The sequence below is a fragment of the Chenopodium album genome, chromosome 24 (assembly GCF_948465745.1).
Source record: "Chenopodium album chromosome 24, dcCheAlbu1.1, whole genome shotgun sequence".
NCBI lineage: Eukaryota > Viridiplantae > Streptophyta > Magnoliopsida > Caryophyllales > Amaranthaceae > Chenopodium > Chenopodium album.
This window is the reverse complement of record NC_137857.1, coordinates 11216677-11288765: the sequence shown is the minus strand read 5'-3', so window position 1 is coordinate 11288765 and position 72089 is coordinate 11216677. Positions and strand designations below refer to the sequence as shown.

The 72089-nt window shown below is 35.7% G+C and overlaps 2 protein-coding genes across 2 annotated transcripts; one reads left to right on the top strand and one right to left on the bottom strand.

The window, feature by feature from the left end:
- The first annotated feature begins 41234 nt into the window (after positions 1-41234).
- On the top strand, positions 41235-49923 carry LOC145610358 (beta-xylosidase/alpha-L-arabinofuranosidase 2-like). The gene is made up of 7 exons (XM_081665695.1): positions 41235-41756; positions 46467-46754; positions 47615-47784; positions 47868-47965; positions 48055-48405; positions 48564-48974; positions 49064-49923. The coding sequence occupies exons 1-7, from the start codon at positions 41301-41303 to the stop codon at positions 49633-49635; spliced, it is 2346 nt and encodes a 781-aa protein (XP_081521821.1). The 5' UTR covers positions 41235-41300; the 3' UTR covers positions 49636-49923.
- Positions 49924-50279: 356 nt separating this feature from the next.
- On the bottom strand, positions 50280-59497 carry LOC145610359 (uncharacterized). The gene is made up of 2 exons (XM_081665696.1): positions 59293-59497; positions 50280-52791 (listed from the first exon to the last, which is right to left on the bottom strand). Exon 2 carries the CDS (start codon positions 52496-52498, stop codon positions 50588-50590), a length of 1911 nt encoding a protein of 636 aa, XP_081521822.1. The 5' UTR covers positions 52499-52791; positions 59293-59497; the 3' UTR covers positions 50280-50587.
- Between the last annotated feature and the right edge of the window lie 12592 nt (positions 59498-72089).

Below are 72089 nucleotides of genomic sequence, written 5' to 3'. Positions count from 1 at the left end.
TTATAAAATGCTTAAAACTACTGGGTATTATAGCACCTCTTTAAAGTTAAAACCCCACAAAAGTTTTTCCTTGTAACGTTCTCTACAAATAAACGAACTTAATAGTCATCAAATTAAAAACCTCCTAAATTTTATCCTTGTATCGTCCTTTTACAAATAAACGAACTTAATAGCCTTATTAGTTATTTAAAAAGACAAACCTTGCTAGACAATTATAAAAAAAAAACTATTAATTTGATTAACTTAAAAGGTTCAAATTTTGTTGTCAAAAAAATAAGGTTCAAATTTAAGGGGTATTACAAATTGGTATCTTATTTAGGTTCTCTTAGCCTGAGTTAATGTTGGAATCTTCATATCCTAGTGTTGATATTAGAGATTTAAATTAAATATGTGATTTTTGTATTAAAAAAAACTTATTATTTTATTTACGTGGTATAAACTTTCTAAAGTTGAAATTTTGCATTTTATTCACTGTTTTTTTTTTTGAAAGATTTATTCACTGATTTATTAATTACTTACTACTTTAGAAGTTAATTAACCCTAATCATGCCTAAGGTTAAATACCCTACTATAACCCATTTTTATCGAGCAAATTCAATGCTAACCTTAAATTATTATTTTCATCTCCATTTTCCATTGTGTCGTGAGCTTCAACTAGGGGGTGTTCAAATCCGGGTACCCGGAGTTTTGGGTAGTTGGTAATTCGTCCCATGTCCCGACCCGAATATCTCGGGTACCCGAATTATTCGGGTCGGGACATTGGGTACCCGGATTTTCTCGTTCTCTTTTTCTCTAATCGGCATTCCCTCATTCTCAAAAGGCTCAAACACTCAAATACCAAAAAAGCACAAGCATAATATAATCATAAACATCACCAATTAAAAATTTAAGAATGAATTAAAATAATCTCAATCAAACAAATACTTATTAAATTAATAATCTTTTAATAAAATTCAATTACAAGAATAAGAGAACAACTTAGCAAAGCAAAATCAAAATTCCTCCAGCACCCATTTCTAGCAAAGGAAAATCGAAGACGACGACAGCCACTCTCCTCACCTAGAACTCGGTCGTGACCGCCGCCATCAATCCATCATCAGCAACACAAACCCATCGAAGCAAAGGAAGAAAGGGAAAACTCTCGCAACGAAATCGCTTGTTAAACAAGTGAGATTTGATTAATAACTTCAGTATAGATAACCAAACTACCAAATTAATCCACCTTCGAATAACCCTGAATTGAGTATACTAAGATCCGTGAAGCAAAAAGGAAGTTCCGTGAAGCAGAGAGAGGAAGAGGAAGAGGAAGAGAGAGGAGAGAGAGATGAGCGACTGAGGAGGTTTTGAGAAATGAGAAGTTGAGAACTCTAATTGGCTGGGCTAAAGTTTGAAGAGGATTTTTTTTTAATATTAATTTATTTTCAGGAAATTCGGGTACCCGAAATTTAAAATGCGGCCCATGTCCTGACCCGGATAACATGTTATTTTCCCGGGTCAGGTACCCGTCCCGAAAAACCAATTTTTTCTCCCAAATTTCTCATCGGGTATTTACCGGGTCATCGGGAAATCGGGTCGGGTTTTTTTGAACACCCCTAGCTTCAACCATCACCATATATAGTCAATTCACTCTTTTTTTTTTTTTTGAATTACCATAGTCAATTTAATTTTGCACAATGTTGAATAAGGATATAATATTATGGGAGAAAATAAAGATATCTCCATAATCTTATAAAAAAACAACACACTGCATTAATTTAAAGAAAAAATTGATAAATACTACCCAAAAAGGGCAATTTGTCAATAACTGCCCAAAAACGAATTCTTTATTAATTACTATTCCTACAAATAAAAATTGTCGACTACTATGTTTATAAGAGTTTAATTTAAGGAATTACTTTTAATGGACATGGATGGGATTATGGGGCAGGGTGAGATGGGTAATTAGATGATCTATATAATAAATATATATTAAAGGTGAATAAAAATGACATATGTCATCACCTCATTAAAAAATTTTCCGCCTAAAATTCCTTTCCTTTTTGATAAACTTTTTATTTTTTTTTAATTTGTTTTAATAACCTACAATCTTTTCTTTCCATATTGCAAGATACGGAGTATATTAGATTATTATCCAAGATTACTATGTATTATAATTCTTTTATTTGGCAATAAACTTATTTCAATAAAATGATTAAAATGATAAAGTAATATTTTAGTAACACATCTAAATGTATGTAGATAATTTATTTTCTTGGAGTCCAAAGTTTAATTTGTGCAAAAATTTCAAATCATCTTAGCGAAAAATTTATAAGTACAATACATAATCCTAACTAGTTATATAATATACTACTGTTATTTTTATTTGTATTTTTTTATAAAAACTCTACTACTCGGTAACAATTTTTTAAAAAGGTTGATTTCTAATCATCATAATGTAAGATAAAATCAAATAAATTTTCATAAAATGTTATGTTGGTGAAAGTCTATCAACAATACAAAAGGTATATTTATATATGAGTATATTTACTATGAGCACTAATCTAAAATTTTCAGTATGTAGCAATATAAAAGCTCATATCCATAAATTTCTTTCATTCTATATTTATAAAATGTTATGGATGCATCACTAGCATTATCGTCTCTGCCTCTGGTACGGGTAAAATTATGATTCAAGGTTTTTCTTTTAATTTCATTAAAAAAAATATAAGTATTATTTCTTGGTAGATTTTGAATTAATTTCGTTATAAATTTTATAAAAAGTCATGCGAACCCTTCTTAATGTCACTTATTCTAAAAGTTATGAAAAGTTTGTGTTGCTATTATAAGGAATTGAAAGAAGTATAAAATAATTAAATGAAAAAATGGAGTGATAATAATTAAATTTTTTTCTTTTTTTTGAAAGCGATGAGAGTAACAATAAATTTGTATCGTAAAAGAAGCAAACAAAAATAGATAAGGACTAAGCTAACTTTTTTATAAGAAAAAAAAAAAGAGCTGACACTGAATTGTAATTGGAAAAGGCTATGCTAGCTAGTCAAAACTCAAATTAAAAGTCTCAAGAAATATCATGGCTCTTTGTCAAAAAAGAAAAATAAAAATAAATAAAATCGGCTTCTTAAGTTAACATGTCCAGAATTCCGCTCTCTTAATCTTGGAGATGTTTTCAAGCACTCTTGCAGGCGACACATTTCCCATAACTGTAACCCTTTTTGTTTCCAAGTCTATACTGAATGACGTAACCCCTGCTAATCACCAACATTAAATTAAGTTGTTTGAAAACCAATAATATTGATACATATATTGTTTGAATTATGTAATACAATAAACAAAATAGTTAATTAGGTGTATATATCAGGTTTACCACCATATCCTTTGTACTTTTGGATTTCATAAAGTTAAAGTAATATGATAAAGTGCAATAAATAGCATGGTATATGTTAACACATAACACATAACATGATGATAAATGTAAAAAATCTCTACTTTGGAAATAACATTATAAATTCAAAATGGCAAGGTTAAAAAAAAGGAGAAAATTCATGTATCTCAACTAGAGATATATTAACCAGGAAAAAGAAAAAAGGATTTTTTTGGTAAAAAACTACTTTTTATATACAACTTTTTGTGAAAAACTACCTTTTAAAAAATTTGTTGTAAATGACTACCTCTTTTTTGTAAAATGTTGTAAATGACTACCACTTGCCGGAAACTCGCCGTTGACTCACTTTTCCGGCGTTGACTAACCCACGTGGTGGTCTTTTCCCGTTTTTGACCACCCCCTCCCCCTCCTCCTCCTCCCTTTTCAAGTTTTTGACCTCCCCTACCCCCTCGCCGTCACCTCCCCCCTCCCTTGTCCAGTTTCCGACTACCCCTACACACTTGCCGACTACCGCGTTTGTTTCGACCATCCTCACCCCCTACAATGCTCTTTTCCGATCCCTGTCCCTCCTTACCCCTTTCCTTTGATTCTTGATTTTCGGCCACCCCTCAAATAAATCATCAATTTCCGGTCAAATTTCATCCCACCTACGCATTTCTCACCGTCGAAATCCCGCGCACCCTCCTTCGACCCCCTCAAAAGCCAGAATCCTTCCCTTCCTTTCCTCGATTGTTTGGTATTTGCAATAATTAATATTTTAATTTGATTGTTGCGCTATTGTTGTTAGTGTACCGTGGTTGGGATGGTGGTTAGTATGGCTGCTATTTGCAACTTGGTGGGTGTGGTGGTGTAATTATGATGGCATCAAAAGGTAAAGATGGAGAGTGGTGGTGCAGTGATGGTAGGGGAACGAAGTTAATGATGTTGCTGTTTCACTACAAGAAAACGCTCATTTACCGATGGGATTTACCGATGGCTAGAAAAATCCATCGGTAAAAAAATAATTTACCGATGGTTTTACTTAGCCATCGGTATTTTGAGAAATACCGATGGCCTGGCTATCGGTATATTTTTTCCGATGGCTTTCTTCCATCGGTAAAATATTATATTTTAACACAAAATTTAAAATTTTTACCGATGGCTAAAAACCATCGGTATAAAATAAATACCGATGGCTTTTAGCTATCGGTATTTTACCGATGGTTACAAGCCATCGGTAATTTTAAAAAAAAAAATAAAAAAAATGAAGTAAAACCCTAAAAGCGCCTTTTTCCTTTTTCTCTTTCTTCTTTCTTCTACTCCGTATCTTCTTCACGCCTCTCTCCTTCTCTATTTTTCTCACGCCTCTCATCTCTTTTTCTCTCTCCTCTCTCTCCTCCTTCCCCCTTTTGCTCTTTTCTCCTTTCACTCTTCCATTCCCTTGTTTCTTTTTTTCTTTTCCTCATCACTCATCTCACTTCTATGCCCTCCCTCTAAATTTTGTTCGACGGTGGTGTTTGTGGCTTTGTTCGACGGTGTTCAAGGGGTATTTGTGGGTTTTTCGGCGGCAATGTGGTTTTTTTGGTCAAATTCGACCATAAAAACTCCAGATCTGGAGTTTTGATGGTCGAATTAGACCATTTAAACCTTGAGAAGTAAAAAGAAAATCTAAAGGTATGTTATTTGTGGTTGAATGTTCGTTGGTTTTTTTGTTTTCGTGGGTTTTGTTGTTGATGTTCGTGGGTTTTGTGGTTAATTTAATGGGTTTTGTGGTTGATTGTCTTATTTTTGTTGTTGGTTTTTCTGATTTTTTTGGTAGATTTTCGAGGGAGTTGTGTTTGATTTTCCTTGGTTTTTGGTTGATTTTCGATGGATTATTGTGGTTGATTTTCATTGGTTTTTTTGGTTGATTTTTGTTGATTTTCGTTAGTTTTTGTGGTTGATTTTCATGGATTATTGGTTGTTTTTCTTGAATTTATGAGGGTGGTGGTGGTTGCGGTGGCTGGAACTTAGGTGGTGTGGGGTGGTTGCGGTGGCTGGAACTTAGGTGGTGTGGGGTGGTTGGTCGATTGGGTAGGGCCGTAGGGGCTAGTAGATGGGGGCAGGGGGTATGGGGCAGGGGCAGGGGCAGGGGCAGGGGGTATGGGGGCAGGGGCAGGGGGTAATAGGGTGGGTAGGGTGGGTTTTTAATTTTTTTTTATTTTTTAAAAATAATTACCGATGGCTAAAAACCATCGGCAATATTAATATAACGGCTCTCAAATTTGAAGGTCGCGGAATTGGGGAGCGATTGAGGGTTTGTGTTGATTTGACGGGGGTGGAGGGGATTTCAAGTGGGGTTGGGTTGGTTTTGGGATGCGTGAGGGCGGTTGTAAGGGTGTTTTGAGGTGGGTTGAGGTGTTGTGGTGGTGGGGTGGCGGTCAAGATGGCGGCATTGCTGGTGGTGCGGCATGCTTAGAAAAAAAAAAGAAAAAAAAACAAGGTCATGTGACCGGCACAGCGGCACGTGGGTGATCAACGACGGAAAAGTGAGTCAACGGTCGAATTCCGGCAAGTGGTAGTCATTTACAACATTTTTCATAAAAGAGGTAGTCATTTACAACATTTTTTTTAAAAGGTAGTTTTTCACAAAAAGCTGTATATAAAAGGTAGTTTTTCACAAAAAAAATCCAAAAAAACAAAACCTAGAGATACATTAAACCATTTCAAATGGGTACGGTGGTCTTTATGCAGCTTAATGTTGTAATTTTGTCTAAAAAAACTCTATTTTCAAGAAAAATAAAAAGTTTTCATCAATGGAGAATTGAAAAAAAAATTAATGGAGAAGTAAAGAAACTTCAGTAGGTATATCGAACATGGCAAAGGTTTTCAATGGAAGGACACAAACCTTCCATTTAGGGGTTAACCATACCCTTTGTAATACCCCGTATTTTCATACGTATTTTCTAATTAATGCCATTTTGGAATACAAAAAATGTATCTCTATTTGAAATATTGAGGCTCTCTCTGGAAAAAAGCATGAGGATGAAAAAAAAAAAATTTAAGTTCAAGAACATTGGAGTATATATATGTTGAGATAGGGTAGGATCCTCTTTTGAGTTTTATCATAATAAATAAAATAGTATAGATAAAGAATGTATTATGTCTTATTATATTATTGTTAGAATAACTGTATAGATGAAGAATCTTTTATGTCTTATTGTGCACTCATGGACACACATTAAAAAAATCTCTTTATTACATTATATAGAAAAGTTTTTAATTTTTTTTTTTTGAAATATCATGAAATTTAGTTAGGTAGTGGTCAGTCGCATAAGTCTTCAGACAACTCTCGTAGACACCCTTCCTAAAGTTTTTGCTCTAAAATTCACTATTTTTTTCACCTTTAATCAATCAAATAATAGAAAATTATTTTTCTTATATTGTTTTAATCAAAATTTCAACTATTATTTTATACTTCCTCAATACAACACTTTATTTTTTCATCTGTGTTAAATTAACTACAACACCACTCTATTTAACTACAGTACTCCCTCCGTTTTTAAATACTTGCTCCATTTCTATTTTTTTACACTATTCATTCATCTTACTTTGACTAATGTTTGTGATTTATACATAAGAAAAAACATAGTCTTATGGGTACTTGTTGAAATCGTCTAAGTGAATAGATTATTAATTTTCAATTGTTAGAATTTATACTTATTGACAATTAAAGATATTATTGATCAAAAATTAGCATCGTGCTTAAGAGAAATGGAGCAAATATTTAAAAACGGAGGGATTAGTAATTTAAAGACCCACTAATTTTTTATAATTTATCTCTAACACTAACTTTACTTGTACTATTTTATAATTTCACTCTGCCATTAACCCCATCCATACTAATTTTTTCTCTGTTCCACTAACAATTAATTATACTCCCACTTATTATAAAATTTAAACTTTTATCCCTACTCTATTTTTCCTAACTTTGTGCAGTGCATAATATTGTGATTACTCTGAAATGGAGGGAGTATTTATAATGGATCAACCAACCCTCATTTTTCATCCACCTGAATCATTCAAATCATAAATAAGACCCTGTCTCTTTTCATTCACCTTAATCATTCAAATCATAAAGACACTTCGTCTTTTTTTTTTTTTTTTTTTTTTTAAAAAGAAATTTAGATGAAACATTTCATTTTTTACGGTTATTAATACGTACATTATTTAATCGTTAATATGTTCAATTATTTATGTGAAAAATAATAAATAATGATATTTGAAAAGTACAATTGAGATAAATTTAATAAGACTATGGCTATATTTTCCCTACAAGAAGATAATCACCACAAAAAAAAATGTATGAATATTGTGTAGCATTTAAAGTGTTTAGTAGGCTAAAGAGAAACAAAATAAAACAGTATGTATTAGTATTGTATTATTTGTATGTGCATGTAGAGAATAAAAAACAAGTGATCGAAGTAAAGAATATTCCAATTCCTGTCGTTGAAAAATCAAAAGATTATTCATCCGATCCCTCTGTATTTAATTAAGTGCATCACTTTGATTCACACACATGTCAATTCACAATTTTGATCAAATATCTCTTACTGTCTATCTATTAATAATAAGAGAGATAAAAGGTTGATATCATAAAAATACGCAAATCCAATGACCTATTTATGGATCATTAATAACAAAAATGAGAGTAAAATGCAAATACCAAAGTGATACAAAAACAAAGGCAGTACAAATTCAGAGTGAAAAAAAGTTGGGTAAAAACCAAGTTTTGATGTAAGTGATTATTTATCCACTAGGTTTAAGCAAAATACCTTCCATTTTTGATAAATGTTTCTTGACTTTACCAGCACAACCTTGGCAATGGAGCGACACTCTTAGGACCACCACCTGTTTCCATATCACTCTCATTAGGACCAACATTATTGGACTTTATATTAAAATTCATGACAAAACGTTAAAATAATTGATGTTAACATCAATAGTTAATTATCCAAGTTTGCATAGAGAAATTGTACGAGTAATGTAATTATGGCTTTTTAAAAACAAGCCTTCAAAAAAGTATTTATTCCGAGAATGTAATTTAATTACTCCATACTTTATAATACGATAATTATCACAAAAATACGTGTTATTTAAATTAAAGTACGGAGTTTTAAAATTCACGACTTTTAGATTGGTATTTTTATTTAAAATGGCTACAAGTCAATGTTACAAAATTTGAATGCAATGATGATGTGTGATTGTGTGTGTGTGGTTGTATGACTTGTAACAACTTATATATATGTATGACTTTTTTTCTCGATTTCTTTTAAATTAAGAACATGAGACACTATTAAAAGGTAATAGGTATACTAAAGTCTTTACTACAAAACTATGTTATATTTAATATTATCTATGTAAATTAAAATATTAGTAAGTAATTAAGAACATATTGACCCTAGCTAGTTAAACAAAAAAAAAAAAAAAAAAAAAAAAAAAAAAAAAAAAAAAAAAAAATTATGGATTTCTTGGAGGATTAGATCGAGGTGCAATTACTTGTTATTATTACAAACACTACTATCAATATAAAGATCGAGGTAAATTACTAAATAAGAATGATGTACAAGATTGCCAATTCTCAGTTTCATATATGTTGATTCCTATTAATTACTCCGTTTATTGAGTTTTAATTTAATTTTTATAACATTTATTTCCACCTTTGTTTATTTTATTACTCCTTATTGTTTAACAAAATCAGAGATGTAAATAAAATAATTAAAAGAAAAACCCTTGTGTCCATGCTATATGAAAAGAACAATAGGCCATTAATGTACACTAAGGCAATGTTATTAATTTTTACATCATCGGATCGTATTATTGTTATTCGTTGTAAAATAGTCTCAACTAAATAAGGACATCACTACCTAGAAATTGATTTGTGAAATCCAATCTTAAACAAAACGTGAGTTCTCTGGGTTTGTTAAGCAAATACAATTTTTTTTTTTTTTTTTTTTTTTTTTTTTTTTTTTTTTTTTTTTGAAAGGAGGTAATATTACATTACTTGTATGAGATGTAAATCGTTTTTTTTTCTTAAATAATTATTTCCTCTGTTTTTTATTAAATGAAACATTTTAATTTTCACTATTTTCGAATTCAACCATTAACCATTTTAATTATCAATCATTAGATACAAATTATAATATTTTGATATTTAAAAATTTCAAATTAAGATTAATCTAACAAAACATGCATTACATGACTATGCTTCTTCTCACGAAAAAAATAAAAAATAGAGATTGTATATTGTGTGAATAATAACATATTGTAAAGTTCATAGTGTTTTCATCTTTCAAAGAACATATAAAATTTCATACATTTAACATTAAATGTATAATTCCATTCACCTTAATAAAAAAATGAAATCACCTAAAATTGCAAAAGAAAAGTTAAAAAATTTATCTTAAGAAAAGCTAGAAGTCTAGAACTCTAACCTGATATAAGTGAGTTGCACCAGAAGAACAATTTTGCAATGACTTAGCCTTTTGTTGATGTTGAGAAACTGATGATTTATGATCACCTTTAGCTTTAACCTTATTTCTATCATTCAATGGCAACAAATTCTCTCTTCTTTTACTACCCTTTACTAACAACCTTTCTTTTTCAGATAAATCATCAACAAGCCTAGAATACCTAGCACTATTACCAATCCTCCCATTATTACTCTTACACGGCACGATCACGGACCTCATATCATCCGGCATACACCCTACAGCTGTGGATGCCGGCGACTGGCACATAAACCCTCTCCTCATCCTTACCTTACTCATACTTGTACTCGTACTCTTTATCCTTGTTTATTATTTCACCTTATTCTATATTGTATTTGTAAAATAGAATAATGGAATATATACTAGTGAACAAATAGTTAACATGGTGTTTTAATGACTTATCTAACGGAATTGTATGTATGGTACATTGGTACATACCTAAGTGCCTTGTTTGGTTGCGAAAAAATTAAATTAAAATGATGAGTGTTGAATCAAGTAACAATTAACCCTTTATACTATAAAGTCATTTTCAAAGGCTCAAATGTTATACTATACTACTGTTAGAATGTAATTAATTTTCCTTATCAGAAACTGTTGAGTTGTAAAGAAACAAACAAATTCTTAGGCTATTGTTTCCTTAATTGTAAAATGAAACAAATTTTTAAAAAATTACAACTTTTTTGTTAATAGTCATTGTCTTTTCTGCAACAATTTTTATTAATGAGTATGGTAGGGTCTTACTACTGTTATATCTGCTATTCCAAGTACAGGAATGGATCAAACAGAAGGTGAAGGTTGTAAGAATTACTAATACTAGCTATTGACCTTCAGAACCAATCACATGCAATGTATATAGTACTTGATTCCTGCATTATGATCTTTCTGTTTTGTCGTCCCGTTCGTTACACTTTATCCATATGTATACACGAATGCACTCTTTGTTCGGAATTAATTATCACGATGATAATGTAATTTAAATTATTAATGCACAGACCAAATCCGAGTGTATGTCGTTTTATTATGTTGAATTATACTTCATGAAAAAGTTCTTGGTATTAGCTATTTTATTTTTAACGAAATTTAAATCCATTGAAATGTTAAAGTGTTTGAAAGATAACTAGATAAGCCTTATCAATTTGATAAGCCCAAATCCTTATTTGATTAAACAGTTGGGCCTATCTCAATCCTTAAGCAGTTAAGCCCAAACTGGTTATGCAACTCAATAACTCTTTAACTATTTCATAAAAAATAAAATCCCTTAAAACATTTGAGTCATCTAATTTTAATTTTTACATCTATAATAAAACCTGGCCAAAATGAGGGAGCTCCATTTTCTCTTCTTAATAAACATAATTCGTTTATCAAAGCGTTAAAATTTTAATATTATTGGCAAAATTATAGGCCTTTAGATTATAACTGCTACTTCAAATAGAGATTTAAGGTATAATTGCTACTTAAAGTAGCGGCTTAGAGTATAATTGCTACTTCAAATAGTGGTTTAAGGTATAATCACTACTTCAAGTAGCTGTTATACCTATAAACAATGGAAAAAAAAAGATATATTTATTTATAAGTTTGCCATTTGAGAAACACTAGGTTAGGTCCCGTGCCATGCACGGTTATTTTAATTACTCCATATTTTCTTCATATAAATTAATTTACGCCTTTATGGCATACAAAATAAAAAGTTAATATATTTGTAGAAAGATTATTTACTTCCTTATTAATCCGTACTTAATTGGGTAATAACATAAGAAAGGTAAATATTATTGTTTGTTTATTTGGTTGACAAAAAAACTTTTCTTTTAAATAACTTCTTTAAATAAAATTTTCTAAATTAAAAAAAAAAATTTACTAAGGACACACCAGAAGATGACATGTGTCATTGCTGGTGTGTCTTTTAGTATATAGTTATAGTTATTGATAAATAAGAGAAACTTGGAATTTCATAGCCAAAACAATAATACCGTAATTTTACAAGTCCTTAAATTAATTTAACTAGATTTAATCCCATGTGATGACCTTTTTTTTCATACAATCACCAATAGGCAATAGCCAACGATGCACCGTATTGTGGACAATATATATTTATCCCTGGGATTTGTTTTTTTAATTGTGGAGAATATTTATATTTTTAGGTTATACAAGTATTACCATTTAATATATATATATATATATATATATATATATATATATATATATATATATATATATATATATATATATATGTATATATATATATATATATATATATACTTGTTGAATTTTTAAAGCAAGCAGCAGCTTTTCAATGATGAGGTGCATTGAGCCAAAAAAACAAAAACAAAAACAAAAACAACAACAAAAAAAAAAAAAAAAAAAAAGAAATTAAAAGTCCCTTGTTTTTGCTTTTTGTGTACTATCAACTTGAGTTTAGACTTCCAAAACCCATGTTAAGATATCCACTAATCTTGCTTCATTTAATTGCACAAGACAAAAACTCTCGCATGTACCTGCTCAAGATCCATCAATAAATTCAACGTAAACATTTGATATAATCAATTATCTTGCTACACGTAATTAACATCTTATCAATTTTAGAAAACTATTCTTGGCGCACCTATTACTAATATTGACATACTTTCATGGCTCCATGTGAGAGAAGCATAGAAAATTATACTCTCAAAATGGATGTGCCTGAATCACTTTTCAGTGTGTCAAATCATATTCCTCAGTTTTAAGCTCTTTTAGCTACTACTCCGTACCTTACTTATTTCGTTTAATATATCATTTCACCTCTTTTTTATACATTGTTATCAAAATATAACAAACATAGCCAAGATCAACCAAACAAAACCGCTAACCTTTTAAATGAGTGAAAATTAGAATGTATCGTGTAAAGATCGACAACTAACCAAATGTAGAATAGACATGTTGATATTGATCGATGTGTAAGGTAGTGAATAATACAAGATATGTTTGCTTGTCGATAAAGCTAAGCTAGCTAGTGTTTTCATTCATCCTTTTTGTATCACAAAAAGGCTTCTTTTGCAACGTTGTTATCCCTGATAAAGTGAGCATTATTAGAGATAACTATAGTCTAATGCAATAGCAATGATGTATAAATGACTTTATTTCTTGTATGTCTCTTTCAACTTTCACCTAAATGGCTATAAATGATAATCGAGGTCGACTTCTACTGGTGCACTTAACGGCATTACATGGTGAAGGTTCCTTTCTTTTGAGATTTTTTTCAATATCTAGGGAAATATATATTTAGGTCATGTTTAGTTCACCTTATATTTGCTTATTATCTGAAATTATCTTATCTGGTCTAATCTGGTCTGATTTGATCTGAATGTTTGATTAGACCAAACTTTGACCTAAGTGTATGATAATCTATACAGAAAAAGAATTGTCAAGTGAGGTCTAGTTAGGTTCGTAATAAAGTGTATTTTTTTTATATGAAGTAATAATGTGTATTTTATTAATATGTAATTTTCATAATTTTTTTCATTACGAAATTATAGATATATAGCGATAAAAAACTGCACATAAAACGATGATCTAATCTGAACTTGTTTTTTTTATCTGGATTTATTTTTTCTGATGTGATCTTTTATATTTTCTGAAATAAGTAAAAATAAGTTGAACTAAACTAGACCTTATATTCTCTCTAACTTTTTTAAGTTCTAATTTGGCCTTATACACTATTTGGACTCGGACAATACCCCGAGTTATTGCATTAATGTCTTAATCTATATCCATATATATATATTTTGACTTTTAGCATTTCCCAATACTCACTTATTAAAATTTACCACCTCTATAAAAAAAAAGTTTTATTTTACCACCGAAAAAAATTCCAAAAATTGGATTTCACCACCAACTAACAGATTCTGTCCATGAATGTGTTAGTAGGGTCCACCTTTTTATCTTCCATGTCAACTAGCCGGTGGCAAAATCAACTCACCTCAATTGGTCGAAATTTCGAGCGGGGTCGGAATTTGGTGTAGGCTAGGAGGTGGTCAGAATTAGGTGGTGGCTAGGGAGGGGGTCGGAAGTTGGTGGTGGCTAGGGTTTTAGGAGCGGTTGAAATTTGGTAGGAAGGGGTTTTATGGGTGGTAATTTGGTGGTTAGCATTTTGGGGTCGAAAATTGGTGGAAGGGGGGCCGGAATCCGTTTTAAGGTAGAAATTCGGTAAGACGACAAAGGAGGGGGTGTTGGGGCTAGGTTATAAATGGGGTTGGGCTAGCCTGGGCCGCCGATAACGACGATGGGCGAGGAGCTGCCGATACAGACAGTAGGGCTGGGAGCCGGTTGGTGGCTGGGTTGTTTTCCTTGCTTTATTGTTTATTATTATTATTATTTTATTAGAGTCGGTTGGTTATATTTGTTAATATTGTATTTATTTTAAGTTTATCTTGTTAGGAGTTTTAGGTAAGTTATGTTTTCGATTGTATTGTGTATATATATATGTGTGTGTGTGTGTGTCTGTGTCTGTGTGTGTGTGTGTGTGTCTGTGTCTGTGTCTCTGTGTGTGTGTGTGTGTGAGTGAGTATTATCAATGCTAAAGGTTAAGCCGTTTTCTCCACAATAATCTTGAGTTTAACATGGTATCAGGCCTCTCTAATTCCTAGATAATTTGTTTCGATCTTGGTTTTGTTCTTCATATTAAATTAATTCCGCAATTTTTTTATGAGTGATTAAGGCTTCAATTTACGATTTTTTCACACGATAAGTTTGTTCACTAGGGTTTATCCGACCCTAATATTCGTGGATTGTGTTGCTCGAGTGGTTTGTGCTGCTCGTTTGTGTGTTGCGCTCATTGCTGGCGTGGTGCGTGGTTATTTGTGGTGCTCGTGTGTTTGTTGCGCCTGTGTTACGTGGGTCGTTGTTGGCTTTGTGGTGCGCATCTGTGCTGTGCGTGCTAGTGTGATTTGAAGGATTTGGGTTTGCTTAAGTATGTATTTCTTAGGCATTGAGGTTGCTCGGAGTCAAGAGAGCATATTTCTTTCTCAATGAAAGTATGCTCTAGATATTTTGACTGAGGCATGAATGTTGGGTTGTAAACCCATTGACACTCCGATGGAGCAGAATCATCATCTTACGCATGCTTCTGGTGAGCTGTTTGCTCAACTGGAACAATATCATCATTTGGTTGGCTAGTTGGTCTATCTGTCGGTCACTCGACTCGAGTTGAGTTACTCAGTGCATGTTTAGGCACAGTTTTTCAGTGTTCCATAGGTTTCTTGTTTAGGGTAAAAATACCCCAGGTACGTGGCCCGATCTCATGGTGACACGTGGCCCAATAAACAGGTGACACGTGGCCCAATGAGAATGAGACACGTGTCCACTTGTCAAGGTGACACCTGTCAGCCATCTCTAAATGCCCCAATGCTGCAATCAGAATGAGAAAAGGGCCCTGATGACCTCAGGCCCAAATCCCGAGAAAACCTTGAAAGCCGTAAAACGGCGCCCCCCACGACACGTGGCGACCTCTGATTGCGCAGCCAATCATGTCACGAAATTCTAGGGCATAAACCCTAGAGGGGTACATGTTCCCACCCCTATAAATACCCCAATCATTTATGATGGGAGGGGGGATTGGGACATAACATAAATATAGAGCATTAAAGAGCTCCAACTTCTCTCTACTTTCTCTCTCTAGCCTTTTCCGTTTCCGTTCACTAACTTGAGCGTCGGAGGCGAATATTTCGAACACCGGAATATTCGTTATTTTGCAGGTGTCCGAGTCTTTGTCAGCAGAGCGTGACCAGTATCCGAGGGAATCACAAAAAACCCCGAAAAATTTGGCGCCGTCTGTGGGGATACTCGTCCGTTATGGCAATAGATGGTCAGACACCTAATTCTGGACCTCGTCCAGGCGAGGATGGATATGTAGAGGACATACATACTACCATACACTCAAGCAATCCTTTGACTGCCTCATTTGAAGAGGCCGAACAACTTCCTGTCACCCCAGCTACCCTAATGGCCGAGCTGACTAAGCTCCGCAAGGAGTTGGCGGCTACCCAGCAAAAGGGGAGAGGAGGCACTTCCAAGAAAGCCAACAACAAGACCAATGCAACTGATGCTGGTAACACCCCATTCCGTCGTCCGCACGGAAGGTCTCCCCGAGTCCCACGGACCAACTTTTCTAGCCTGCTGGCGAAAACACAGTCGGCTGGGGGGAGGGGCAGACAACCAAAAAGAGTTGAGACTGAGCCGTCACAGCGTTTCAAAGACGCAAGGGATTACATTCGGCACAGGCAAAGGGAGAGGGCCGCATACTCTGACACGGCCTCTACCCCAACCATGCCGGAGGAAGTCTCCAACCAATCTTTCTCCCAATACACCAACACGGCTGCTTCCAGCAAGAGTCATACTATTACTCCCCGTCCAATTCAGCCATTGCAATATCAGCCCCCTCAAGTACTCAATGGGTTGATACAACCAACTCCCCAAGCTTTTGGGCAATATGGGCCGTATGGTCAGATGTTCGGCCAGACTCCTTACCTGGCTGGAACGTCCGCTCAGCCTCAGCCTATCGATTGGCAAATGTGTTTGTTGAATTTGGGAGATAAGCCGCCTCCGTTTTCGCAAGATATACTAGCATCCCCTCAACCAGCAAAAGTGAAGAGTGTACTAGTGGGTGCCTATGATGGTACGGGCAACCCAGAAGAGCATGTTACCTCGTACAGGAACTTGATGTACTTGCAAAGTGTAGATGATGCTACATGGTGTAGATGCTTCCCGGCCACTCTCAAAGGGGTGGCCCAGGACTGGTTTAACAGCCTCCCAGCCGGATGCATCAATTGCTTTACCACCCTCAGTTTGTTGTTTGTGGGAAACTTCTCATACAACATCCCACCAAGAAAGACAAGTCTCAACTTGGCTACAATTGTCCAAGGAAAGAATGAAGGACTACGTTCGTACGTCCAAAGGTTTAACCAAGAAAAAGCCCAAATTCATAATCTTCTGGACGAAATGGCTTACTCAGAATTTCTCCGGGGATTAAGGCATAATGGTTTTAAGTTTGATTTGGTAAGAAAAAAGATTCGGTCATACGCAGGTGTATTGCGGGAAGCCGAAGCCTATATTGAGGCCGCGGATTTTTATTCGTTCACCAAATCAGAACAGCCGGCCAAGGGGGCTGAGAAGAAACAATCTTCTCAGCAAGACTCGGCCGGTCGAAAGAAAGAAGGGAACAAAAGAAAAGAAATCTGGATAGCTGATGACAAGCAACCCAAGTCAAAGAAAAGCAAGACATACGAGCCTCAGTATGAGTTCAACAAGGATGTTACTATATTTTGATGGAGATAAAAGACAAGTTTGAGTTTGAGAAGCCTCAGCCTTTGAGAGGCTCGGCCCAGTACAGAAACAAAAACAAGTATTGTCATTACCACAAGGATGTGGGTCATGACACGAACGAGTGTATCAACTTGAAGAGACTGTTGGATAAGTTGGCCGACAAGGGTCTGCTGAAACCCTATGTGACCAAGTCCAAATTCACCTTCAAGCGGACAGACAACACGTCCGAGAAAAAGCAACAAAGTGAAAAGAAGAATGACAAGGAAGATGATGGGAATAGCACTGATTCAGGTTTTGTGGCCGTCATATCAGGAGGCTTTGCTTCAGGCGGCCCTACCATGAAAGGAATCAAGCAGGACGCTCGAAACCCGTCAAATGTGATGCAAACGGACGTTGTTAAAGCCGAGCCATTTCCTGAAGTGATCATAAGTGAGGCTGACCGTGGTGAGGTCAGAGCTTTGCACAATGATCCCATGGTCTTTGTAATGAAAATAGCAAATTTGAAGGTGGGACGGATATTGATTGATACGGGCAGTTCGGCCGATATCATAAGTCTCTCTGCCTTGAGGAATTTAAGCTTCCCAGAAGATGCTCTCCAAGATATAACTCATCCCTTAGTAGGATTTGGGGGGAATATCATTCATCCAGTCGGACGGATTGACCTTCCCATCCGTTTCGAGCAGAAGGGGGAAGGAAGAGACATGGTCGTCCGTTTCCTTGTGGTAAAAGAGTTGACTGGGTACAATGTAATCCTTGGCCGCCCTACTCTCAATGCAGCCAAGGCGGTTATAGTGCCCCATTTGATGTTGCTGAAGTTTGAAAGGTCGGACGGAAAAATTGGAACAATTCAAGGAAGTCAGAAAATGGCCAAGGAATGTAATCAGCTGGCCGTGAAGCCAACAGCACGCGGCCCAAAGTTGTCCGAGATTAAGGAAGAAGGAACCTCACTCCCAGCATACCAGGTCGGCCAGAAGCGTAAGGCGACCAGGGCAGAGGAAGCCTAGCAACTAATGACTGTCGGCCGGCCAGATGAGTTGAGGCCCCAGCCGGCCGGCAGCCACCAGGATATAGTGCTTGACTCCAACCACCCAGAACGGACAGTTAGTGTCGGCACTATAGCCCTGGAATTGCTTGGGGATGAGTTAGTACAGCTGTTAAGAGAATTCAAAGATGTGTTTGCATTTGAAGTTGGTGAAATGCCAGGAATAAGTCCTGACCTGGCCGTGCACAAGTTGGCCGTGAATCCTTTGATAAAGCCTGTCCGCCAGAAGAAGAGAAATCACGGAGAAGAGAGGAATCAGGCGGCCGCAGCAGAGGTAAAAAAGCTGCTGGACGCCGGTTTCATTCGGCAATGCTTTTACCCAGATTGGGTGGCCAATGTAGTTCTTGTGAAAAAGCCGAATGGGACTTGGAGGATGTGCGTGGATTACACGGACTTGAACAAGGCGTGTCCTAAGGATAGCTTCCCCTTGCCTAAGATCGACCGTTTGGTTGACTCTACGGCCGGACACGCCCTTATGAGCTTCATGGACGCATAATCCGGATTCCATCAAATTCCTCTGTGGGAAGAAGATCAAGAGAAAACAGCGTTTGTGACCGAGCAGGGGTTGTACTGTTACAACGTTATTCCATTTGGCCTCAAGAATGCTCCTGCTACATTTCAGAGGCTTGTTAATACAGTCTTTAGAGACCAGCTCGGCCGGAACATGGAGGCATATATCGATGACATGATTGTCAAGTCAAAAGAGCCGGCCGACCATCTCAAGGATCTACGAGAAACGTTCGCCGAACTTAGGCGGCATAAGATGATGTTAAATCCAAAGAAGTGTGTATTTGGTGTTGAGTCCGGCAAGTTTCTCGGATTTTTGATTGATCAACGTGGAATCGAGGCCAACCCTGAAAAAATTCAAGCCGTCCTTGACATGAAGTCTCCAAGAACAATCAAGGAAGTGCAAAGACTGACCGGTTGTTTAGCAGCCCTTGGAAGATTTTTGTCAAGATCAGGGGATAAGTGTCGTTACTTTTTTCAAACCATTAAGAAGAAAGCCGTGTTCGAGTGGACAGAGGAGGCCGAGGAAGCATTCGTACAGTTGAAAAATCACTTGCATACATTGCCTCGCCTCGTCAGTCCGCTCAAGAATGAGAAGCTATATATCTATCTTTCCATCTCCGAACACTCTCTAAGTGCCGTCCTTCTTGCTGAAAGGGACGACCATCAGGTCCCGGTGTATTTTATCAGTCATGTACTTCACAATGCTGAGCTGAAGTACCCCCCAATTGAAAAATTTGGCCTGGCCTTGTACATGGCATCAAAGAAGCTGCGGCCATACTTTTTAGCACATTCAATGGTGGTCTATACAGACCAACCCTTGAAGAAGCCGTTCTCAACATTAGAGGCAAGTGGCCACATGCTCAAGTGGGCCTTAGAGCTCAGAGGTTTTGACCTTGTGTTTGAACCAAGGAAGGCAATCAAGGGGCAAGCCTTTGCGGATTTTTTGGCTTAAATGACACGGCCTGATCTTCAGCCGGCCGGGGACCAAGTCTGGAAAGTGTTTGTGGATGGTAGTGCAACAGCGACCGGGTGTGGCGCTGGTATTATATGTGAATCTCCTGAGGGAGACAAGTATGAGTACGCGTTGAGGTTTCAGTTCCAAGCGTCAAACAATGAAGCTGAGTACGAAGCATTGTTGGCCGGCCTAAGGATGTGTAAAGCGGCCGGGGCAACCAAAATTGAAGTATGCTCGGACTCCCGGCTAATAGTCCATCAGGTCAATGGTGGCTTTGAGGCCAGGGAGCCGGCCATGATGAAGTACATGCAGCTAGTTAAAAATGAGGCCGAAGGCCTAGAGCTTTTTTCTCTCAAGCAAGTTCCCCGTTCAGAGAATCATCAAGCGGACGCCCTCTCCAAATTGGCTTCCTCGGCGTCATGTGATACTCCAAGATCAGTGTTTTGGGAAGTAAAGGAAAAAAGGAGCATTGATGCCGAGCCCGTTCAGATAATAGATAGAAGTTCAACCTGGATGGACGGAATTACTTCCTACTTAAGGGATGGAATACTTCCGGACGATCCGAAAGAGAGTTGGCTATTGAAGAGGAAAGCGGCCTGGTTTGAGATGAAAGATGGGGAGCTATTCAAAAGAGCCTTTGTGAAGCCTTACCTTAAATGTATAACTCCTGAAAGAGGGCATGATGTGTTGGATGACCTTCATCAGGGGCATTGTGGTTCGCATATTGGAGGTCGAGCCTTAGCTGAAAAGGCGACATAGTTGGGATATTACTGGCCGAGCCTGAAGTCGGACGCCATGAAAATGGTGAAAAAATGTGACAAGTGCCAGAGATTTTCAACCCTTATTCATCGTCCAGCAAATAGTCTATCAGCCATCAGTAGTCCACTTCCCTTTGCCAAATGGGGCATGGACATTTTGGGACCGTATACTCCTGCATCCGGCCAGATACGGTATGTATTAGTGGCAGTAGACTACTTCACTAAATGGGTTGAAGCTGAGGCCGTCCGGGGCATTAAATGGACGGATGTGTCAGCCTTCATTTGGAAAAGCATAATCACTCGGTATGGGGTGCCTCAGTCAATGGTGTTCGACAATGGACCCCAGTTTGAGACGCGTCAACTCAAAGAATGGTTGGGAGACCAAGGCATTACCCATTGCTTTGCCTCGGTCGGCCGACCACAAGCCAATGGTCAAGTTGAGGCCTATAACAAGTTGATTTCAAATGGGATCAAACGCAAGCTCGAAAAGGCAGGCGGCCTATGGGCAGACGAGCTGGTTAATGTGCTATGGTCCATAAGGACAACAGCAAAGAGTTCTACAGGGGAGACTCCATTCTTTTTGGTCTATGGAGCTGAGGCTGTACTCCCAATTGAAATGTACGAGCCCACTTTGCGGGTAATGCTTTATGATGAATCGGCCAATTGGGAGGCCATGAAGACCGCCCTAGATTTACTTCCAGAAGCTAGAGGCAATGCGGCGCTTAGGCATGAAATTTATCGCTTAAGGATGACAAGGGCATATAACCGCCGAGTGTCTAAGCGGCCGCTCAAAATGGGGGATCTAGTGTTGAGAAAAATGGAAGCTGTTGGCCGTGCCAATGAGGACGGCAAGTTGACTCCAAACTGGGAGGGACCATACAGAATCAGGGAAGAAGTCCGAGACGACACATATCGCCTTGAGGCAATTGATGGCCGTCAGATCCCACGGACATGGAATACTGATAACTTGAAGAAGTATCATGTTTGAGTTTTGTTTCTTTAAGTACTTAGCCTAAAAGCTGTTTATACAGCTAGATCAACTGACCGAGCCTTGTAATTAAAGCCGTACGGCCACAACAATGTACTTTTGACAAAAATTAATGAAAAGTCAGGCAATGTTGAATTATTTGTTGTTTTTATGATTAAAGGCCGAATGAAATGATTTACTGAGTTGCTTCCAACATAGTAACACGGCTTATCATTCTTTTTGAATGGCCGAGTTAAAAAGGAAGCAAGGTTGCTCCCAATATAGCAACTCGGCCACACACACAAAAAAAAAAAAAAAAAAAAAAAAGAAAACTGATTTAATTCAGAGATCAATGCGTCCGCCCAATTCTAGGCGGACGATTGAGGCAAGGTATTCCGAACTTGTGTAGAAAACAAGTGTCCTTTACAAATAGGGCAAGGGCATACCTAGGCATTTAGCCCGGCAAATCAAGGAATCTCTGAGTTGAGATAATACTTAGGATTTCTAGGGTACGTCCGAGCGATAGATTCAACGGACTACTCGTACAATTATAGCCGAACGGCCAATTAAATTAATTCGGTGCTTCACCTAGTCCAAGGGCAATCATTACTATGATTTGATTAACTTGCTAGTCGTCATACCCTTTTAAGGCATAAAAACTACCAAGTTAATCAAACCACTTAGAAAATGGACTAGGCGAACACCGAATAAAGGGGCATACCCCTAGGAACGTACGAAAAGGCATAATACTGAGACGTACGCAAAACTTGCAAAAAGCAGAAAATTTGCAAAAAACTGCTAAGTATGAAACAGAAGTAAAAGCCGCCAAAAAGGCGGACAAAATTTTCATTAATAAGACCGCACAAAGGCAGCCGAAATGTTTACAAAACCGCTCGAACAGGCGGCCTTAGAAGAAGAACAAAAAAAAAAGAGAAGTACAAAATAAGATAAGTACACAGTAAGCTGAAAAGAAAAGGAAAGCTGAGCAGACGGCTGCTGGAGGACCTGAGCTCTACTTAGCCGTATTATCTGTGGCAGGCTCCTCCGCCGTCTTGGCGTCCTCGGTCGGGGCATCCTTTTCGTCCGCCTCCTCCTCCTCCTCATCCCCGTCCCCTCCGGACTCGGGGGAAGTAACTACTAGTTCTGGAGGAGGCATGCCGGCCTTCCTTGCCTCTTCTTTAAGGCAGACGTACTGAAGCCGCTTCTTGAAGCGTTCCTCGTAATAGGCGGCTTCACCTTCGTCCACCATCAAGTTGAAGGCATCAAAGAAGTATGCCTTAAGCCTGTCTTCAGCATTTTGCTCGATGCGGATGACTTCTTCAACACTGATTGGCCGAGGAGCTTTAAGTTTCTCCTCATAGTCCGCAAGGGACTTCTTTAAGGTTTCCACCTCGGCCTTCAGCGCGTCCGCCTCATCTAGCGCAGACTTAAGGTTGGCTTGGGCCAACTTCAGCTCACTCTTCAGGGCCTCGGACGCCTCGAAGCCCAACTTCCATTTTTCCTTCTCCAGGACGGCCTCGTCCCTTTCAACCCTCATGGCCTCCCTGGCCAAGGACTCCTGTTCGAGTGCCTTGCCCAGTTTGACCAGGTCCTCTGTTTGCCGCGCCGCTTTGTCGGACAGCGCGATTATCTGGGTCTCAAAGTGTACCCTTTGGACGGCGGCCGTCCCAGTTACAGCATCCTCGGCTTTCCTGATTTCAATCCAAGCATTCTTCAACCGTTCGTTCTCCTTGTCCTTCCAATCTAGGAAGGCGTTCAAACGGAGGAAGAGCTGCGGACAGAAGGAAGAAACTTAGTCAAAAATATGGAAAAATTGGCTAAGTGTTGGAAAGAAAAAACATAAGGAGATAGAAATATACCTCGGCGCTGCAGTTTAGCATGGGGCCGAGGAAGCCTTCGTTGATCCCCCGCAGATTATCACGCTGCGCTTGGGGGACCGCGCGAACCATGGCCTCGCGCATGGCCTTCCTGTCCGTGCCAGTCAGTGACTGGCCGGGTACCTTCAACTGCATCTCCTCTGATATATCTGCGGACGACCGTGTAAGAAAAGTTAGCTAAATTTTACAAGTAAACAAAGACTTGTAAAAAGTGAGAAAAAAGATGGCTAACCAGTGGAGAAGGTTGGAGGAGAAAGATTGGTGGGAGGAGGCGGTAAAGGAGCTTCCCCCTCCTCCGGACGGCTCCCTTCAGCGTCGCTGGACGGCGGGTTGACCAGCATCGTCCCGATCCAGCGACCGGTCATTTGTTCTGGGGTTAACCTATCCCCACCGTCTGAAGGGACGGACTCCTCACGGACCTGATCAGCAACAGGTTCCATGGGCTTGGAGGCCCCGCTTTGTGTCAGCCGGGGTTGTTCTCCTTTAGACTGCGTTGTAGCAGTCTGCGACTTTGCCGTTGCCGCTGCTTGAGAAGACGGCTTGGAAGCAACCGTCTTTCTCCTCTTGGATGCGTTCGTATCAGGAGTGGACGTGGTCGGCTGCTTCCGCCTGGTCTTCGGGGTAGAGGAGGAGGTCTGCAAAAATACCAAGTTAGAAAAATTTGATGGCGTCCGTGCGATTTGGGAAAGGAGCTCCCTTCCAGCATGCGTGAACGGACATAAAGCGTCCGTGCAAACTCAGGAAGTAGGTTCCTCCCAGTATGGCAGAACGGACACATTAAGGAATGAGAAATTCAAAAAATAAACTAAGTGTTTACCTCTTTGAGTTGCTCGTACATCTTGAAACGAGCCTTGTATCTGGCCAAGTCCACCTCGGACATCTCAACCTCTGCCTTTTGGGCCGAGTCAAGCATAGCGTACGCCTCCGCTGCAAAAACAAAAAGCAAAAGTGTTAGAATATTTTTCTGAAGAACTCTACGTGCGTACAAAAAAGTTTATATATCTAAGTGTCCACCTTGGGGCATGTTCTGGTACAGGCCGTACGCAGACATGAAGATAGGGTCCCTAAGCCAATTGGCAAGAGGAACCCAATGGCTAGGGACCCGTTCAGTTTTGTTGCCCCGCCTGACTCGATTAACTTTGAAGTACTCGAGCTGGTGTTCGTGGCTTGGGTGGATGGGCGGCTTGTCAGGCTTGTGGTCTCCGCGTCCGAGCTGAATAGGCTCTGGACGGCACCTGTTCATGCGAAGGTTGAACTCCGCGTCCTGAGTTTTGACACGGTAGAAGCGGTGCTTCCAGTCCCTCCACTTACTGACACGGTCGACCACGACCATGTAATCCCTGGTTGCACTCAAGATGAGCCAACCATCCACCTCCTTTTCCAGCCGGGAGAGGGAGTGCATCTCACAAAAGACCGCAAAGTCTGGCGTAAATTTCTTAGCGATGCACGTCACTAAGTACCCAAAGATGTTCAACCAACTGTTTGGCGTCAGTTGGAAGAGGCCGATGTCGTACTCGTCCAGGACAGTCCGGACGAATGGGTGAAGAGGGAAGCGGAGCCCCACATCCAAGGCGGCCCTGTAGACGCAAAACGCTCGTTTGCGCGGCTTCTCCTCATCCCAGGTAGCCACAGCAATGGCCTTCCTGGGGACTTGAATTTCGAATCCCTCCCCCAAATGGAGGGACTCCTTATACTTCTCAAAATCCTTCTTTAAAAACTTCAGGGCTGTCTCCCCAACTGTACAGGCGTACGGGTCCCTGAAGTTATCAATGTTGGCGACAGTTTCTTCGGCCGCCGCCTCGCCTTCGGCCGTCTCACCCACGGCCTCTTTCTCAACTTCTTCCTCTTCCACTTGGTGAGAAGGGGCACTCCCAAACTCCGAAGACATCACTCTGTCCAAATCTGCTGCCTCAGCCGAGCTTCGGCCCCTTGAGCTTGGAACGCCCATTGAAGAAGGAACGTCCTCCTCGAACATTGGACGCTTGCCTTTATCCTTGGCAGCGTCCGCCTCATTTCCCGAAGGAGGGGCGTTGCGAATAGGCAGGGCGGACGGTTCGCGGATTAAGATTCTTGTTAAGGGTCTGTCCGCCCCACCCAGTTGAGGCCGAGGTTGAGAAGAAGAGGGGACGGACGAACCAGAAGCGTCCGCCCCAGGATTGGAAGGGTTGTCTTTGCAGGCTACCAGTTCGGCCCCATCCATGACTGAACTGGCAAATTGAGGGAACCTAAGTTCCGGAGCAGGTGCGGACGAGGCGCCTTCAGCTCGCAGGCGTTCCTCGAAGGAAGAAGTGACCTCCACGGCCAAGTGATGAGAGCCAGTGGAGGCGGTCGTTGTTTGGGTGGTGGAGTCAGTCTCCACCATTGTACTTGGGTCACTAGGGTCAAAAGGGACCCTAGGATGAACCAGACTTCCGTCTGGGTTCCTGGCCGCGTGAAGCTCACGCGTACGCATGGTTCTTGCCATTGCCTGTTGGGATAGAGAAGAATAAGTGGGGGTGAGTATGTACGCATCAGACATAGACTCACTCCAAGGAGGAGACAACTCTTCTCCGTCCACTCTAGATTCCTCAGTCCCAGGCGAACGGCCGGCCTCATGAGAAGAGTCGGACGAAGCCGAGTATGGATCCAGAATTGAAGTAAAAGAAAAAGAAAACAAGTAAAAGTAAAAGAGAAAATGTAGACGGCCTACCTCTGTACGTTCTGAAAGTTTTGAAGGTGGTGGCGAAGTTCTTGAAGATTGACCGGAAAACTCAAAAATGCCCGGAAAACTCAAACTCACGGCGGCGCTCTTGAAGATTAAGGAAAAAATAACTTTCTCTCACTAGAACGCTCTGACTTCTCTCTAGAATTCACAATTGGGTAAAGTGTGAAAATGAGAATTCACCTCCCATATTTATAGAGTGAATTCATGAGGGAAAAATGGTAAAACCGTCTTTCCCGCCTAAACATTCAAACGGTAATTTCTTGAAGAAATTACTCGAAGAAAGGGACAAAACGACGTTAGGGTTCTGTTGACTTGTGAAAAAATCGGACGGACAATTAACGGCACGTTAAAGTGAATTGAAATAAGTGTAAAATTCAAGAATTTTACACCTTCAACACTTAGTCTCCAAAACTTGAGAAAAATCTAAGAGGAAAAAACGTCCGCCCAGTTTTCAGACGTTTAGTCTAAAATAGGAATTCAGACGTACGAAGCATGATTAGAAAGCCAGGAAGTACGTCTGAAATCATGGAAGCCCAGATTACCCCAAAGAAGATAGGTGGCCGTTCTGGGTGGTTAGGAGATCAACTCCTCCCAGAGTATCAGAACGTCCAGTCTCATTGATGTGGCCGTTCTGGACAGTTAGGAGATCAACTCCTCCCAGAGTATCAGAACGTCCAGTCTCATTGATGTGGCCGTTCTGGGCAGTTAGGAGATCAACTCCTCCCAGAGTATCAGAACGTCCAGTCTCATTGATGTGGCCGTTCTGGACAGTTAGGAGATCAACTCCTCCCAGAGTATCAGAACGTCCAGTCTCATTGATGTGGCCGTTCTGGGCAGTTAGGAGATCAACTCCTCCCAGGGTATGAGGACGTCCAACTTGAAACAAGTGGACGACCACATGAATTCAGAGGTTAAGCCTCTCAGAGTACGAGAACGTCCAGTACAAAGTATGGACGTCCAGATAAGCAAAAAGCCAAGCTCACTCCAGACTACGAGAACGTCCAGGGCAAAATATATGGACGTCCACGTAGCAAAAAGAGCCTTGAGCCAAAAGTATATGGACGTCCAGGGCATATGGGAAGCAAACCCAACCCAGAGTACCAAGACGTCCAGAGCGCAAGATCAGAGGAGGCGGCCAGTAAGTGTACGAGCGACCCCCTCTGAGGGGCAAATGTTTAGGGTAAAAATACCCCAGGTACGTGGCCCGATCTCATGGTGACACGTGGCCCAATAAACAGGTGACACGTGGCCCAATGAGAATGAGACACGTGTCCACTTGTCAAGGTGACACCTGTCAGCCATCTCTAAATGCCCCAATGCTGCAATCAGAATGAGAAAAGGGCCCTGATGACCTCAGGCCCAAATCCCGAGAAAACCTTGAAAGCCGTAAAACGGCGCCCCCCACGACACGTGGCGACCTCTGATTGCGCAGCCAATCATGTCATGAAATTCTAGGGCATAAACCCTAGAGGGGTACATGTTCCCACCCCTATAAATACCCCAATCATTTATGATGGGAGGGGGGATTGGGACATAACATAAATATAGAGCATTAAAGAGCTCCAACTTCTCTCTACTTTCTCTCTCTAGCCTTTTCCGTTTTCGTTCACTAACTTGAGCGTCGGAGGCGAATATTCCGAACACCGGAATATTCGTTATTTTGCAGGTGTCCGAGTCTTTGTCAGCAGAGCGTGACCAGTATTCGAGGGAATCACAAAAAACCCCGAAACATTTCTCATAGGGATGCAGCCATTCGTGTCTTGCGCTACCTTAAGGGAAGTCTGGGACAAGGCATCTTGTTGCGACCTATGTCAGATTTACGCTTAACGGCGTTTTGTGACAGTGATTGGGCCGCGTGTCCGATCCATTGCCTCGGCGTTCCTTGTCCGGTTATTTTCTTTTCTTAGGTCGTTCCCCAGTTTCTTGTAAGACTAAGAAACAACCTACTGTAGCCACATCCTTGTCTGAAGTCGAATACAGGTCTATGGCTCTCACTACTCGTGAGTTGAAATGGTTGAAACAGTTGCTGTTTGTTCTCGGTGTTAAGCATTCAAAGGCTTTGCAGTTGTTTTGTGATATTCAGTCGGCTTTACATATAGCTATGAATCCGGTAATTCATGAACGTACGAATCATATTGAGGTTGACTATCAATTTGTTCGTGTTGAGTTGATAAATGGTAATATTTCTACCTCCTATGTTTCGACAAGTCCTCAGTTGGTAGATATTTTAACCAAGGCTTTTGGACGTCAACAGTTTGGTTTTTTATTACGCAAGTTGGGCATTCGCAATTTGCATGCTCCAAATTGAGGGGGAGTATTAGAGTCGGTTTGGTTATATTTGTTAATATGTATTTATGTTAAGTTTATCTTGTTATGAGTTTTAGGCAAGCTATGTTTCCGCTTGTATTGTGTATATATATGTGAGTATTTTTTTTTTTAATGCAAAAGGTTAGCCGTTTTCTCCACAATATTCTTGAGTTTACACATCTTATTTCTAATTATCTATAACTTTTCTTTATAACTTCTCTTTGTAAAGGAACTAAACAAATTAAAGTAAAACTAATTTGGAATAGTGATTTTATTTGAAAATATGTTTTATATAAAAATTAATTTTTTATTGATAATGCTTTTGATGAGTGACATTTATGTCACTCTTAGGGAGTAGTTTTAGAGTTATTTCCGTGTTTATTTTCCCTTATTTTCCTTTTATTCTCTTGTTTTCTCTTTAATAAAGTTTCTAGTTTATTTTGGTAATTTTGGAGCGTTTTAGTTTATTTTCTTTATTTTATTAGTTTTAGTTTATTTTCGTATTTTATTTTACTTTATTTGCTTGTATAGTTTTTGTTTTATTTTTATTAGTTTAGTTTTATGTCTCTTATTTTCTATTTCATTTTATTTATTTCTATTTTATTTATTTTATTGTATTTGTCGTGGTTTTGTTTTATTTTGTCCTTTATTTATTTTCATTTTATTTTAATCTTTTTCTTTGTCCCAATCCTTTCTTGGTTTTGTGTGTAGGAGTTCGGGTTTCAATTTGAGTCAAATGCCCAAGCCCCGTTTCATGAGCATGCTGCCAGCCCCACTGCCACAACACACCAACCCTGCTGCCAGCCTTATCCATCACCCAACCTTCCTTATCCTCCACCACACCAAAAGAAACCAAAACCCCCTGCTCCAATTCATTGAGCTGCTGCGCCCCCCTCACAACACCACTCACCTCCACTACACCAAGCAGCAGCACCGCTGCTCTCACCAACCACGCACATCACTACCAGCCCCCACAAACCGCAACTACAGCAGCCACGCACTTCTCAGCTCACCAATCTCAGCCACCGCAAGTCGCAGCAACTCACAACACTCCAACCCCCTGCGCACATTCCCCTGCTCCCCTGTTCCACCAATCTTAGCCCAATCACACCAGCAATCACCACTGCAACACCCCAAACCAACTCCAATTAGCCCTGCAACCAAAATCACCCCAAATTACCAACAGCAACCATGCATTCCCACACACATTCACCGCATCCACCAATTCGCACCATCTCCGAGCAACTCACCTCCACCAATTCGCAATTCGCAATTCGCAATTAAGCCCCAATTTGATTGGATCTTTATGCGGACGCGCAGCTCTGTCAGAAGGCGCACACATCGGAGTCCAAAACCAAAGTTAAGGCAGTAGCATTTGCGCGACCAATGCGCGATGTCTTCACGAGCGCGCACTTCTGGGTTCATTTTGAACCATATCACGAGCTTTGCACGTGGTTGTTAATGAAGATCGAACGGTGGTGTTTGCTTGATGCCGATTTTCAATGATGATGAGCGGTGGTGATTTGATGATGATGGTTGTTGAATTAATTTGGTGAGGCGCAAAGCAGGGGATCAAACCCCATATTAGAGCAGCCAAATCGAATTAGAGGAAGAAAGGGGTCTGATGTGTTTTGTGGGATTTTGGGTTTATTTTTCTTTTTCTTTTATTTTTATTTCTTTGCCTTTTCCCTTTCTTATTTCTTTTCTCTTTTATTTTCCTTTGTTTTTCCTCCTTATTTTCTCATTTTCATTTATTTTACTTAGTTTTATTAAGTTAGTATAAATATCCATTTTTGGGGTAATTAGAGGGCGAGAACATTTTAGCTATTATTCTACTCTCTAATTAGTTTTTAGGAGAGCTTCTCTCTCTAGGTTTAGCTTAGGATTAGGGTAGTTTAGAGAGAGAAAGTGAGGGTTTCACCATTGTTGAACTTGGATTTTGAAGAAGAAATTGATCATCTTTTCTATAGATTTTCATCTTCAATCAATGAGAATCTCTAACTCTCTCTCCTCTATTTTTATTGCTTTCTTTTGATTATTATTTTTGTTGTTGGTATTGCTTGTTGATCATGTTGATTCTTGATTATTTGGTGATTAATCTTGTTATTATCATGATGAGTAATTTCCCCATTAAGGGGATGGTTGTGGTGTAGTTGGATCTTGAGCATGTTCTAGGGATTAGAATTGATTTATTTGTGACTAAAGTCTTTAAATGCTTGATATTTTTTGATCTTCTTGCAAGTGGACATTGTTGGTTGATTAAAGGTGAATATTTGCTAACAAGGAACGGAAGTTGACTTAGCTAGGGTTCATTATTATCGATTGTTATTTAATAGTACCTCCTAGTATATGGTTCTAATGTGGAAGCATAGAGGCTATGTTAGGAGAAGCCGATTAACCCCGGAAGGCGGTTAGATTGGATCTTACTTCGATATTCGAGCATGTTTAGTTCATAATTAATTCAACTTTTAGACCATTTCTCTTAATGTTTTATCTCTAGTTTTAGTTTGGTTAGACCTTTAGTTTACCTTCCTTTATTCCGGACTAGCTTAGTTGTTGATAGCATTTGGTAGTGTTTAATCGTTCCCTGTGGTTCGACCCCTCTTCTTGCCATATACTCGTATTAGGTTAGTTGAGTGTTATAAATTATATTTGATCTAAGTGTAGTCGTTTAACGACGCAGTTATTTACCTTCGTCAGCTTTACAGCAAATCAAACCCAACGGGCCCAAATGTTTTATATGCTTCTTGGTCATTTAATCGTGTTACCCATTTTCATGCCATTGGATTTGTTACTCACAATATCAATTTCATGCAGATTGTATTTAATAAATACTACGTCTTTAGTTGACACGTTTCTTTTCTCACAATTGTTAATGTAAAAATTTATTTATTAACATTAACTTTTCTAATGATCAATTAGTAATATTATACTTCGTAGAAAGTAGATATTATAAAAATGTAAAATAAATTCTAATATGATTTAATATGATTGTATTTTATCATTATTATAAATTACAAAAACTAATTAAAATTAAATTTGTGAACCAAAACATGTCATATAACAAAATTGGAGATGTATTTCATCAACAATTTGTATATCCTACGTTAATGTCAAACTTTTAAACTAAAGTTTCCCCATTTAATTTTCCATACAATTGATGCACACAAACTGTGGTACGTTAAATAGAGTAAATTTATACTTCCTCTGTTCTTATATTAACAAGTTGCAACATTGGGAAAATTACATTATTTATGCTCTCTTATTATTTGACAAACTTTGATGAGTTATTCATCATTACGTTAGTTTGGCAAAATATAGTAATGTAAATCTTCTTAAACTCATCCCATTTGATATTTTCACAATACAAAATACTACCTCCGTTACATATTAGTTGCAACTTTTGCCATTTAGGGGTGCTACACATTAGTTGCAACTTTCCATTTTTTTCCTTTTGTAGTAAGTTTTTTTCAATGAAAGTACAACAATACCCTTACTAAAGAGTTCATAAACACAATTAGCTACCTAAATCAGATTTCATTATATTCCTAATCTAACTTATTTAACATAATAATATCACCCAATTAATTCAACCATCATCAAAAATCATCATCTCCCACGATAAATCAGACCCATCTTTGCCGTCGCCGTCTCTAGATCAACCACCTTCAACGTCGTCGTTTCCAAAACAACCACTACCTTCAACGTCGTTGATGCTCATCACCACCATCAAAGTCGCCTCCTTCCTCCTCTTGTGTTCCTTTTTCTCTCTTCTTTTTTTTTAGGAAAAAAAATTCGTTTAGATCTGAAGGTTTAAGGGGTGGGTGGGCTAGTTTGGGGTGGCTCGAGGCGGTTTCTGGGCGAATTAGGGTGAGTGAGGGTGGTTTAGGGCTGGTTCAGGGTGAGTTTTGGGGCGATTTAGGTTGAATGTGGGTGGTTTTGGGGGTGATTGAGGGTGGTTGTTTTGTGGTGGTTTGCTCTAAGAGAGTACGGTTTCGAGATGGTTGAGGGTAGTTATTAGAGTTGGAGCTAAAATTGGAGTGGTTTCGGGGTGATTTCGGGGTTGTTCAGGTGGAGAGGGAGTGGTTTTACGGCGGTTCGGGTTGAGATTGGGTGGTTTCAGGGTGTGAGGTGGGTGGTTTCGGTGTGGTTGCTGGTCACGGTGGTGGGATGGCTGCTGTGGCCGACGGTGGTGGGATGGCTGCTGTGGCCGACGGTGATGGGGTGGGTGTTGTTGATTGTAGTGGGTAATTTATTAATTACTTTCACTTTCTCTCTCCTACTTTGCTTAATTACTTAGTCTTTAATTCATTAATCCACTATTATGAAATTTTGTCTTAGAATCCGTGTCAAACTGAAAGTTGCAACTAATATGTAACGGAGGTAGTATTTATATGTAAATTTGGGTAAGTCTTGTATGTGGCTAGCTACACGGTGTGGCCACATTAGTTTATAAGAGTAATTTTCATTTATATGTATAAATAACCACATTTATTCCATAAGAGTATTTTTCATGTTGTCCATAAAAGTATCCAACCTAAATTCATTATAAGAGTTAATTAAATCAAGTAATTTAGAAATAAGTAACCTCATTTGTTCATTTGTGTAACCCCTATTATTTTGTTTTTAAAAATAAAAGAATAATTCTACTTATATAAAAAAAAAAAGTAACCCTTTTTTCATTTAAGTAACCCAAACCAAGAGAGAGAGTCCACTTCACAAGTTAAACGAGGTTCCATCCCATAACCATATGACAACAGGAAGAGTAGCCTCTAAGCCTGATAAAGTGTTTAACACTTTTTTTAAAAAAAAAAAAAAATTAACAATGTGAAACTCTTACATGTATTATTTGGTAGGATTACTTCAACAAAAACTATTGAGATAGGAATATGGCAGCTAGGTTTTTTCGGTCGGGTCCATTTTGATCTTGGTAGTATGTTGTAAAGTGATCAATTAAAAAAACTCACTTGTGAAAAAGCATGATGAATTCGAGGTATCTAGGAACGGTGAATTATAGTGGTAAGACTGGACGACTGGTAGTTTGTTGTAAAGTGAACCATATCCTTCTAAATGTGGGTGGAGTAAGGACTCGCCAGTCCCTCGAAGAGATAATATGGAAGTGGTGCTAGCCTACTAGGTGGCTGGACCGTAACAATGGATAGAAAATTAGAGGAAATAATAAGTGAAATTCTCTTTAATAACCTAAAAAATTTCATCAAAAACATAAGCCCATTTTACAGTCAATGTCCCAAAGTTGCACATTTTATATATCTAACCAATCTATAGATTAGGAGGGAAACAAATTTATACTAAGGCTTCATTCCTTTCTCTTTATTCACCCTTTTATTCATGCGGTGTAGGGAAAATATATTTGCAACTTACTATGTGATGTCAAAAATTGACTCAATTTGACTAAATTTAACTTTAATCTAATTTAGACGTAACTCAATTCATTATTTGAGTTGTATGAACATGAAAATTTAGCGTGCATGATCCAAATTTGACTAGACTCGATAAGAACACCACCTAATGATGAAACGAATTGACATCTCTACTAGTAACATGTTTGATTGACACAAAAATTTAGCATGCATGATCCAAATCTGACTAGATTTTACAAGAACATCATCCTGAATCGAATTGACATCTCTACTCCTAGTTACATGTTTGATTGACCAACCATGCATGATATGCGTACTAACCATTAATTTCTTATTCAAGTTTTTGTTCGTTTTCATTTCCTTAGAACATTTCTTTTTCTAAAGACTATATATTTAACAAATTAATTTGATTTTATGATATTTACCCTTTAATTGCTTTTTTGAATGTTCCATCATGATTAGTAGTGTTGATCTTTACAACTACCAATGCATCATCCATGTTATATATCTTGCCAAATTGTTTTCGGACTTAAGCGTAAGTATTATATGCATAGTATAATTGTCGTATAGAAATCAACAACATTGACAAATTATTGTTGAATGTTGATGTTTAATTAGGTGATAATTAGTAGTATTTTATTTAATTTTTGTGTGTATATAATTATTTCTAATCATTGAGTTGTCCTATTGGCTTGGCAAGAGCATAACTTTGGGCCATGAACTAATTGTTTAGTCGTGTTTCTTTCTCCTTTCCACTTTGTTTTTCTCAACTTCACAAGTACGTGTTTGATTTGTATAGTCCTTACTATTACTAATTAAAATAGTTTAGTATATAACAAAGCAATAATAATCTTATCACTTTTTGTATGATAATAATGAATAATAAACATGTATAATCTTGTTGATCTTATACGCATTACCAAAGTTTAAGGAAAAGGATGTTAAAAATTTGGATGGACTTTAGGCATGTTGCATGTGGTTCTTTCACTTTATTGGTCCTTTTAGTTGATTTTATTAGAGTTAAGGTCATTCTCAAGGAAAACACCTTTAAGTCCTAAATTATATAACAACCACCTCGAGCTCGAAAAAAATAAGAGTACTAATGTGTAGCAAACTCGAACAAGAAGGTGTCGGCAATGTGTACTCTTGACATGAAATATTGAATTTTATGCATTGATAATGAATGGTTTGATAAGAAAACCATATTAACATATGGTAGTATATTAAATGTTTGATTCATAATTAAAATGTCATACGACATATACAAAGAGATTTAAATCTAACAAATACATGACAGTTGAAATCAAATAAAAACATTCATTTAGCAAAGATGTTATGGTTGATCATTGTTACATACAAATTGTGCATTCTTCATATATATCACACCCTCTTCCATATCGTTGTGATTACAATTTTCTTCGGCGAGAGGGTCTATCGATCTGCTGTAGCCGTGGAAAAAAAAAAAAAAGACTCATTTGATTCATATGTTTGCAATCAAAATATTAAATCTTTTCAAATCCACATAAATCAATACCCATGAAATAACTTATACTATATTAAACTCTGATAACCAAACTTGAACAAAACCCACTATAATTCTTTAAGGGCATATACTACATTCAGCGAATATAGTTTTATTAAAATTAATAACAAATATAAGAAGAAACTACAGGGAAAGGGTTGAAAATAACTAATATTTTGGCTTAAAAATACTGATTTTGAAGAGCCTAGAGAGAGAAAAAGGAGAGAGGAGAAGCGACTGCCGGCAGGTAGAATTTTGACTAGATCAGATCCGACTTAATTAACTACTAGTGAATTGATAGATTGACAAACAAATCTTTCTCAGGGATTGGATTTATAGTAATTAAATTTATTACATTACTCCTGAAATTAGAGGTTTTTTTTTATTTTTTTTTGTACTACACTACTTTCTTTCTAATCTCTAGAGAGGTTAATTATAACATGACCATCGAAAGGGCATCCTTGGGATCATTCCGGAACACCATCTTATTACTATTTTGTTTTGTAAGCTTTCAAGCTTGTTTTGAAGAAAAACATTTCGATCCTCAATCCAGTTAGGACACCGATATAAGATTATCCCCAAAACACCTCTCATACAACTCATCATTTTTGTCTCAATATATACCATGCATGCAACAAACCTAAAACCTAACTAAAAAAAAAAGTGTAAAATTACTATTGCTTCGTAAGAAGGGTTTTTTTTTTTTTTTTTTTTTTTTTTTGTATCAATAGTTTCATACATGCATAATTGACAGCAAGTAGCTAGCAAAAAAAAAAAGCAGCACCGGATGCACCGCCACAAAAATTTCACGTGAGACCAACCCTATTGCAAATTGCCTACCCTGCCTTCTGCAAATTCAACACACACACTCTCTCAATCTTCTCCCTTTTGCTGGCATCCACCCAAAATATCATGCATTTACCAACTTATTTCCCATAAAAAAACACCATTATACAGTTCTTCACGGACTCTTATAGATTTCTACTTTTAGTCCTTTAATGTTTGCCCAATAATAATTAGCTAAATTAAAATATGTACATATAAGATTAAAGTTTTATTTAACACTTTTGTAGCCACATACATAAACTTTGTACTTGACCTCTTAAATGACATTTTGGCCTCTCTTCACCATTTTATCACGGGCTACTACAAAACAATTTCTCTATTGTTGTTATGAATATTCCTAACGCATAGTTACAAATGTCACTTTTTCTATTACATGTTTTTATCTCCATTTTTCATTATTCTCGTGTCTGGTCTGATGTGATCTTTGTTTTTGCGAAAGAGGTAGTGAATAGTGGAAGTTGTCTGACTCCGTTGACTCGAGATTTAACTAGATTAGACCTTTGACAGAATTGCAGTGGCATACTTCAAACAGTTCAAAGTCATAAGATCGATGAAATCTCTTTGAACGCACACAAATTTATATTTTAGAAAATTGATCATGTGAGATTTTATTAAATGTGTCATTGGAGAAAATACTACTCCAACCATCCATAACAATATAATATAGTGGATAACTCAATACCTACTTCATTTAACGCAATCTATAAAACGACATAATTTGTATCGTAATCTCGTATTAACAAAAATTATTAAAAAAATTACATAATAAGATTGGACATTGAGATGAATCAAATATCTCACATGACATTGTTTTTTCACTATATTAATGTTAATTTTTTGTCAACATTTTTAATTTTGACCAGTAGAAAATAATTAGAGAAATTATTAAAATAAAATATATATTGACGAGTGTAAAACTCCAAATATTGTATTTAAAAAAACACGAGTAACTACTACGTGACCAATCCACTATTTTGAGTTAATGTAAAAACAAAATCCACTTGTGTAGGTCTTTAATGCCGCAGTGGTATTACCCACAGTGCTGCACCTTTTTTTACCCAGCCAGCAAAGTCTAAAATACATGTGATAAATAGATAATTATCACTTTGTCAAAAAAAAAAAAAAAAAAGATTATTATCACAAAAACAATTCCACTATTTTCCAAATTTAGCCAAATGACAACCAATAATAGAAACATTACTCATTTTATTTTTTCAGGGGCTTCTAATGTGTAATGTTTTTACCATATGCCAAATTTGGGTTAATGGTATTAGATTTCAATTTTAAAAAGGTAATTGCATGATATTTATGGGAGTAGGGTATCCAAATTTGATATGGTTTAACCATAGAAGTCAAATATAATATATTCTATGTTATATTAATACCCAAAAAAAAAAAAACCAAGAAAGTCCTATGGCATTTATTTTCATGGCACCAATAAAGTATTATCTAGCTAATAGATGTTTATATTAAAAGCCATAAATAGCAAGGTTGCTACTTGCTAACCTAGAGTTAATAGCCAACAACATTCTTTGACTATTGTTCTAATTGCATGTATTAAACAAGCTAAGACCGCTCAAAAAGAATTTTTCCTTTTCATTTGACAGTGTTTACATAGATCATGTTCTTTTCACCTTATTTTAACTCATTTCGTGTCTTAAAAGTTCAAATAAAATAAGAAAATTCTAACAAGGGTACCCAAGTTATAATTACAATTAGAGTTAGTTGAATAAGGTCTAATAACTTTAGAAGGTTCATATAAGATAAGTGAGATCAAGTAAGTAAAAATTAGGTGAATAGAAATAGTTTTTTCATACGCTCTCTTTGTTTCACAATAACTTACACAAATCACACAATTAGATATTTTGCTCTATCCATTATTTAAATCTAATTATTTTCCCCTTACTAATATACATACGAAGTATATATACTACATTAATTTTAAAATACTTGTACCATTTTACCATTTGACTTTTGCAGTACTTGACTAACTTTGACTGTATATATCTGTAATGTATTTAAGTAATACAAGTATTAGTTTATACAAGCTTCATTAATTGAATAATTGAGCTTCATGGTTGTCAGTAAACATCTTATAGCTTTACTTATTTTAAATAAAATCATTTTTCTTTTAAGTAATAAAACTACAACTCAACACATCAACAATTCAAGAAAGTGAATAGAATTTAGAATTTAAATTAATATAACACTATATCTAGCTCCGCCTTTGAATAAATGGTCTCCCTTTACTCCTACTTTTTTCCCCAATTGCAAATAATTAGGTCAAATTTTAAAAATTTTGACTAAGGCTCATTAATTTATAAGAAATAATATAGTTATGTGAGATTTTGTTGAATTCATCTCATTATATATTTTTATTAATATCAAGTTTTTTAATTTTTACGCATATAGAGTTAGAGTTATATTTATTTTAAGATGCGTCTCAAAAACCATGAAAAATTATTTAGGACACAAAAAAAAAAAAAAAAAAAGGGACATAGAGAGTATTTTTCTAGCCCTTGAAATTTTTGTGGTTCATTAGCTGTCCTTTTACTAAGTTGAGTAAAGTGTAATAGGATACCATCTACGTATACTAAATGAAAAAAAGATTTGATTCCATCATAAGAGTATTGGAAAAGTTTTGGAGTTGACAATAAGTAACAAAGGTGGCAGAATAATGCTTTAAATCCACTTCATTTTCAACCTATACCTAGGAAAATACATCATGGTAAATTTTGGCAATGTTCTAGAATTATTGTCTCCTTCAAAGATCTTTTTTCTTCAATCTTGTCGATTAGTAAATATATAAGTTGGGAAGTTCATCAACAATTTCCTTTGATTTTCAATAGCTTGCTAACATTTTTTTTTTCTTTTTTTTTTTTTAAGGAAAATAGCTAGCTACCACTTTCTTTATACTACGGTAGTATCTTTTTAAGGTTTGACAATGCTTAACTTTGACAATTACTCCATATTGTTTTTATGTTAATATATATATTTACAAAAAAAAAAAAAAAAAAAAAGGAAATGTTGATACATTAAAATTGTACAGAAAAAAACTCAACTTGGTCTCAAAAATTAGAATTTTTTAACATATAAAATATCAAAGATGATTAAACATAATTTTGTTTGTCATAAGTCAATATTGTAAAACTATTACACGGTATAAAGTAATTAGTAGCTCTTTTGAAATCAATAATACTCCAAATTTTGTATGATAAAAAGTATTTTTGATATATGAAACGAAGGACATTGTCATATACACAATACAAAACTATGTATTACCAAAATTATTATTGTACGTCGCCTATAATTGCTATAATAATAGGAAATCATAAAAAAAAAAAAAAAATCATGTAATTAATACTTGATTTGTGCTTAAGATTTTACGTACATGATGCATCAATCACTTTTTTTTTTTAAATGAAAAGGTGAGTTCAAGATACTATTTCCTCCTTAACTCCTTTTATTGTTGAAGATATTATGAATATCCTGATTCTGGTAAATGCCTTAAGATGAGATCACATAATAAACTATACTAGGATACAACATATATTGTAAATAGTTGGTTTGTTAGAAATCAACTAATCTAACTACTTGGCTGACACAACTCAAGTCATGCTTCTAAAATAAGGAATTGTTATGGATTTGATTGAATTTGGTGAGTTTAGATTACTAATTAAGTCAAATACACAATAAATCACATATATACTAGTTTAAACACATTTTTTTACACAAACTTTGACTTCTCCCCTCCCCCATGCCCCCTTACTTACAATAACGATACAGATAGATCAATGACCCGTATCAAAACAATATTATAACTTGCCCAATAAAATGCTCAATAAAATTTGCAACGAAAATAGTACTTGTATAGTTGTACTACCTCCGTTTCATATTTTTTGCAACTTTTGCCAAAAATGAATGCTACACATTATTTGCAACTAATGTTTTCTTTCCTTTTTAGGTTGTCATTTCTTTCTATCTCTCTCCTCATCACATGCATTCATATTTTTCTCTCTCTATCTTACACTCACAAATAAATTTTGCCTAGGAGTTCGTACACCCTTCAAAGTTGCAAAAAATGTGAAACAGAGGTAGTATATTTTATAAAAGATACGTACCCATGTACCATATTAGTGAAAGTTTTCTATTCAAAAGACGGATATGTAGGTTTGAAGTAGTCATTCCTATTCAATGCTATATTTGTAACCACCGTAGTACCGTACCACATGAAAATATCATTTCATCTTATTTCATTTTTCTTAGGTAGAGAGAATGATGGGTAAAATTCACTCACTTAAATGCTTCTATATAAAGAAATTAGTTATGCTCCAAGAGAAGTCTAATCAGTAACTATGTTAGTTGCACAATACCCTCACTCAAAATAGTTATTACACTAAATCTCTTTCTTTGTAATGGAAATTGGGATTCACATAAATTACTAAATCTATTTCTTTAACTGACATTGTAATAGTTGAATTCTACGTTACATTATTTACATGAATAATCTAATTGTATACATTATTCAATAATCATTTTTATATATACTCGTATAAAATTAAAGATATAATAGACTTAGATATGGGTTGTGCATTTGGCAAATATGATACTTCGTAGTTAAATTGTAATAAGTCTAAAGATACAAAGTTTTTCGCTTTCATATCAAAACCTACAAAATATTCCCCAAATTAGACAATGAGAGACTAATTGACGATTATCTTCAAAACATTCTACTTGTATTAATTTCACTATATAGGTAGAACGACATAGGTCATGGCTTTGTGGAGATCAAGTCTCTATATAATATCTTATTAGATGAAGCAAAATTAAAATGTTATGTTAAAAAGTTAAGAAGTATACACTTTCATCTGGCTCAACATCAAAACCTTTACCATTGATAAATGTGACAAAAGAAACAGACAAAGTATATACTTGTACTAAATACATTTTTTCATAAAACAGTGAACACTAATGAATGTCATTATCTTTTCTTCATTAACTCTAACTATATAAACATCAATATATTTCTTATGTTTTAAAGGATGTATTATTTTGGCCCCACTCTTAAACATCACACTAATTCCTTACCTTATCCACCTAAAATAAAATAAAAAAAGCAAAACAAAACAAAAATCTCTATAACTTCCAACTATCCTCTATAAATATAACTAACAAGCACCAATATAAGTCACAAGTCCATCCTAACCCACCCAATTATTTTTTTTCCTACATAATTCTTTAGGCCATAAAATGGCCTCCCTAAAAAACAGAACACAAAATTGCTCTGTTTCCCCTGTTTTTCTCCCCTGTTTTTTTTACACCATTCTTTTCATCACATTACATTCTTTGTCCCTCCCTACCAAAGCTCTAGGGCAATCACCCCCTTTTGCCTGCGATACGGCAGGCAATGCCTCGTTATCGAGTCTCGGCTTTTGTGACACGTCTAAGACTCTAGAGGCTAGGGTGGCTGACTTGGTTGGCCGGTTAACACTACCGGAGAAAATCGGTTACTTGATTAGTGGTGCAGCTAGTGTAAGTAGACTTGGCATACCTAAGTATGAATGGTGGTCTGAGGCTTTACATGGTGTCTCTTACACCGGTCCCGGAACTCGGTTCTCTAGTGTTGTTCCTGGTGCTACTAGTTTCCCTCAAGTTATTACAACTGCTGCATCTTTCAATACTTCACTCTTTGAAGCCATTGGAAAGGTACGTGTTTCTGTTTATGGTTAGTTTGGTTACTACACATACTGTAATGTGAACTTATAACGTGACAACTAAATTTAAATGAACGAGAATATTTATGTGAACTTATAATGTGACAACTAAATTTAGCGAAGGAGAATATTTATATAGCACATTATATGTGACTTAACTTACTAAATTATAAGGTGATGTAAGATCATCTTTTTTGCCCTCATATTTCCATAGAGGTTGTAGAAAAGACAGTTACGTGGTAAATATGAGGCTACTTTTTATGATATGAGATTAGATTTTGATATTTTTTATATGGTATTTGATGTGACTTTTTAATATGGTTGGAATTTTCTGTCATTTACGTATACACAACTTTGTGAAAATAACGGGTGTGCACCTTTTGTATGGAAAAAAAAAAAAAAAAAAAAACCCATACTTTTATGATTTGCTCTAAAACAAGATTATGAGACGTTAAACCCCTTAAACATTAAGAACATATATACATATATAGATGTACCTTTCATGTTATAATAAGTTTTGAAATTGTATCATGCAAAATTTTACGTGATTAGAGTCGGTGAATATAAAACAAAATAATGTTATCTAGATGCAAAATATTGGTGGCTTGGATTTCGTGCAAAAATTGTGTTTGCATAATTGCATCAATTTTTGTGTTGGATGAAAGAAAAAGACATTTTATCTCTCAATCTTTTGCATTGTAGTCTTTTTAATAGCCTTAAATTTTCTTTTAAAAATAAATAAAAAAGGAATACTCTTTACAGTAAAATTACAACATAACAACAAAATCTACAATTTAAACATGTATCCTCATAAATCTCAATTTGTGAATCCGTGAATATCACTATTACAAGCAAGTTGAATAATATTGGACAACACCTGTAGTTGTCTGTCTTTGTCTTAGCTATTTTCACTTTTAATATATATTCTAAACATATACTTTGATATTCAAACAAATGCTTTAATATTTATAAACAAATATGATTTCCTTATTAATAAATAAATCTCATTTGGCAGAAAAGTAGATATAACTGTAATCTGTGGTCCTCCATGTTGAAATATGAGTACCACTCTACTAATTTTTTAAGTGATTTTGGTATTTGGAAAATTCTTTTAAATACTATAAATATTCCCTCTTTTTTCAAAAGTTAGACTCATTAAGTCATTAGTGTATAGTAATATTTCCAAGAAATATTTAAAATATGAATAAAAGTAAAAAATAAAATGTGCAAAAGTAAAAAAGAGATGGAGTAAAATAAAGGTATGAATAGTTGGTTCAAAATAAAATGATACATACAGATCAAGTGTAAAAGTGTATATAGGGTAAGCTAAGATCAACATGCATAATAATAAATGTCGATATAGCGTGAGCTCAAATTTTCTAAAACACCTCAAAACGAAAAACACTTTGAACTTTTGAAAACGGAGGAAGTATAAAATGTAAATAATATTTATTTTTTAAAAGTTGGATGATAGAAGAGTTAGGAGTCGGTGGAAAAATGAGAGAGAATGATTTAGGTCATGCGTAGTAGTTAAGTATTATTGGTACACTGCTAGCAATCATATGTAGGAAGATTTTCTAAGGAATCCATGAAATTAAGCAAATGAACAAAATTATTTGTTGAGTTAACATGTGCATGCATTAGTACAACTAACTCGTACACAAAATTCCAACCTTAACTAATAATTTTTGCAATATAGCTTAGCTACTATTCTTTGCATTTCGAAAAATAATACTTGTTATTAGTACTAACGCGGTTTAAATTGGAACTACTACTTTATTAATTAATAATTTAATTTAGAGTACACAAAGACAACATACGAAGTGTCTTATATGAGAATAATTAATGTAAATTTTAAAGGTCATGATCAAATTTAAATTACATTATTGTCTTTTATAATTCTCTACTTTTGAAAAAGAGAAAAGTTAGTGATCTTATGCACATATATGCTTTCGATATATATAGTTAATTTCACACTTTACCTAAAGTAATTTGAAAATATGCTAATTGTATGTCAATTACTGAATTTTTAGCACTTTAAAAGATACAATTCATTTGAAGATGGTCTACTTCATCCATTTTTTGACTTCGGTTCACTCAACTATTAAGTAGTTTTCAATACATATTTTTACCTTTAATATCTTCAAGTATGTATTGAGATATTTATATATTTTACTATAAGAAATTTAATTATATATATATATATATATATATATATATATATATATATATATATATATATATATATATATATATATATATATATATATAGATAGATAGATAGATAGATATTTCTTTCACAACGTAATTTTTAATCACGAAATTAGGCCATAATTACTTTATTTTGGTCACGTGAATAGCAAATGAGTCGAATTAGTCAAATCATTATAATTGAAGGCAATTTATTTTTGTAGTACTCGTATTAGTATTAATAAATTCTGTAATTCATTACCAAAAGAAACACAACTTTGTACCTATACATTAAATTTAATGCAAAAAATGTATAAAATAATGGTAATTGGTAAGCCGACACGTTATTCCATTATCTCCCGAAGTACGTGTAAGACTACTGAAATCTTGGTATCTAAGAAAGTAAACCTAATCATATAGTTGTGCTTTTACTCTTTTAATGATGGACTTTGTTAATCTTCATACATTGTTATATAACTTGTGCCATTCATTGAATTTGATTGAATCTTTAAAGATTCTCATTTCTTGGCTTTGTCTCATAGTTTCACCCCTTAAATTATTTTTAATGGAATCTTTTTTTTTTTTTTTTTTTTTGATATTATATCAACATTGTTAGTAAAAAAAATAAAAAATGGAAGCCAAAATTTGAACTACTATTGAAAAAAGAAATTTGATTACTATGATTAATCAAAATTAAGTTAATTGAAATGACAAAGCCCGCTTTAATAAACCCCACATCCTTTAAATTCAAGAATAAATACTTTATCAAACTAAGATAAGATGAGAATAACATGTCTTAATCACTTCAATGCTAAGCATTATCCATTGCTACCACCATCTTTTTTGGAAGATGGGTACATTGTATATAATTACGTAGTATATAAATACAATAATCTAGGGAATTAAGATATATCTATGTATGTGATATGGTTCTACATAATTTGTGAGAATTGTGACCATATCAATCATCATAATTCACAATAATCAATTTTATGTCGATTGTGTAATAGTAATTGACAATCAAAAATACTTGTACTCGTACCACATTATTCACAAGTAATCCCATAATATTATTGAGCATATATTGTGGAGAAAATATAATTTTATTAGTAGACGAATGTTCCTATTTAAACTTGATATAGGAAGTGGTGAAAAAGAAGAGTAAAAATGAATCGAAAACCCCACCCTTAAAGAAACGACACATGTTCACGAATTCACGAGACAAATGTTTAGTTGTTTTCCAATTAACTACCACATACTACTTGATACTATGTTACAAATATAGACAATATGTTCTTTGTACTATCTTCCAACAATTATATGACACCAAAAGGCTAAACTACACTAGTAGTACACTAGTACTAGTAATATTAGTGTGGTACTATTATTTCTAGGGGTGAAAGTAAATTGGATAAAAACCGAAAACCGAACCAAACCAAACCGAATAAGCAATTCGGTTCGGTTTTTTTCGGTTTTCGGTTTGGATCGGTTTGAAAAAATGGAAACCGAAATATATCGGTTTGGATTCGGTTTTGAGATTCGAAAAACCGAAAACCGAAAACCGAACCGAAGTTTATTAAGCCCACTAATCCCAACCCATTTTCCTACATATATATATCCAAAACCCTAAACAGTTCCCCTCTTTTCCCATTTCCCTTTCACTTTCTCTCGGCACCTTCCTCACCAAATCCCTAGATTTCCCCTCTTTTCTCCCTCACCACCTCACTCCGTCCGTCCACCACCACCAGTCTAGAAGTCCACTTAAGGTATCTCACCACCAGTTCTTGTTTCGGTGTTTGTGCTCTCAACGTATCTCAAAGTCGTTCGCCGGCCGCTCGTGTTCCATTGTTCGTTTTCCCTCAGATCACCACCACTTCACCGCCGACCACCACCACGTCTCCTCACCACCACCTCTCTGGTCAGTCACTCAAAGGAAATGATATTAGTAAAGAGGTGCAGAAGCAGAAGATTTTATTTTTCTATTTAATTTTTTTATAACTCAAAGGAAATTATATTAGGAAATGAATAGATCTGAGGTTTTGAGCCAAATTATTGAAGGAATGCATGAAGCAGAAGATCTGATTTATTTATTTAATTTCTTTTTTAATCGGTGGACAAATTTATAATGGTTGATTGTATAAAATTAATTCTCAGTTTAGTTTGTGTAATTTTGTGTTTATAATTATAAAGATTGTTTAGTTTTCTTATACTTCAATTTGCATCTGGTAAAAAATTCGGTTTATGGATCGGTTTCGGTTTGCTAATCAGAAATTCGGTTCGGTTTGGTTTGGACCGAATTAAAATTCGGTGTGGATTTGGATTGAAAAATGTAAAACCGAATTATTTCGGTTTGGTTTCGGTTTGCGCCATAATCCAAACCGAACACCGAACTTTCACCCCTAATTATTTCAATTACTACCATAAAAAGATGAGTAACTTTAAGAAAATGTTTCTTAACTTTAATTTGTAACAAAACAATTGAAATACAAGTTGACATAAAATTCCAATGCAGGTAGTATCAAGTGAAGCAAGGGCAATGTACAATGTAGGGTTAGCAGGATTGACATATTGGTCACCAAATGTGAACATTTTTAGGGACCCAAGATGGGGAAGAGGCCAAGAAACTCCAGGAGAGGACCCACTTCTTGCTAGTAAATATGGTTCTAATTATGTTAGAGGTTTACAACAATCTGATGATCCTGATCCTAACAAGCTTAAGGTTGCTGCTTGTTGTAAGCATTACACTGCCTATGATGTTGATAATTGGAAAGGTGTCGATCGCTATACCTTTAACGCCGTGGTAATTTTTCATCCCAACTTATGTCTTGATTACCTGCTTTGACGATTGTCAGTAAAAGTTTTCCTGTTTGGATAGTGATTGTCTCAAAACATGATGGATTTTTTAAGACAAAGGGAGGAACATTTTTCTTGCATTATTATTGTTTTTAATGAAGTTCAACTATATTTGCAACTTTACTAGGTTGAATATTTAATGGGTTCAACTATATTTACTTTATTTATTGGGTTGAATATTGGAAATTATTAAAGTAATGTCTTAAGGGACAATAATAATGCCCAAAATTTAGGTGGATTGATGTAAATGCATAAATGCATCTAAAACACGAAAAGGATGGTTTAAATGCATGAGGAAAAAATGAGTACTATTGTTTGAATATCTACTTCGTTTGACTCACATGGGATTAGATAATGCTTAATTTCAAAAGTCAACAGTTATTACCATTATGTACAAAATTTTTAATTACCATTAATTCACTAATGTAATTACTCCGTAGCAATTTTATCCAAAGAAAAAAATTATGGTATGCCACATGATGCTTTCTTGCCAAGCTCCAAAATTGGATCTATTTACATCTTACAAGCAATAAGGATTTCTGAATGACTATTAGAGGAGGGGATAAGTGAAAAAACTAGAAAATACAAGTAATATTTAGTAATGAATTTGCTATGTGGACCTATCGGTCAAAAGAATCTAAGTCAAACTAAATGCCTAACAGTTAGACAACTAATAAGATGTGAGTGTCTATCATGTCCCTCTTCTCTTTTTTACTAATCCAGCCGATAAAAAAGTTCGGAGTAAACACTTGATCCTCATTTCATTCGGTACAATTATTTGATTATACTAACATGGGTGTCTCATAGGTGTCACAACAAGATTTGGATGATACATTTCAACCTCCTTTTAAGAGTTGTGTTGTTGATGGGAACGTTGCTAGTGTTATGTGCTCTTACAACAAAGTTAATGGCAAGCCTACTTGTGCTGATCCAGACCTTCTTTCTGGAGTTATCAGAGGAGACTGGAAATTAAATGGGTAGCTTTCTCATCTCTTAAACTCGAAAATTTTACGTGTAATTCAACATAGTCACGCTCAACTTTCGGCCATGGATTTTGCAGCTACATTGTTACAGATTGTGACTCAATAGACGTGTTGTTCAAATCTCAACACTACACCAAAACCCCAGAAGAAGCCGTGGCTCAGTCCATATTAGCAGGTGATTTTTTTTTGTTACTTGAAAGCTCTAAGTTTGGTTAAATTCGACGTCTAAGAAGCTCTCTGACTAACCAAAAAAACTCTGTACAGGAGTGAACCTTGATTGCGGATACTTCCTTTCCCAGCACACTCAGGGTGCAGTAGATAAAGGACTTATAAAGGAATCTGACATCGATAAAGCAATCTCTTACAATTTCGCAACATTAATGAGGCTCGGCTTCTTTGATGGGAACCCTAGTAAAAAACCTTATGGAAACCTCGGTCCTAAAGATGTATGCACCCCAGCAAACCAAGAGCTAGCTCTTGATGCTGCAAGACAAGGCATTGTGCTCCTACAGAATACTGCGAAAACTTTGCCATTTTCTGCTACCAACATCAGGTCAATTGCTGTCATTGGACCTAATGCCAATGTTACTAAGACAATGATTGGGAATTATGAAGGTAACTGGAACATTTTCTTAAAAAATCAGTTCATTAGGGAAACAGGATATGTTTTAGTCAATTTTAATTTCAAATCAGATCAAATTTGGGTCATCGAATGTTGGGTACTGTCAATTTATTTAGACTTATGTCTGATCCTGTTGATTTCCTTGACATAGGTACTCCTTGCAAGTACACAACCCCCCTGCAAGGCCTTGCTGCATATACTTCAACAACATTCCAACCCGGCTGCTCCAATGTAGCATGTGCCACGGCTCAAATTGATGAAGCGAAACAGATTGCATCAACCGCAGATGCTACCATTCTAATTGTGGGTGCCGATCAATCCATTGAAGCTGAGAGTCGAGACAGAGTCGATCTACTCCTTCCAGGACAGCAACCACTACTGGTCTCAGAGGTAGCAAATGTTTCCAAGGGACCTGTGATTCTGGTTATAATGTCTGGTGGTGGTATGGACATTACCTTCGCCAAGAACAATGACAAAATCAAGAGCATATTGTGGGTAGGTTATCCTGGTGAAGCTGGTGGTGCTGCTATTGCTGATATCATATTTGGTGCTTACAATCCATGTAAGTCTCCTCATTAGATTTCAAACAGTTACCAAAAACATGAATATTTAGAAAGAGATTTAGGCTTACTAAAGAAATTGTCTCTGCAGGTGGAAGACTTCCAATGACATGGTATCCACAATCCTACACGGAAAAAGTACCGATGACCAACATGAACATGAGACCAGATCCAGCAACTGGGTACCCTGGAAGAAGCTACAGATTCTACACTGGAGAAACTGTCTACAATTTCGGTGATGGCTTAAGTTACTCCGACTTCACCCACCACCTTGCAAAGGCACCCACAGAAGTCTCAATCCCCTTGCAGGAAGAACATGAATGCCGATCTTCAACCTGCAAGTCAGTTGATGCTGTTGGAGAGCATTGTCAGAATTTAGGATTTGATGTACACCTGAAAGTCAGGAATAACGGGACTATGGGAGGAAGGCACACAGTTTTTCTCTTCTCATCTCCCCCATCTGTTCACAATTCCCCTCGGAAGCACTTGCTTGGGTTCGAGAAAGTGTTCTTGCATGGGAAGACAGAAAGACTGGTCGTGTTTAAGGTGGACGCCTGCAAACATCTGAGTGTGGTTGATGAGGTAGGCAACCGCAAGGTTGCTTTGGGAGTTCATCAACTCCACATTGGAAACTTGAAATACTCATTCAATGTCAGGATCTAATAACCTAGCTTAGGTTTTCTCTACAAGTGAGAAACTGCTGGTGATTGTTTTAGAAAACAAAAGAAACAAGGAGAGTGGTTGAATAACAGAATCAAAAAAAAAAAAAAAAAAAAAAAAAACACAAAAAAAATAGAAAGAATACAGAAAGTAATCGAGAGTGCTTTGTACTTTGTAGGCCTAGGAGATTGGTTTTCAATTAAATTGGGGGAGTCGTAAGGTTCCCCCCATTGATTCCATTGATCAATGGTCAGTTCTACGTAAAGTCGAATGAGTTCTACATTGATAATACATGGTTTCAATTGCTTGGCAATTTCTTCATTAGCAAAAAATCTATAGAAATATTTCGTCAAGTCATTACATAAGCTAATTGACAATAGACTTGTTATAATAGGAGAAATTAACGAAACAAACCAAAAACCAAAACAGATAACTCACCAACCAAATATGACCCTATCAAAAATTGATCCAAACCAAAACCAATCCGAACAATTAATGTACCACTTCCAAGAGGACTAAAGTTTTGGTAAAGCAGTTTATTGTTTTCAGATCCATAGCTGTATCTATATCCAGTTTCAACTTTCACAAATTCCTGCTCAAAATTTAGCTTTTAACATTTCGAATAAATGCTATCAAACAGAAGAATATCGTGCAGGGGGCAAAAAATAAAGATAGTTAATCAAACTAGCAGAAGTGATGTACAACAATGAACTAAGTAGAGATGTGGCAATGTCATCGAGGAAGAAGAGAAGTGCTGAGTACACTTATCAACTCAGTTGTGATGCAGGGTGAATGCCACCTACCACAATAAATAGCATGGTTTACAGGAACTATTTGTACATGTAGTGTAATAACTTACAGCTTTATACACAATTACAAGAACAATACAAGGAGGCAGAGGAAAACCTTGAATGAATGTGGCAGCAAATAATGCATCACAATGACTTTTCACACTTCATATCCCATGCACAGCGTTTTTATTTAGATTTCCTCCGAGGAAGGACATTAAGCCTCCACCATGTACTCTACCCTCGGGAATTAAAAATTCAAAACTGCCCCTTCTGCTATCACCATTACGTAGTTCGTTCTGTTCACCACCAGTTGTCTGCACTGTAAAAGATGAGACCGACTTCATTGACAGGGGTACAAGCACCTCAGGGGGTATGAGATGCTGCCTTTTAGCTGGCCTTCCCAATGATTCTTCACAGTCAGAGATGACACTTATTCCAGAAGAAGAATTCTTGTTGTCCAAGCTGCTAGCAATAGTGGAAGAAGAGGTAGAAACAAGACCATGGAAGAGGCCAGGGCCAATCAAGCCTCGCTTGTTTTCTCTTTCCTGAACCATGCTGCTGTGGGCTGCACATAAGCCACTCCTACCCCGAGCAAATTTCTCACATTTACCGTCACCCCAACTGCAGCGTTTTCCACCCCCATGAGCTTTACAGAAGTCAGTGCTCCCTTGGGCACTCTTCCCACAATTCTCAACCTTACATCGCTTCCCACCACCATGTTTGACACAGCAATCAGTGCGACCACGAGCACTCTTTGAACACCCAGGAACAGCACACCTCTTCCCACCTCCATGGGCAACACAGTAGTTCGTGCCCCCATGAACACTCTTAGGGCAGATCCCACCCCCATCAAACATACATCGTTTACCCCCACCATGTCCTTTACATAACGGTGTGCTCCCTTCAGCACCCTTCGTACAGCCAGCAAATATGCATCGTTTTCCTCCTCCATGTGCTTTGCAATACATGGTGCTACCTTGAGCACCCTTTGCACAATTCTGATACTGGCAACGCCTTCCACCCCCATGAGAAATGCAAAGACCTGCCCGGCCTTCAGCACTCCTTGTGCATCCTTCCACCTTGCATCTCTTACCTCCACCATGTCGTATACAGAGCCCCGACTTTCCACGTGCTGCTTTAGAGCAACCTCCAGGATACCCACATCGGCGTCCCCCACCATGAGCAATGCAATTGTCTGTTTTTCCCTCAGCACTTTTAGTGCAACCTAAGTGCTGGCATCTCCTTCCTCCTCCATGGGCCTTGCAGTAAGCAGTACGGCTTTCTGCACCCTTATTACAACCAGGTTTCTGGCATCTCTGTCCACCACCATGACCAATGCACAGACCTGATGCTCCCCGAGCTCCTTTTGTACAACCCATAAAACGGCATCTCTTTGCATTATGTGGCCTATTGTCCACAGATGTAAGAGTAGCTGAATGCTCAGATATAGTTCCCATAGTACAACTTGTTGTATTAGAAGGTTCAGAACCCAAATGAGATTGATCAGAAGAGGAATTTGAACCGAGATCAAAACCTTCCCACATCTGTACAGGGGCTGATCTACAATCATTTCTAGGAGCCAAAAGGAGAGATGGCATATAACCACCAGATTGCTTTGCAGAAGTAGAGCCCTCATCAGCCACAGGAACATGTGTGGGATTAGCAACAGATACTTGGCTTGTGAACTGATATGAAGTAAACTCAGTTTGGGTTGATGTCGAAAAGTCCAAAGAACTAAATAAATTTCCAGTTTCTCCAGAAAGCCCCAGTTTCAAGATCGAATCACCATTGTCTGACAATCCTTGGAGCGATGATGAAGATGATCCCTTCGATTGTTTATTTTCTGAGTAGGCCCGTGGTGTTGGGCCCAATCCAAGTACAAGTCTGCAACCATCATCAAGAGTCATGGAAGTAAAAGCCCCAGAGTCATTTTGGGCATTAACAAATTGAGAATTACTGCTTCTTCCATAGCCAAGGCAGTCCAATCGCAAAGAGGTGTCACCAAATTTGTCATTTCTAGCAAATTCATTAGAGCAAGAGAGATACGTTCCCTTTTCATTGATATTCATCCTCATCAGCTTATTTTAAGAACAAAAGAAAACAGTACACGCACTAGCAGTATAATTTCAGCCACAAGCCTCTATAACATTCAGAAATAGTAGACCCGTTACAACTAGAGCTTTCAACAAGAAACTTCCACCACTAACAAATCCTGAAGTGTCAGCTCTATCCATAGTATTGACACTGGCAGAGTAACAGCCTAGTTCAGGCTATGTTTACAAAGAAAATAACAACCCATTACTTTAACTGGCCTGCTCATTATTTGGAGAGATTTGACAGGCACTGTGGAAGAGTTACTTCAATTAACCTAGCAGAACAAAAACCTTCCCGAATTAGTAAAGATGACAGTAACAAAGTCCAAAAAATAAATAAAATAAACGGAAAAGAGCAACTATAAAATATATGCCAAGGTCTTATTGCAACTAGCAAGTAAAAGCTTATTACAGAGATAAATTTCATAGACAAAAGGGATGATAATGAATCTGAAAGAGAAGCACAATACTGCAATTTAACTCTCAACTGGGTACTAAGCACATTTCCTGATAGCAGGAGCTATAAACTACAGGTTGGGTGATCAACATTTCCCTAAATCACTGAAGGCAAATTGTAAGACACGATGTCCTTTACATTCACTGACATCAACCCAAAATAAAATAAGCACGAGTAAAAACATTTTTCGAGAAAATATAACTGACTGAATGGCACCAAGGTGTATGCCAAGGCCCATCTATTCCGACAACTACAACTTTCTTTGTGAAGTTAACCATTTTTCTAACAATTACTCTTAGGGTGTGTTTGGATAAAGAAATGGGAAAGAAAAGAAGGGGAGGGAGGTGCAGGGGAGGGAAGAGAAAGGGAGGGGAGGGAAGAAATATGAGTTATCCTTCAAAATCTCTCCATTGCTGGAGAGTTCAAATTCTTACAATTTAATCCTTCCATTTCTCTCCCCTCCAATTCCCTCTCTTCCACGTTTGTTATCCAATTGAAAGATAATCTATCCCTCAATATCCCTTCCCTTCCTTTCCCTCCATTACCATCAATCCAAACAAAGTGTTTTGTTTTGGCTAAAAGCTCTATACCATGGGGTATCCCTTTGAAAAAAACAGTAAATTAAAATCAACTAGAAAATTCTGCATACTACTTTCCATTGATAAGAAACTGAACATGATCGATAGAGAGGAGCATCATCTGCAATGTTTTCTTCTGCTCTACATTCATATAAACTGAAATAATCATCACAAGATAATGATTGTCAAATATCATAATTCAAATGCTTACAAATACTTCAGATATAGCACTCTATTACATTACTATTATATCTCATTCCATTTTTCATGTAGTAACTATTGGTAGATAAAAGATAAAATTCTTAGAATTACAGCAAATTCATACATTGGCTATCTCCACTAAAAAGAAGTCTCATGTCAAAACATTTTTGGTATGCATGGACATTTCTTTGGACACAAAAAGCACAAGTGACAAGTGAAGAGACATCCACGCCTGAAAACCTTGGATAAGATACTAGATAGTCCATAAATTGTCATCACAGAACCACACCCCAAACACACTATCTCCTAGGAAAAGGGGGAACAGAGAGGAAAAGGACTTGGTATAGAAATTCAATTATAAAGAGTTTCACTTGGTTCACATTAACAGGAGTTAGCACAGTGGTCGTTAAAAGGTAAAGACTTTCAATTGATCCTCCCTAAGAAAGACATATGATCTTCAATCATATAAGATGTTAGATTTGTCTTAGTGTATCTTTTAATTATATCAACTTTCAAAGTTTTTACTTTAAACTGTATAAATAATCAAAGATATTTTCATGGTCAAAATTAAAGTGAAACAACAAATAAAATTAAAGGGAGCAGATGATATTCCCTTTGTCTTAAAACGAGTTTTGAGTTTCGTGGTTAAGTTTTGTCAACTACTGTCATTTTTCTACATACATACATACATTTTTCTACATACATACATATATATATACATATATATATATATACATATATATATATACATATATATATATATATACATATATACATATATACATATACATATATATATATACATATATACATATATATATATACATATATATATATATATATACATATATACATATATATATAGATATATATATACATATATTTTCGTGGGGGCGTTCCCTACTCAGCGACGCGCTGCACTTCCTAGACCCGGGTGTAGTGATAAGTATGCAAGGGTTGCTAGGTCGTCGCCCAGAAACGACGCGCCACATTGCCCGAGTGTGGTGTCAAATGAGCAAGGGCGTGCCATTGGGGCGTTCCCTACTGAGCGACGCGCTGCACTTCCCAGACCCGGGTGCAGTGATAAGTATGTAAGGGTTGCTAGGTCGTCGCCCAGAAGCGACGCGCCATATTGCCCAATTGTGGTGTCAAATAATCAAGGACTTGGAGTTGGGATCAGGAGGGAGCGTGGGAGAAAAGAATTTAGTTTGCGGATTGGTTCTTGGAATGTGGGGTCTCTTACGGGAAAATCAGCAGAATTGGTAGAAGTAATGAAAAGACGACGCGTGAACATCATGTGCCTCCAAGAGACAAGATGGACAGGAGAAGGAGCTCGAGGCTTGGTTTTGGGGTATAAGGTATGGTATGTTGGGCAAGAAACGAGCCACAGAACAAGGAATGGTGGAGCTAGGAACGGAGTTGGTGTGGTTCTCGATGAGAGGTTGGCAAAAGAGGTGATCGAGGTCTATCGGAAGAACGATAGGTTGATAAGGCTGAAGTTGCTATGTGGCAAGGAGATTGTGAATGTTATCAGTGCTTATGCTCCCCAAGTGGGTTTAGATGCAGAAGAGAAACGACAATTTTGGGAGGACCTAGACGAGGTGGTGCAGGGTGTCCACCACTCAGAGAAGTTATATATTGGAGGGGATCTAAATGGGCACGTTGGGGCGAGCCGAGATGGCTATGAGAGTGTCCATGGAGGCTTTGGGTATGGGCAGAGGGACGCCGGTGGTGAAGCTATTATGGATTTTGCCCAATCATATGATTTAATTTTGGCTAATACTTGGTTTAAGAAGAGGGATTCACACTTGATAACTTTTCGGAATGGAGCAAATGCAACTCAAATAGACTTCCTGCTCACAAGGAGCATAGATAGACAAAGTTGCATAAACTGTAAGGTTATCCCAGGGGAGAGTGTGGTCACCCAACACCGGCTATTGGTAATGACTATTCGTCTGAAAGAGAAGGCGAAGAAAAAAGTTAGACAAGAAGAACCAAGGATAAGATGGTGGACCCTAAGGGATGCAAAAGCTAAGGTTTTTACAGAAAAGGTAATTGAAGAAGCGGATTGGGATGGAGAGGTGGATCCGGACATGACCTGGTTACGAATGAAGAACTGTTTCCTAAGAGTGGCCAAAGAGGTCTTAGGGGAAGTAAGGGGAAGAACTTCGGTACAGAGAGATACTTCGTGGTGGAATGAAGAGGTGAAAGCAGTAATTAAGCAAAAAAGGGAATGCTATCAAGCCTTAGGAAAATGTAGGAGTGATGAAACCTTTGCAGCGTATAAGGAGGCTAAGAGTAAGGCAAAGGCAGCTGTTCGCCAAGCAAAAGAAAAGGCATATCAGGAGGTTTATGAAAAGCTTGATTCCAAGGAGGGAGAAAGGATCATTTATAAGATGGCAAAGAGAAGACAAGAGGCAAGGAAGGATATTGGCATGGTGAAGTGTGTCAAAGATAAGAACCAAATGGTCCTAGTGCAAGAGGAGGGCATCAAGGACAGGTGGAAGGGGTACTTCGATGAATTATTTAATGGAAGTAATGGAGTTGTGATAGGAGATACCTCTATGAGTGATGAAGAAATCAACATGGAGTATGTGCGAAGGATTAGGAGAGTAGAGGTGGAGATTGCACTGAGGAAGATGAAACCTAAGAAGGCGGTTGGCCCTGATGGGGTACCGATAGAGGTGTGGAGGTGTTTGGGTAAGATTGGTATTGATTGGTTAACAAACCTTTTCAACAAGATATGGACGGCTACAAGGATCCCACAAGATTGGAGGAAGAGCACCTTGGTCCCGGTTTATAAAAACAAAGGAGACGCTCAAGATTGTTCTAACTATCGAGGAATTAAGCTTATGAGCCATACTATGAAGTTGTGGGAAAGGGTGATTGAACAAAGGTTGAGGGCATGCACAAGCATTTCAGATAACCAATTTGGTTTTATGCCTGGGAGATCTACTATGGAGGCAATCCATTTGATAAGACAAATGATGGAGTTTTATAGGGTAAAGAAGAAAGATCTTCATATGGTCTTTATTGATTTAGAGAAGGCATATGACAAGGTGCCAAGAGAGATACTTTGGTGGGCAATGTTGAAGAAAGGTATCCCACGAAGGTATGTAGACCTAGTTAAGGATATGTATCGGGATGTGTCAACAAATGTGAGGACATGCGGAGGGTTGACAAAAGATTTCCCTATTACAATCGGATTGCATCAAGGGTCTGCATTAAGCCCTTTTCTTTTTGCAACGGTTCTAGACGAATTAACTAGACCAATTCAAGATGAGGTTCCATGGTGTATGCTGTTCGCAGATGATATCGTTTTGGTGGATGAGACTAAGGATGGGGTTAATGTCAAGTTGGAGCAATGGAGGCAAAGGTTGGAATCTAGAGGGTTTAAGCTAAGTCGGAGTAAGACTGAATATTTGGTATGTCGTTTTGGCACTCAGAGGGGGACAAGCAATGAAGTGGTGAGTTTGGATGGAAAGGATTTGACCATGAGTGAATGTTTTAAGTACCTAGGGTCGATCATCCAGAAGAATGGTGACATTGATCAAGACGTGACCCACAGGATTAAGTCAGGGTGGCTTAAATGGAGAGCGGCCACGGGAGTGCTATGCGACCGCAGCATTCCCTTAAAGTTGAAGGGAAAATTCTACAGGACTGCCATAAGACCAGTGTTGCTCTATGGTACAGAATGTTGGGCTTCTAAGAAAGAGCATATTAAAAAGATGGAGGTTACGGAAATGCGCATGTTAAGGTGGATGTGTGGAAACACTTTAAGAGATAGAATCAGAAATGAGGTTATTCGCAAGAAAGTAGGTGTGGCGGGCATTGTAGATAAATTAAGGGAAAATCGTCTGCGTTGGTTTGGACATGTAAGACGGAGACCCGAGGGTGCACCGGTGCGAAGAGTGGAAGAGTGGGACCATGGAGGGATTAAACGAGGAAGAGGGAGACCAAAGATGACTTGGTTGGAAGGAGTGAGGAAGGATATGAAGTGCATGGATTTACGTGAGGATGAAGTTTTGGATCGTAAGGGATGGAGGAGAAAGATTTATGTTGATGACTACACGGAATAATCAAATTTGGTTCATGTTAGCCGACCCCACTTTTGGGATTAAGGCTTTGATTGATTGATTGATTGATTGATATATATATATATATATATATATATATATATATATTAAGTCATATCAGCTTTGACTAATTAGTAATTAGTGATTACCTCAAATCAACTAAACCTTTAACTCTATACCAAAAAATGAGTAAATATAATTCTAGAGCAATAAGAACAGATTTAACTAGTAATATTCAATGTTAAATGTTATAATATATTGGTTAGAAAAAGTTGGTTGTATTCAACAAAAAATTACTTCAAATAGCAAACATCAATTTTAATCAATAAAAATAATTATAGTTCAATAATAATGAAAAGAACAGGGCCTTATCACATCAAAGTAACAACACTATTATAATGACAGGTTTTAGAAAACAAATATTTTCAATTTTTCATCAGATTATTGACTTTTCTGATGAAAAATAGCAAGAAAATGTGGAGAACAAAGGTAAGCTCTCCAGCACAACAAGCCAAGTCCATGAGGGGAACATACATGTAAAATAATCGTCCATTAATCGATGATTCAACTGAGCTATACTAATTCCCTGATAATGGATTAATCTCTTAATGTTACAATATCAAAATCATGTACTCTTCATTCTAATTTTCAAAAATAGTCAATTCGGTCGTATTCTGGACTTTCTTACCCTAAATTTTTATGTACATAAGGTCCTCATTAGAAAGAAATTTGACAAGATAACAAACACATAATTTACAGTAACCTTTGACTAACCCAACCATAATTTAATCAGATCCAAATAATAACTTAACCAATTTCACTGAAACATAATAACACCTGCCACTAACCCACCATAATTTATATTTAACATACCCCAATTCATCAACATTAACACCCCAATCTCCTTTCTTATCCGTAGATGTCAACTAACTTAGTTCGTTGAAGTCTTACATGTGGATCGAATCTCGTCTACATCACAGCTTTACACCCAAAAAAAAAAAAAAAAAAAAATTCTCTTTCCAAAAAAAAAATTGGAAAAAATTTTTTCTTATAATCTGAAAATAGATATACCAAATATGTAATACAAAAACCATCGTAATCTTTCAAAACTTAGATTCCAAGTACAACCCAGATATTAAAATTAATCAATCTACTAATTTAGAAACTAAAATTTACGAAACAACAGCAAGATTAAACGAATTATTACCGAATAAAGTATTTAATACTAGCAGTCTAGCACAAGTCAATAAGATAAATTACCAAATAAGCAATAAAATAAACACCAAAATCAATATAACCCAAAAATAAAAAATAAAAATCAACAATACAAAGCACAAATAAAATGTACACATGTTTAATATTAAATCCTCGAAAAAAGAAACAATATTTCGGATAATTAAAGGAAAGAATTAAAAGGAGAGCTTCAAAAATAGAAAAAAAAAAAAAGCTAGAAATGGAAAATACCATGAAAAGATAGAAAGATTCCCGATCTATGAAAGTTTAGCAGATGATTCCAGAAACACCATTGAAGCTGAGAGAAGAGAGAGGAGAGAGAAAATGTGAGAAGAAGAAGAGAGAGAAAGAGAGAGAGTGACAAATGGAGAATAGGTGGAAAATCAACGGAAGCAAATGAATCTTTTTGCGTTTTTTAGAGATTCTTTCGAGTATAAATTTTGTTTTGTGACAAATATGGCGTGGAATGTGAAATGTCGAAAATGCCCTTGTGGGGTTATAGATGACGCTTTTGATTGGCTGATTGGGACAACGCATACTTTTTTGAGGGAAAGGGACAGTGACGATGAAAATGACTATTGTGCCCCTTGATATGTTACGTAATGATATTTTTAAAGTAGATGATAATCGGTTGAGGTAATCAAAATTGGCCAGGCCCGATCTTGCCTGAGAATAGGGTCGGTTTGGACAAGTTTAAATACACATTTTTTTTACTTTAAAACCCGAAAAAGCCCGCTCGTCCCAATATGCCCGCTTCTTTTCCGCGGTTTTAGGGCACGAGATATGATGTTGAGGCCCAATCTAGCTCGATTGGCTGATTGGGACAACGCATACTCTTTTAAGGGAAAGGGACAATGACAATGGAAATGACTTATGCCCATTGATATGTTACATGATGAGAGTTGGTGATAATCGGCCAATCAGGTCATTCAGATCGGGTGTGAATATGGTTAATTCGATCAAATTACATTTGAATTTAGATAATCAATCATCACAGAGTCTTATATGTGGCTGGCCACACCGTGTGCCAGGGGTTACTTCGTTAGCGTAATAAGGGTTACTTAATCAGTGTTAAAGGGGTTACTTTGTCAGTGCTATAAAATTACTCAGTTAGTATTACAGGGGTTACTCATCTAGTATTACAAGGGTTACTTGGTCAGTTTTATATGGGTTACTTGGTCAGTTTTATATGGGTTACTTTGTTCTTTTATATGTGGCCACACGGTGTGGCTGGCCACACAGGCTGATCAATCATTTGTGTTAATTCCATCAAATTTTATAGATAAACAATAATTTTTTTTTAAAAAAAAAAAGAAGAAAGATAAGCAATTATATTTGATTTTTATAGTTAGATCATTGTGAGTCTAATTAATTCGATTAATACATTCACGTTCAGATAATCAGTTATTCGTATACTGTATTATTTTGAGTTGGTTACAAATTGAGTCATGTAATTTGGATAAAGTTGAAACTTTGTAGTATTGAGTTGTATAAACAAAAACTATAAGTGTATCAAATTTCTAATTATTATTACCTAAATTAGTTGGTTAAAGTACACGTAAAACCAAGAAACAAAGATGATTTTACTTCCACTTTGTGACTTTCTCGACTCTAAAACAAGGAAACGTAGTTAAAAGGGTAAAAGTGTAAATTAAGAAAGAGATAGTTAAATGTGAGGAGGTAGTCGTAATCAGGGGTAGAAAACGAAAAGGAATAAGTGGCTAAGATTAGATGGGATTGTCTGCTTCTTCATAACAAAACAAAATAACTAAAAAATAAAAATAAAAATAAAAAAAGGAAATATAGAAAGTGGAGTGTGTTTGTGCAAGGTGTGACGCGCGAAAAATCCAAAGAAAGAATGATGAGACTATTTTAGGAATTTACTTTACCAAGAGAGAGAAAAAATAGATTCATACACTACATTATTTATGATGTCATCACCTGATTCCACCCACTATTGGTCTTTCAGATTCCCTTATTGTCATTCACTCTACCACTACTAAATTGCCTTTCCTATTTTTTACTCCGACCATTTTATATTTTGGACTTTTGTTAAGCTTCTAGGTAGAGTAGAACAGAGCTGATCAGGAGCTTACAAAATAGAGTAGAAGTTAGCAGAGCGGAACAAGGCTTTCAGCAGAGCAGAGCTGAACAACTCAAAGAACAGGACCTTCATTTTCTTGTAAAATTATTGCCCTATTGGGATGAACGGATCATGTTAACTAGTTCTGATTGATTGAATAATTGATTGTATCAATTGATTTGACTTACTCCCTCCGTTTTTTTTTAATTTGCATCACTTGGTGATGTACGGAGTTTTAGGAGTGTAATATTATATTGTGAGTGGGTAAATAATTTATTGTAATAAAAGTAAGATGAGGACTAGAGCTGATCATAATGAGCCCGGCCCGCTGGCCCAGCCTGATTTTTAAAAAGTTTGGACGAGTTTGGGAAATGGATTTTATGCATTTTTAGTTGATTTTTTTGGCTCGGCCCGAAATTGGCTCGAAAAGTCCGCATGGCCCGACTAGTTTGGGCAGGTTTGCACACGTTTTTTGGCCCAAATCGGCCCGAAGCTTGGCCCAACCCAGCCCGACCCACCCATTGATCACCTCTAATGAGGACCATGTAAAAGAAAGTATGTGAAGAAGTATAGATATTTTATTTTATAAGTGGGGACCATTGCATGGAGGAGTGAAAAATGATAAAGTAATTTAAGTGGGGCTTAAAGTAGGAGAGAGAAATGATAAAATATAGTATAAAATTAACAAATAAGGAAGTGATGCATTTATAAAAAAAAAAAATCACCAATAAAAGGGAAGTGATGCATTTAAAAAAAAACTGAGGGAGTATTTTTTATTGTGTATATTAGCTAATTGTATGAAAATATTTGGTAAAGTTATAACTAATTTTTAAAAGTTGATTGGCGTTTCGGGCGTTTTTGTCCCTCGGGAGAGTTACAACTCGGAGACTGGTTGAACGTGGCCTTTACCTGCAAAACAACGGAGACTCCGGGTGGTTGGAGCTCCGCCTCCAACGATCAAGCTAGTACTTGAAGGAAAATAAAAAAAAGGTGCGGAAATTGAGGTGAGATCTTCTCGAATTTCGAGATCAGGTGCTCTCTGTTGTAAGAGAATGTGGGGTTGTAATAAATGATTGCACGCGCCCCCAAATTAGGGGAATCTCCCTATTTATAGGGTCATTGGAATGCGTGCCCTTAGTTAGGTCACTCTGACCTAGCTTTGGCGGGCTGCGCCGCATTGCGGCTTTCTCGGGATTTGGGCCATTAAAGGCCGTCTTTTCTCCCATTTTCTTGGAGTGCCACGTGTTAAACAAGGATTGGTCTACTGTGGACTAATCTCAGGCTGCCACATGTCACTCCCTTGCGGGGCCACGTGGCATGGGTAAAATTACCCAAAACAATTGGGTATGCAAAATAACCGATATGTAGAGTTTTTGGGTTAAATGGAGATATAATTGTCATTTCACCATAATATACTTGAATTAACGCTGATGAAAAACCTCCTTTGAACAGCTTATTGAAAATGAGTTTATTTAACGAAATCAACCCTTTAAATTAGTTGACCATCAAACACTCCAATTAACTTTTCTATAGTGGTCAATTCAATTAATTTTTCCCTAATATGTCCTCCACCAAACACCCTCTTACAATTTGGCTGAGAGGAGTTGATGAAATAGTATAGTAAGCCTAGTACAAAGCAAACTCATCAAATGAACAAACTAAAAAAGAAAATAGTGTAATCATTAAGTAGTGTCAAAAAAATAAAAAAAAATATTAAGTGACGATGCATGAGTAATTACTACTTTCATAGTTCCTTCATTGTTCATTCACCTTTTAACTGAAATAGTTTGATTAATTGATCAAAAGCTAACATGTGTTTTTCATCTTCATTATGCATTTTTTTTTTTTTTTACACATATGGTGACATTGAGTCAAAATCAGCCTATCTCATTGTTGTTTAACTTGAGATAGAGTATTTTTTTAGTGATAAGGAATTAACGTGATCGAGGGCAAAGTTGTTGTAAATAATTAAGAGAGGTCTAATACAAATAGTCAAGGGAAAGAAACAAGTAGAAAGTATTGAGGAAATTCAGTGTGGCGTGATAAGGGCGTGATAAATCACTGCCTTTGAAAATGAATTTTGGCGCAATTTGGGGCGCACAATTGTAATCGTCGGCTCGTTCCTTAAGGTTACACACTACTGTCACACTAAGACACTTTAGAGTAAGAGGTGGAGTCAAAGTAAACTTATTATGCCCATTGAACAAATGTGTTTGGTTAATTTTTGTGTATGATGTTCAAGAAAGATGAAGAACAACCAAGCCAATTTTATAAGCAAGGATGGAGTTTCAAAAGAATTTATCTAGACATCAAAGGATGATTACTGATTAAATCACCATACACATCCACTTTAATGGGAGGTTACAAGGGAATCCAAGAGATAAATGTATGTTCCACAACCCACTTGTGGGCAATCATTAGTTGTTGGCCACAACCTACTTGTGGAGTAGGATGATTTTTCTTATAAAATAGACATAAAAAGTCTACATACTTTACAATCCGATCCACTTGTGGGCAAATGTTATAGGCTAGAACCTCCTTGTGAATATGTGGATTAAACTGATTAATTACCAAAAAGAATGGCTTTTACTCTCTTTAAACCAACAAAAGTTATAGTTATTTATTACAATTATCAAAAGTTTTGAAGAAACAGACGAAAAAAATAGCAAAGCAAAAACTTTAACGAATAGAGAGAGTATATATATACTATGGCAGGTATGTAACCCAAATATATATACATCTTTGTTTGATTAAATTTAGTTCATAACCCAAATATCCTATATTGTTAAGAATTAAGATAGAGTTTAGGACATCTTTCGTTTTATTAACATAATAATATTGTTTCATATCCTTTATTTCACTTTTTAAAATTGATTCATTTGAAAGTAGGGATTTTTATTTGTTGGTAAGGTCAAGTGTATATGTTGAATTGTTAAGGGTGAAAATATGCTATAAAATAAATAAGGAATAGCTAGAAATATAGAATAAGTGCAAAACCTTGACCTTTTTCAATAGTAATGAGGACCCTAATTTAACATCAACTCCCGTGATTTTTTAGTTTAGAATTTGTTCCTAAAACCTCGAAACTATGAGGTAAGAACCTTATCAAAGGAGTCATGTCTTGTAGAACAATAACTTGGGATGCATGGAGTATCAGATCATGAGAACAAATTAAAGAGAAGTGTACTTCCTATATATAACTTGCCTAGAAAGTAATATTAATTCTATATATGTATGAGAAATTGTAAATAATTTATTAAACCCAAATTTAGGACCTGTTCACATTTATTGAATTAAGTTGAACTGAACTGATTGGAACTGAACTGATTGGAGCTAAACTGAACTCAGCTGAAATGAATATTTTATGAGAGAAGAAAATTCAAAGCTGAACTGAACTGAATTAATTGGAGCTGAAATGAACTGAACTGAAGTGATTGGAGCTAAACTGAACTGAATTGAACTGAAATTAAGTAAATGTGAACAGGTCCTTAGGGCCTGTTCTCATACGTTTATTTTCAGTTCAGTTCAGTCCAACTCTAATAAGTTCAGTTCAGTTCAGTTCAGCTCCTAACTTCCTTCTCTTATAAAATATTCAGTTCAGCTCTAATAAGTTCAGTTCAGTTCAGCTGAGTTCAATCAATGAGAACATGCCCTTAATTTTGTATATATAAATTTGTATTCCATACAATATATTGGGTAAAGATATATGCAATGTAGCGCTCGGGGCTACATATTAAGCATTAAATAGACATTTTTGCTAGATGAAATATATAAAGTTGAGAATTTATGACAGTATCATGCATAAATCAGTGTAATAATTATTTTTTAATTCATATTATTTTAATTTTTTGCTTCTTACACATAGTCTTTTCTTAAAGTAGAAAAGGCTAGGTTCATCATTTTCCTAATTCACTACATACACATATTTACTTTTTCTTACTTGGCATGATGGGTGAGTTAATAAAACTAGATTTGTTTAAACTTGTTTTTAAAAAATATATCTACTTTTGGTCTTTTGCTATGTTGAGATGAAGTACACAATTCTACTAAAAAAAAACCCTTACAGTTTTATTAATTTTTATAGATGCGAAAACTCAATCTTTGCGCGTTTTGAAATTGTATGAGACTTCTATATGTAGTAAGGTTGTGTTCAATGAATTTAACCTATTTTAAAACACAAAGTCTTATATGTGGCTAGCCACACCGTGTGGCCAATTATTATAGGGGTTATTTCGTTAGTGTAATATGGGTTACTTGGTTAGTGTTACAAGGGTTACTTGGTCAGTGTTATTGGGGTTACTCTGATAATGTTACAGGGGTTACTTTGTCAATATTATAGAGGTTACTTTGTTCTTTATATAAGTGGCCACACGGTGTGACCAGCCACACACAAGACGTGAAATGAGTTTTTTCAAATATTTAACGGAATTCTAACTAGAGATGTTAATAAAGTAGCCTCATACATTAACAAAATTCAATTTGCTTTCGTGAGAGTAAGAGTTTGGATGGAGGAATCTCCTTCGAAATTTTCCTCTCAAGATTCTTACCCCATTAACGAAAACCTAGTTAAACTATTTTATGTATAAAATGAAAAAACCTAGTCAAAATGGGAAAGATAAAGATTGAAAGAATCTGATCCTATTATGTTGTTATATTGACTTATTTATAGGTAGTTTAGATACCATGCGCCTCTTCCCAAAGTATACAATAGGCAAAAGATACCACAAGGGTAATATTGTAATTAGCATAAATTGTATTGATGATGTCACACTATTGGACCGTACCATGATGATATTAAATTATTGCAATGCTAATTATTTTAAGCAGAAAACCATATTTAGGTCCTACTACATAAGACGTCATATTGAGACCCTACAAGGCTACAAGTCATTAATTTTTTAAAATTCTTGCCCATCAATTTTTAGAAAAAGAAATATTTTAGCATTTTATAATTTTATGTGGAGAATATATCATATATTCATATTCCTAATTTGCTTTATAGTCTTTCTCCAACTCAAAGAAGCATCCAATAATTGTAATTTAGAAGTCGTGGGTCCAATGGTCCATGTTATTATGTCATGATAAAAGGCATAAATTGAAAAGAAAATTTAACAAAATAAAACAATGGAACTCATAATGCATGGTAGGGCACTAGGGTTCATAGAGGAAGTAATTTTGGTCGTGGTAATTCCACACTTTCATTAGTACTCTCTTTGTCTCCTACTGTTGTCTACAAATTTTATATATGTTGTTATTAAGTTTAGTTGAATGAAATCGATAAGATAAAAATTGTCCGAACCAATTTTGTGAGAGAAAATTTACAGAGGGTCTTTACAATTTCTTACATTATCCACCCTTTTCACCTTCCCTTTATAGACTAGAAGGCGTGAAGTATATAGAGACATTTTTCACTAGACCTTATGAAAGTATATATATTCAAATAGAAACATTATTTCAAAAAAGGTCAAATTATCAAATAGATACATTACTCTAAATGATAAAATAAATAAGAAGAATTATCATAAGATTTAGTAAAAATTCCATCTGTCTCTATTCATATGAAGTATATAGAATTATCATCATAATGTCTAGTGAAAAATTCAAGAATTTCTTATCAATTGAATGCTTTTATGATATAATCTTATACAAGTATTAGTTTTCATTTGTCAAAATATCCTTATTGTACACGATAATTACTACTATATGTTCTCGATAGCTTGACTCACTTGCATTGCTATATTCATGGGATCAAAATATATAACTTTTGTTGCTTTTCATTATTTACTTAAAAGAAAAAAAAGTTATGAAGTGAAATTTAATTTTATTACTCATTTCATGTAAATTTTCAACATTTTATCTTTTAAAATTTTCAATTACACATCTTCAAAGACACTAATTATCAAAGACATGAATGATGATGACATGATGTCATAGGATACCATGTAAATGCCAAGTTAAACTACTAGTATCTTTTTTTAAGGAACACATGGTAAATTAGATCTCATCTTAGAAATATATCATTAATATTATATCGGTAAATTTTTTTTTTTATTGACTTCGTTTTGTATTTACATAAACTCTTGTAAATTTATCTTTTAAACATAGAATTATATGAATGGTTGTTTGTTTTTTAAGGAAATATGAATTGTTTATTTGATTTCCTTTTCATTTGCTCACAAAAATAAATAATTTCTTTCGTGATACTCTGTATCCTTATCCTATCCACATAATTAAACAACAATGATTTAAAAATACTAAAACAGAATTACTTAGCTTGTACGTATGTACTTTAATTAAAATTTGAAATATTTTCCGTTCCTTTTTAAGTTGACACAAGCTCCTAAACAAATATTTAAAAATCAAATCCTATTCAAATTGAAAATTGAATACACACCAATAGGTTTAGGCCTATTTGACAAATTTTGTTTACTTTATATATATTTTGCATGTATTTTTACTATATTTTAAAAATTTCAATCGCTATTTTATCCTAACACTTATATTTTTAATCGCTACATTGACAATTAACCTCTGCCCACTACTAATTGACCGCTACTCGCTATTCAATCTACAACTACCCGCTACTCAACTGTTAAAAACTACACATAAGAAACTTAGAACGAAACTATGGAGAATGAGAGGAGGAGACAAGTTTGAAGTAAATGAGAGAAAAGATGGGAAACTCGACCCTAACATCATAATCATTAATAATTATCCAACTTGATTAAAAAATGATGACGTTAGCTAGACAATATAATTAAAACAAAAGAGTAACCTCATTCTCACTATTTGTATTGGTATCACAATTATATAAGAAAGAGCATGTGGGACTAGTATAAACAAATGTAAAACAAACAAATTATACGTCATCAAACTTGTCCTTTTCTTAACTAATATAATTAATTTTTGGCTACTAGATTTTTAATGCATAACCAATGAGAAAAGAGGCCCAACTTGACTTTGTTGTTAAAATATAATTAGTTGTTTAATTAAATTAAGCACGTAAGTAAATTATGATAGGTTACACCCAAAGCTAGGTCACTCTTATTTAACACTTTGAAACTTTCTTAATTGATTAGATTAACGAGTGTTGGTTGAAGAGGAGACAATGACAGGGCACGAATACCTCAAGATTCAAATCTTTAATCATGTTTAATGGCACCTTAATTAAGAAAATTAATTATTTAAGTAAAGTTTTGTTAATTGGATTCCGGAATCAAATTAATTAATTTATTTTGTATTTGTATCTTTCTTATGTCATACCAACCTGAAGTAATTAAAAATAATAAAACAATTATTAGAAAATTAATTAGAAAATTAATATAGTTGTACTAATATGATGGAGATCGAGCAATGCAACGCGGAGGGAAGTAAGGTGGGTTTATTCTAAGTGATTATTTTTAGGGATAATGGAAAGTTGAAGGAGTTGATGCCTTTGTTTTTCCAACATGGCTTACTTTTGTCAAACATTTCTTGTACACCAACTATGAATTTAGGGTTTGGTAATGAAAATGTGACATCCAATAATTATCCATAGCAATTTAGATCCACTTATTGTTTGATGATTAGAAAAATTAGGCATGAGAAGGAGTAGCTAGTCATCTCGGATTAGTTTGATTATATTGATTAACCTTTGGGTGGGTCCATATGCATGCGTGTAGACTTTATTTAAAAATGTAAAAATAGTATGCAAATTATGTTTAATTGGATACGCAAGACTTAGGTGGAGCTGATCTATCTCATATTCAGAAGCGAACCTATATCCACAAAGACCATAATCTCCTCATAACCCCTTATAAACCTTAGAATTCAAACTCTTGGAACAAGGGTGGGTGGTAGGTTGGAATCATCACAGCCAACCTTGATTACATAGTGTGTAAATTGGGTGATCATATGATATACTCTCGGAGTGTTATGTTGTTAGTATTGTAAATTTGCAGTTGATATGATTCATATTTGGCTATACATGATCAGAGTTGATTATCCTCAAGAATATTGGACATTTTTCAAATGGCTACAATAAAATTGTGGCCATTATAACTGAGTGAATCACAACCCTCTGATTAATAAAATTCATCATACCCATCTATTTAGTTGACTTTAAAATACGGTTATCAACCAAAAAAAAAAAAAAATTAATAAAAAAAATTTTGGCCGAAAGAAGGATGAAATTTCTAATTTATCTTACTTGATGTTTTCAATTTTTCCATCTTTGATATCATATGATTGGTTTCTGGAAAATTATAGACAAATTTCACAAATTTTTTTTATTTAATCATCATCTTCTTCTTTTTTCCTCCCTTTTTATGGTTTTATTTAATGGATCGGAGGATGATTCACTTTTTTGATAATTTTGATGCAAACTTATGGGCCTTGTAAAGCTATAATGTATAATGCGGTAATTAGGTTTATATTGTTGATAAACTATAATCAAATGTTGATTTTTAATTGAGATGGGAGAATCATTTGAAATAAGAAATTTCAAGAATATACATCCATGGCAAATTTCATAATTTTCGCATTAGAAACTGTAAAACTGTTTTTTTTTTTTTTTTTTTTTTTTTTTTTTTTTTTTTCTTTCAAAAAAAAAAAAGAAACTTTTTTTTTAAAAAAAATAAAAATAAAAATAAAAATTAAAGTCAATTGAATGAATGGACAAGATTGAACATTAAAAATAAAGGGTCAAGATTAAAACTAATTACAATAGCTACAATTTTATTGTAGCCATTGAATAGTCTTCCCAAGAATATTACTATAGTCAAATTAGACACTGTTCGCTTCACTTTAAAAAATAATATTAAGTAAAAATAATTTCAATTCAGTAAAAATAAGACTAGTTCAGTAAAATAAATTTCTGTTCAGTAAAAATAATTTCAGTTTAGTAAATATAAGTCCAGTTCTGTAAAATTCAGTTTTCTTAAAGAAGAATTATAATAGGAAAATCAGTAAAAATAATTTTAGTTTAGCAAAAATATTTCAGTTCAGTAAAATTAATTTAAGTTCAGTAAAAATAATTTAAGTTCAGCAAATATAATTTTGTTTCAGTAACAATAATTTCAGTTCAACAAAAATAAGGTGAAGTAAACGGGGCCTTACACGCAATTAGTGGGTGTGTAATCAATAATCAATCAATAACAAAATACTAAAACAGACACCGAAAATGACACATATCATTTTTTGGTATTGTTTTTTCCCCTAAACTATTTTCCAAAAATAAAAATATTCTAACTTGCTTTTTCTTTTAATATCTTTTTTATTTACAACTTATTTAAGACAAAAAAATTATATATATATAATTTATATATTATAATAGATATAAAAAATTCTTTTTACTAATAATAATATTATTTGCTTAATATGATTTTTTTTTTCTATATATTACAATCTGGAAATAATTTATTCTTTTATTTTACACTATGCAATAATATTTTCTTACATATAACTTTGTGACGTAATCTATAATTTTTTTTATTAGTCGTGTATGTAATATTCCACTATTTCTTTTAGTATGATATAATTTAATTTTTATTTTAGTAATTACAAATTTTTCATCTTAATTTGCAATTTGATAATTTTGTATAATTAAATATAGTGTGACTAAAATTACCGTGCATGACACGGGACCTAATCTAGTTCTATAATTATATTAAAAAAGCTAGCATACATATTAGATTAACAAATAAAAACTAAGCTAATTAACTACTCTAACTTTATTCATATTCATATACTCCGTATATAGGCAAATAGTTGTTCTGTTGAGCTCATGAGAAAACACACATGTGAGTGAAAGTCTTGTCCCATTTTAATTGAGTGTATAAGTGTGAGTTTATATTGGATGTGTATCCCACATTAAAGAAACTAGAAAGTTATGTCCACTTTATAAGACTAAGGGGCTACTCCCCTCATTGCTATATGATTTGAGGTGGAACCTCCTTGGTTGTATAAGTGAACACTCGTGATGGGTGTGGCCCAGGCCCGGCTATCATGTTCATACATTAAATTTTATCTTATTTATAGTACGCAAATTGTCTATTTTCTTAGCTAATAAAAAACTAACAATGAATTTTTAACTTTTTAACATGACATATTACTTGGAAAAAAAAACACATAACTAGTGAGAATCTCAACAACAATCAAAAAAAAAAAAAAAAATTAGTTTTGATAATGTTAATTATAACATAATTCAGTAATAATTTATTAAATTAAGATTTATTTTTAGATAAGTTGAAACTAAAAAATTAAAATCGTATAGGCTTGAGACATTGAATCTTCTTCTTCTTGTCAACTTTCACAATTAAACACTGGTCGAATACAATTGAACACTAGTCGAATACAATTGAATAATGGATTGACCTTTAATAACTTTACACGATATCATAGCATGAAGTTAGTTACATTTAACTTTTTGCAAAAAAAAAAAAAAAAAAAAAAGTTACATTTAACTTCTAGCCACCAAGATAAGGCCGTATCTCTTAGGGAAGAGCACAAAATGGCCCGTTTTCTAAAAAATTTGAAACATCATACTCCGTAGTATATGAAATATTGTGACAATCCTTTGGAAATTAAATATAGGCTAAATGGCTAGAGCAACATCAATTATTGGTCAGGTGTGCTTAGGTGATGACTCAACAACACAATCTTTAAGTGAAGCAACACACTAGACCACTTAACATCGTTTATTATAAACTTTAAGGATGGAGAATTCTATTGAATTACGAAATTACTCCGTATATTTTAGAACCTTTTTTATTTAGTTAATTTTGTACCTCGATTTCAAACTCATCTTAGAGTTGTATTTAGAGAGCCAAAAGTAAAGATTTTAAGTGAATAATAACATTCACGTGATTTTATCATGCAATTTAAATTGATATCAACTTACAAAAGATATTAATAAGTGTTGAGAAAAAATTCTAAAGGCCACGAATGTCATTAGGATATATATCCC

Bases quoted from the DNA above. Each gene is read 5' to 3' on its own strand.
- LOC145610359 (XM_081665696.1), bottom strand. From the start codon at position 52,498: ATGAGGATGAATATCAATGAAAAGGGAACGTATCTCTCTTGCTCTAAT.
- LOC145610358 (XM_081665695.1), top strand. From the start codon at position 41,301: ATGGCCTCCCTAAAAAACAGAACACAAAATTGCTCTGTTTCCCCTGTT. The intron at 47,966-48,054 runs GTGATTTTTTTT...AACTCTGTACAG, and splicing joins GGCTCAGTCCATATTAGCAG to GAGTGAACCTTGATTGCGGA. The intron at 48,975-49,063 runs GTAAGTCTCCTC...TTGTCTCTGCAG, and splicing joins ATTTGGTGCTTACAATCCAT to GTGGAAGACTTCCAATGACA.